This window comes from Glycine max, chromosome 5 (assembly GCF_000004515.6).
Source record: "Glycine max cultivar Williams 82 chromosome 5, Glycine_max_v4.0, whole genome shotgun sequence".
Classification (NCBI taxonomy): domain Eukaryota; kingdom Viridiplantae; phylum Streptophyta; class Magnoliopsida; order Fabales; family Fabaceae; genus Glycine; species Glycine max.
In genome coordinates this window covers 4,040,277-4,101,224 of record NC_038241.2, presented here as the reverse complement: position 1 = coordinate 4,101,224, position 60,948 = coordinate 4,040,277, and the positions used below count along the sequence as shown (strand labels likewise).

The 60,948-nt window shown below is 32.7% G+C and overlaps 5 protein-coding genes and 1 pseudogene across 7 annotated transcripts; 2 read left to right on the top strand and 4 right to left on the bottom strand.

The window, feature by feature from the left end:
• Positions 1 to 645: 645 nt before the first annotated feature.
• On the bottom strand, positions 646 to 4,359 carry LOC100789022 (26S proteasome non-ATPase regulatory subunit 6 homolog). Its single transcript, XM_003525576.5, has 8 exons — positions 4,151 to 4,359; positions 3,956 to 4,070; positions 2,205 to 2,295; positions 1,980 to 2,125; positions 1,666 to 1,885; positions 1,439 to 1,547; positions 1,043 to 1,211; positions 646 to 960 (listed from the first exon to the last, which is right to left on the bottom strand). Exons 1-8 carry the CDS (start codon positions 4,284 to 4,286, stop codon positions 786 to 788), a joined length of 1,161 nt encoding a protein of 386 aa, XP_003525624.1. The 5' UTR covers positions 4,287 to 4,359; the 3' UTR covers positions 646 to 785.
• A 2,546-nt stretch (positions 4,360 to 6,905) lies between these two features.
• LOC100526954 (RPM1-interacting protein 4-like) lies at positions 6,906 to 8,540 on the top strand. The gene is given in 3 exon segments (NM_001364678.1): positions 6,906 to 6,952; positions 7,809 to 7,994; positions 8,095 to 8,540. Coding segments are annotated over 3 exon segments (219 nt in total). The 5' UTR covers positions 6,906 to 6,943; the 3' UTR covers positions 8,119 to 8,540.
• An 882-nt stretch (positions 8,541 to 9,422) lies between these two features.
• Positions 9,423 to 13,997, bottom strand: LOC100786894 (zinc finger CCCH domain-containing protein 43). Of its 2 annotated transcripts, XM_003525574.5 has the most exons (6): positions 13,244 to 13,997; positions 12,556 to 12,621; positions 11,633 to 11,758; positions 11,195 to 11,476; positions 10,083 to 10,352; positions 9,423 to 9,891 (listed from the first exon to the last, which is right to left on the bottom strand). In XM_003525574.5, the coding sequence occupies exons 1-6, from the start codon at positions 13,766 to 13,768 to the stop codon at positions 9,688 to 9,690; spliced, it is 1,473 nt and encodes a 490-aa protein (XP_003525622.1). In that variant the 5' UTR covers positions 13,769 to 13,997; the 3' UTR covers positions 9,423 to 9,687. The 2 variants fall into 2 exon arrangements, with proteins under 2 accessions (XP_003525622.1, XP_014630952.1); XM_014775466.3 differs by lacking the exon at positions 12,556 to 12,621 and having other exon boundaries at positions 13,244 to 13,975.
• Positions 13,998 to 17,327: 3,330 nt separating this feature from the next.
• LOC100784244 (MA3 DOMAIN-CONTAINING TRANSLATION REGULATORY FACTOR 1) lies at positions 17,328 to 22,970 on the bottom strand. Of its 2 annotated transcripts, none has more exons than XM_014775465.3 (4): positions 22,671 to 22,970; positions 21,985 to 22,233; positions 19,666 to 19,760; positions 17,328 to 19,418 (listed from the first exon to the last, which is right to left on the bottom strand). In XM_014775465.3, the coding sequence occupies exons 2-4, from the start codon at positions 22,202 to 22,204 to the stop codon at positions 17,628 to 17,630; spliced, it is 2,106 nt and encodes a 701-aa protein (XP_014630951.1). In that variant the 5' UTR covers positions 22,205 to 22,233; positions 22,671 to 22,970; the 3' UTR covers positions 17,328 to 17,627. The 2 variants fall into 2 exon arrangements, with proteins under 2 accessions (XP_014630951.1, XP_040871844.1); XM_041015910.1 differs by having other exon boundaries at positions 21,031 to 22,233; positions 22,671 to 22,937.
• A 3,198-nt stretch (positions 22,971 to 26,168) lies between these two features.
• Positions 26,169 to 32,011, bottom strand: LOC100786687 (protein STICHEL-like 2; annotated as a pseudogene).
• Positions 32,012 to 53,746: 21,735 nt separating this feature from the next.
• On the top strand, positions 53,747 to 55,879 carry LOC100779940 (probable pectate lyase 22-like). The gene is made up of 4 exons (NM_001255614.2): positions 53,747 to 53,899; positions 54,132 to 54,878; positions 55,047 to 55,185; positions 55,279 to 55,879. Exons 1-4 carry the CDS (start codon positions 53,787 to 53,789, stop codon positions 55,498 to 55,500), a joined length of 1,221 nt encoding a protein of 406 aa, NP_001242543.2. The 5' UTR covers positions 53,747 to 53,786; the 3' UTR covers positions 55,501 to 55,879.
• Positions 55,880 to 60,948: the final 5,069 nt, after the last annotated feature.

Genomic DNA, 60,948 nt, shown 5'->3' with positions numbered 1-60,948 from the left:
AATTCAGATCAAAATAATAATATGGAATTTAAATGATAGCTTTCTATTTTATGAACCTTAATAATATTATTTTTTGAGAGTAGTGATATATCTTCCTACAAATATCCTAATACTTTATGTAAAAGTATAATATAAAAAACTAAATACATTATTATTATTAATGTTTTGAAATAGAAAACGGGTTTAGGTCACATAACAAGGATGGTATGCGACATTCAGTGTCATTCTGTCCTTGTGTGCGTTGTGACTGGTGAGAGATAGAGATCATAGTCTAAGCCCCATGGTCGCACGAATTAAAGCACAGCCATGGTATGGTAATCTTTATCTCTTTGAGCCTCATTCTATCAGAAGGGAAACATGTAGAAGAATTAAGAACAGAAAGCAACTACATCTAAAGGTGGCACACTCACCGATTATATAGGGTATCAAGTACTCTCCATTTCCATCTAGCAGGACTCGGAGGAAATCGGGTGTAGGAACAGCAGGGAAACGTAAAAGTCGCCAAACACAAAGTACAATGATCAAACATGTGTGTGTTCGTGCACGTGTGAACATATGTGCCATGTGGGCTAGTCATATCCTACGCAAGCAGATGAACAATACATTCATCACATAAACAATTGAAAACTGATTGACATATTTGGATTTGACAAATTTAATTAATCATATTTGCACATCAAATGGACTACAGAAATGCCGTGCCTCACCCTCGTAGTAAAATACCGTGAAATTGTCGTTATCTCTGCCTTTCCAATAAACTTTTAGTCTAAAATGCAAAAAATGACCTAAAGATCTATCACACGTGACAATTTCTGGATCCGATTCAATAGGAAGTCCCCTTGCTTAATAGTTGCTTGGTAAAGAGCATTCTTAGCATCAGGGCGATTAGTTTCAAGAACACCTTCAACTTTATCAATCTTACAATGAAGCTTCCCTGCTGCAATAAAGCGTGATAGCTCCCTGGAAGCAAAAAATGTAATGAGTTGCCTTCTATGACATCTAAAAACTAAACAAATAGGGTCTGTGAAATGTATTTACTTACACATCAATGAAATCCTCTGTCACTCCAAAGGCTTTTGCCATGGCTTCAATTGTCACACTCTTGTAAGATTCCAAAAATTGGGAATAAACAACGGTTCTGACCTCCCTCATGTAATATCGGAAGTGTGGATGCAGATAGCGGTCCAACTTAATTTGCTCCGTCAGGCCAGCTGAAACAAATGTCAAAACAAAACAAAACTATTAGCATCGAACTAAACATATAAGAATGAATTAAGTGTCATGACATTGAAGTTCCTATTGTACATTGGATGATTTCCAGACTCTCAAACTATAACACCGCAAAAAATTAGCTTTATAGCATAAAATGACTCCAGTGAAGAGTGAAAACTAAAAAAAAAAACACTAAATTACTGCAATTTGGCAGATTTCAGCTCACCAAATGCTGAGAAAAAAGACTTGTATTGACAATCATATAAGGAGTTCAAAAACTCTGAAAGATAAGGGATTTTGCCAATCACTGTCAAGATCTCTGGAGCATCCACTACCTGTGCATATTAACCTAAGTTAATAATTTATAATATTCAGAGCACTTGCCAAGAAACATAACAACAGAAAAAAGAAAAGGATAAATAGTGTAATGATCACAAGAAAGAATCATCATACCTTTTGCTTTAGGGAAACTCTATCCAATGATATAATGCTGGTCAAAACTGTATAAAATATAAAGGTGTCATAGGGAAAAAGTTCATAGGTGGTAAAGGTTGAAATGGAATCCAAAAACAACTTGGCAGCCTTCTCGAAATTTCGAGTGGACATGCAGTACAGTCCTTCGTACACTTTCAGCCTATTCTTCCTTTCCCAATCACCACCTTCTTCAAACAAGCTGTCGCCATGATGTGAACAGTTAGAAAACCGACTCTAAACAGAAAAATATGGCAGAAGGCATAACTAAAGATGTTTGTAATTCAAAGCATTACTTTTTGGCTTTGTCAATGCTCTTGGAAATGAGATCAAAATCCATGTCAAAGAAACCAAGCTGCAATGTATAAAACACCAAGTCCATTTTCTGGCCAACAGCAACTGTCTTGGTTTCTGTTACCTTGAGATGTTCCAAGGCTTTCTCCTTGTACATAAGAAAGAGCACTATCAAAATTTGATTCCAGTATCATACAGGAAATAAGCAAGTTATAATTGTTATATACCTTGTCCATAATCCGGATGAAAAACAAGGATTTTGCCAAGTGAGCCTCACGAACTTCACTCTCTCCTAAGTTTTCCTCAGCATCAGCAATCCTAAAAAGAGGCATTCACATGTATTATCATGACTGCAAGTATTATTAGACTCGACACTATTGAAATCATAGTTTGCATCCCAAGGAATCACAAAATGGAAAATAAAAGTGCAATACATCTGTCCCAGTCTCAGCATTTTTCATTCTCCTGTTATCATATTTTTTAGTTTTCTGAGAATATATTGATATTTCCTTCTTTTCACTCTAACATGTTGGATTACAAGTGTGAGGTGAAGTCCCACATCGAGTAGAAGTGGAAAGGTTGAGCACCATATAAGTGAGGAGAAGACCCATAAACCTGAGCCTTAAGGTTTTGGGTTAGAGTGTGGTGTCAGGTCTCCTTATGTGATGACTCCTGGTCCACAGGTGTACCCCTCGAATCTCCCCAACATAACAATATTGTTTCCAACCTAGAATAAAAAGAGGAATCTATCCTAAAGCATGTGAATCAGTCAGCCCATGTTTTTGTGATTTTATGGGATACAATGGTCATTCAGCTTTTTCCGTCAAAATAACACAGAAAACACAACAGAATGAACTCTCAAACTAACATGCAAAGCACTAAATCTTTGGAGCCAAACAAATGTGTCTTTATTGATCCCCCTCTTTCTTGAAAGCAATACATAATTCCATATCATCCTAAAATTGTCTCTGAAGTACTTTTCATCAACAATTTATTCTGATTCGACCTTTGTTTTCTTCATTTTCTACTGTTCTTGATTTGGTTGAAATATAAATCTGTTTTATGATGGTTTTTCATTAAATAAGATATTGTTTACTTATCCTTTAGGTCTATGTAACAATGTTTACATTTATTATAAAAAAATGTCTTGCTTAAATACAGTGTCTACTATACCATCTGCAATGCATCATATATATTTTAGGATTTGCTGCCATTGATAGCCATAAGCCACTCACAACATTGGGTATAACATGTATAATATGAAATAACCCAAATATTTAATCATATACTTTCATGCATACAACAAGAACAACAACAACCAAGCCTTTTCCCATTAGGAAGGATCAGCTACATGGATCATATGATGCCATAGATTTATCTCTAATAGTAGTAAATGAGATGATAAACTCATAGACCAGTTACCTCTGAGTCCCTCTCAATGGTTTGACCTATCGTTTCCTTTAGTCTCCCCTCTACTACGATTATTGGACTATCTTCCATTTTCTTCATTCTTTTTTTTCCTAAAATAGGAGCTACTCCCATTGTCTATCTAATGATTGTATTCTTAATCCTATCTTACCTTGAGTACCTAGTACCTTCTCATCCATCATTATACTCCCATTTTCACGACATTAAGCTTACTTTTGAGTTGACTCCTAATTGAACAACACTCAATCCCATATAGCATTGCATGTATTATAGTACAGTGAAATTTTTCTTTAAGCTTGTGAGGTACTTTTCAATGACATACCACATCCAATTGAATTCAACACAAGAATTGCTTTTAGCACCTAATTTCTTAAATTCAATAACCTAGGCGCAAGTGACGGCAAGATGCATAAGAATAAAATAAATTGAACTAAAATACATTTGTATAATTCAAAAAAAAAAAAAAAAATCTCGTGAAAGTCTGTGGGTTAGTCCAAAATCCCGAATCAGGGTTCACAAGCATGGTAGGTAAAGGGGGAGAGAAAGTCACTTTTCGTCGAGGTTGGCGAGCTCATCGTGAATTTTAGCGCGCATAGAGTCCAAGAGGGCACGATCCAAGTCCAACACGGAATCGGCCACTAGGGTTTCATACAAGGGGACCATATCTGAAAAGAAAGGAGAGTGAGAACATGTTTCAGATGAGAAAAACTGACAGGAGACGAGAGAGATAGCGAAAGAGAGTTACCGTTTTGGTTGATGTGAGTGAAAACATCCTCCTTGTAGCGAACCTTGTCAATGTCTTGAACATCGGGTTGTCGAAGAAGGAATAGCTTGTCCCCGAGCACCAACTGTGGCTGCTGGGAACCCTCTTCTCCTTCCATTGCCGCTTTTGTCACGAACTTCCTTTACCTCCTTCCAACAAAATAGCTATTCCTAGTTTATATTTATTATTTGTTTGCAACTACTCGACCATGTATATATACACTCTCTCTTACATGCTTTTTGTCCTCCATGTTAGGCTATTCGCTTTATATTTTAGTTTTTTTTAGTTTAACTGATTAATGTTTTATTTTGTTTTCTTCATGATCTCTTACATTGTTGTTTAATTCTTTTTTATTTCAAAATTTCATGTTTTCTATGATAAGTTTTTAGTTTTTTTGTTACATTTTTATTTACTCTTAAATAATTTTAAATTTATTTTAATATTTTTCATGTGTTATTATATAATTTTTGCATTTTCTATCGCTGAAATAACATAAAAGATTCCAAGGATAAATTTTACAAAAGAATATTTTTATGATTATTTTATAGTTTTTTCATAAAGAAAATTCTCATATATATATATATCAAGAATCATATCTTACATTGTTGGTACTTTTTATTTCAAAATTTCATATTTTCTAGGCTAAGCTTTTAGCCTTTCTTGGTCCTTTTTGTTACATTTTTTATTTACCCTGAACTAATTTTGAATTTATTTTAATATTTTCATGTGTTATTATATAGTTTTTACATTTTCTATTACTGAAATAACATAAAAGACTCAGATGATGATAAAGTTTACAAAAGAATTTTTTTATAATTATTTTATAGTTTTTTCATAAAGAAAGTTCTATCTTTTTTTATTAAGTTTGTATAAAAAGTTCTAACTAGTAGGATATGAAAAATTCATTTGTTGATTATATATCTTAATCTATATTTTTTTATACCTTAATCTTTTCTTAAGTAGTTGACCATATACATATTTACTATACCATGATGTAAAAAGCATTAAAGACTACCCAAGGGGTTAAGAACAATAGAAAAGAAACTTAGTGTTTGGGTCACGGTTAAGAAGCGTCCAAAGGATCATTAAACAACAAAAGTTATAAATTCTTACCCAAGGTGCGTCCCTTATTATTATACACCCAACACTCAAGTAACATATCTGTTTGAAGTGACATTGAGTTAGTACATTTGAAATGAAAATCTTAAATGAGTCTAATAGATAACAAAAATCATGTTAAAACAAAAAAAATTGTTGTTAGTTACCAACTAATATTAATCATTAAAAATACATATTATATGGGTAACACATGAAAAAAGTCTTAATGTTATCAAAACAATAATCTTATTTATTTTTTTATATGTATCCCTTGATTGTTACACAAATAAAATTATGACTAATTTCTAACAATATGCATCTCATCTCATGTATCTATCACTAAGTATATAATAAACCTTATCTTCAAACCTTATTTTTGTATCATTTGAATTTTTTTAATCCCAAAATATATAAAATAAGTTTACTTCATTTAGATTTCATATTGCATGTCATCACTAAAATGTTTTTTTCAACATAAAATATATTGTTAATTATCTTTCATTAATTTATTCATGAAAAATAAATTAATAAATAAATAATATTTTAATGTAGTCAAATTACAATCATATTATTTTATACTTAATTGATAAGTTTAAACTAATAAATAAATTTAAAGTAAATTATTCATGTTTTTAGAATTGTCATTACTTGATTTTAAATCAAATTAACTTATAAAATATAAAAAAGCAAAACTAACACTAAATTGTAACTAGTACATGGAGTAACGTACAACAATCTCGTGCAATACATATTTAATTTATTAATAAAATTATATATGTCAAATTTATTCACTTTAATTTAACCCACGTGTTCTAAACTTTCCCCTAATATTAAGTTTTCTGGGAGTTGAACTTGAATCTCATATGAAACCTTTTGAAACAATTATATGCTGACTGTTGTGTAAATATTCTCATATAATTGATTAATGGTTAAAAAATGAAATATGAAAATAAATATTTTATTAGAGTTTATATGTAATTAATTTTACTTTTATAAAATTATAAAAATATATTTTATAATTACTAATAAAAATATATCAACTATAAAAAATGTCATACCCCTTTTATTATCTACACTTGCATCCTTTCTGTAATACAAATTCTTACTACCAAAGAAAGGAAGTGTGAATTGAGTGAGTAATTTGGTCATGAACAAATTAAAGCAGGCACGATATATCGATATTGATAATTGATATTAATTACTAGTAGTATTAATTAATTATTTTCGACAATTTCGTTGTATCAGGCTACGAGCTAAACACGGATGCCATTTATGAAAATTTTGAAAACGTTATTGCAAACAAACTAGACGTTTGTTAAGAATAGGTCAAATTAGTTTATTGTTTTTATTTAAAACGTCATTTAATTTATTTCCTTTCCTGTTTGGGTTTTTATTATTTTTTAAAATCGGATATTGTATTCTGAAGGTGGAGCTAAAATTGAAAACGAGGCTGTTTCTGGCGGTTGGGAAAACAAGAGGACGTGCTGATTGGTCCAACAAAGCAAACGACAGCGTGTTCTGTTGTTGATGCCGTTTCCCACGTATTCCTGTCTGCCCTAATGTATCGCTCTTCAAATACTTCAATTTTTCTTTCACCCTACGTGTTTCTGTTCCTCGTTAATTCATCGTTGGTCTTTTTCTCTCTCAATCCAAACCTGCGATTCTCACCCCTCCCCAATGGCTTCGGTATTATTCTCCTCTTCTCTCCCACCGTTTTCAATTCTTTGTTTTTTCTATTCATCCACAAATGACAAATAATTCAGGTTTAGAAACTTGTTTGATATATAACACGTTTGTCAAATTGATCATTCATTAGTTGAGTCGAATTTCCTCCTTGGAATGACTAAGGATCCTGATTGCTTGCATCAAAAGTTTTAAATTTATTGTAGGAAATTGCTGACAAATGCGGCTGCTTTGCGGTCATAGAAACCCAAAATTTTGATTTTTGTCGTTAAAACCTTTTTGAAACCTTTGCATCATTTGAAAATTGATAATGTAATGTATTTTTTTATAATTGTGTCCCTATCTTTCAGTTTATGGATTGTGTATTGATTTATTAAATGAGTTAGCACTTGTGGTCAATGAGAGGGATACAGGGAATGAATAGATTGAATTTGGAATCAGAATTAATAACACTTTTCTTTTCTCCTTTGGAAACGGTGCAATTGAAAGTTCTCGTGTATCAACTTGCTCAAGCTTGCTAGTTTAACCCTGTTGTTTCAATTGTTGAAACCAGTACTCAATTATTCTGTTCTGTTATGTATGTGCCCGGCTGTAATTTTTTTTCTTTTGGGCAAAAGGGTGAAGAAATGTTCTTATTTTTTTTAATCCAATTCAATGCAAGAGATCTTATTGCAATTTATACAAATGAGACGATGCATAAACAGATCAGTCGTCAGGTTTAGAGAATATACATTATGATTTAGAATCATAATATGAATTTGCAGCAATGGAAGCATGAATGCCATGGAACATAACATGCTATTAATAAGGACATTAAACTCATCATGTACTAAGTGTTCAACTTTTTCTTCATATGCAGCAGGAGAATGGTCGTCCATTACCTAAATTCGGTGAGTGGGATGTGAACAATCCTGCCTCAGCTGAAGGTTTTACTGTCATATTCAACAAGGCTAGAGATGAGAAGAAGACTAACACGGCAACCCCACGTAGATCTGATCCTGTGTTCAAGAATGAGAATTATAACACTCCTCAATATTCTGGAAAGGTGAACTTAAATAGTCAAAACTAGTGGTTCTTTTCAGTATCTGGGTTTAGACTGTGTTTAATGAGCCTTATTTAATTTCTGAAATGAAATTTAAATGCAGAGAAAGTGGTTTTGCTGCGGCTGAATCTAGAAGAGGGCATGATGGTTTATGACCCTATTTGCTGTGGACCATGATCCCGCTAATCAGGTGGAGCAAGGAATGGTTTATGATCCTATTTGCTGTCTTTCACTTCTTCTTTTTTCCCTTTTTTCTTTCTTTGTTTCGCCTTTGTGTGATTTGCAGGATCGCAACATAATACGTTGTTGTTAGTTGTAAGCAAATTGAAATTTCACACATTGTCTTTTTGCTTAGGTGATCTAAATTAATAACGTTGTTACTGGGTATGAATTGATCACTTGGGCAAAAAGGTAGTGTGGCATGTTGTGTAATAGAAAAATATGTACAAATATATTAAAAAAGAGAGAGAGAGAGAGAAAAAATGTACAAAACGTCCCCTATTATTATTGATGATCTGTCTACTTCTATTCCTTTCTTCTTTCTTTTCTACCTTGGTTCTTACCAATTCAGGGTTTATGGCAATAGTTTTCTCTGTAATACTAATCAATTAAGGATTTTCTTTAATTGATTAGAATTAAGCAAGAAAAATATTTTAAAGGTTAGGTCATAAACATAACACGAATTAGGCTAGTAGGATGTGGATACTAACAGGAATTGAATCTAGCAAAAGAAACCACTACGTTGCTTATAATATGATAAGTCAATGTTCGAATTCTCATTGTAAGGGGATTTTGAATTTAATGTCAGACATTTTCCTCAAACAAAGTTGAGTATGAATATGATAAAGGATACTTGTAGGATGTGGATGTGGGCACTTTCATGGCTTCGATTTTTCTTTTTTTAATCAAACAATACTATAGAAAGTGTTTATCCATTTTAAGGAGTTAGGATTTATTAGTGTATTATCTATTAGCACCGATTTATCAATGTAGGACTTTTTTTATAAGCCAACTATGATCGCTTAGCTTTTACACACTAGAGTTTGAGAACCTTATTTTATGTTTGAAAATGAGTATTTGGAAAAAAAAATAAAATCTTTGCTGGTATCACCAGTTTCTTCATGCACTCCAAATCAAACATGATAAAAATATAAAATTCAAGGCCATAAGTCAAACATGATAACTCACTCATGAATACGTCCCCGAGACTGTCTTCATAAGACACGTGGGAAAAAAGAATAATGGCTTTATAAATTTTGTTAGCAAATGTAAGGTAATTCTTTTTGCAAAAAAAAAAAACTTATCTCCATTTTATTGATTTATCAATTTATTTTTACCCATCAGATGTATTGACCAGTTGCCAATTCTGACATACCAAGGCTCATAACCCCGTTGGCAACTGTAAAACAAAAATATCCACATTGACAACCATTTCAAAACAGTCTAATTATTATCCAACACTGATCCAACTGACAGAAAACAAACCATAAACAAGAGATAATCTACAGATGCAGATGTTACTTGTAATAAATACATAAAAACTGTTTGATATATATTATATGTCAGCTATTCCTTGCAAAGCTTGTGCTGCATTGGACAGGGCTAGGAAAAGTAAAATAAATTTATCATGTTTAAGAAGAAAACAATTTGGGGTGATATGCATCCTCAAAGCAAGAAGATCCTCAGACAAACATGTTTACACAGATTGCTGAATTGTCGCATCAGTTACGCCTGTACTTCCACCTATCCCAGCCACCCCAGCACTAGCTGAGTTTGAGTAGGATTGTTGCTCAAGTCCAGGAATCATCACGGGCTGCAAGTTTATCGGGTGGTCAAACTTACAAGCTGGTCCAAATTTGCAAATTCCATAGCGACTGTAATGTGAGCAGACACTTTGGTCCTGGATTTCATGACAAATAAAATATTAAATAAGAGAAACTAGCTAATCAAGCTTGTAGTCCCATATGGCTAAGCAAACTAAAGGAAATATCTTTCCAAAATCAGAAACTCAATCATCTCTAGGTTTCAATGCCATGTTAAGTTAAACAAAAGAAAATAAATTTCAAGCTGTTAAGAATAATAAAGTCTTACAGGTCTCAAAGGTAGACCCTTGTCACTGAGGTTGCATGGAGGTAATCTTGTAACCCGATTCTTGGGATGGTGAAATTTACAATTAGATTTGAACTTGCAATCCCCAGTTTTTAAGAAGAAGCTGCATTCAGGTTCACCAGGCCTTTCTGGAAACTCATCAACAGGCATCTGCTTTTGATGGTGCATGTAAACATTTGTATCAATTGCTGGGTTGTTCATGACAAATGTAGAAGGTGGATGAATGCTCCTCTCAGGTAAGTAGACAGATGCCTTTAAAAACCACAGATGGGTCACAATTTGATGGGAAAATAATCATTTACAAGAGTTCAACTGGAAGAATAGTTAACTCAAGTAAAGGAACAAGAAAAAACCACTTGGTGTCTTGCATCACATACCAATGAGTCAAATACTGCCCCATAAAAATCAAGGCAGAGAAAAAAAAATAACAAATACTAGGGAGGAAGGTAAGGGAGCTTCAGAATGATCACAAATTCACAACATTATATACCACACATCATATATTTACTTTTAGGGATCCGTAAAAGGTGCAATTTTAAATTCACTCCCCGGCATAAAGCCAAATGTGCATTGCTTAATCTGCATGATTCTTTAAAATGCCTGCTAGTTCAACAAAATGGATCACACACCAGATAAACAAAATTGAGACTCATAATTCCTAAGAACTTTTTTCTTTTTACTTTTAAGTAATTGATTTGGGCATATAACACTCAAACCTCAAATATTCTAATACTCATTTTGCTACAGTTCCAATGTACCTGTAGCAAAACACATAGGACTAATGACAAGTCTGGAATAGTCAACAGGTGACATAATGAAATTATCTCACAATCTAGAAAGTCATTTAAAAAAATGGAAAGCAATGGCAGGACAATATGCAGTTGCAAAAAGAAAAAATGAGGACATGGCATTGCCAATGTATGTGCAGCAACAGAGAGCATTAACATTACAACAACAACAAAGCCTTATCCCACTAGGTGAAGAGAGCATTAACGTTGCATGATAGAAAACTGGAAGACTAAATGTTATCTTGTACTAATTATATAATAAATTGTTCCTTGCCATATATGGTTATTGGCATTGACTCTGTTTACCTGATATCCATTCCAATCAGAACTTTGGGTAGAAACTCCTTGAGTAGGTGAAAGCATCATTGGCACAAAAGGAGATGCTTCATTTAATGTTCTTGGAGAAGACCAGGAGGGTACAGATGTTTGTGATACACCTTGTAATGAAATAGACCCTCCATTACCATACCCTGAAGGAGGATTACCTCCTCCTCCTCCAACAGCTGTAGGATCAGGATGGTTGAACTTGCAGTTTGCTCCAAACTTGCAAGAGCCAGTGCGCATGTAATAGGGGCACTCTCTTTCCCCCTATCATGAAAAATGACCTTATTAAATAACTTGGAAACAACTATTTTAGAAGACTGCAGAAAGAGGAAGAAATTATATATATATATATATATACATATATATATATATATAGAGAGAGAGAGAGAGAGAAAGAGAGGTAAGTAACTAAGGTCTTACCGGACGAATAGGCAGGCCAAGAAAGTTAAGTTCCAAAAGTGGTGCTGGTGCTGTTGAAATTTTTCCTCTTGTGTGGTTATATTTACAAGATTTACCAAATTTACAACCCCCAGACCTTTGATAATACTGCCATAACATCAGGAAAAAGTGTTATGAATAGTGACATATGCTGATTACATGGTTTGGGCAAGAGAAAAAATCATACAAACTTGCTTTCCCCATAAGTTGTTTTGGAGGTCCAATAATTTTTCAACCTAACAATTTATAGTGTAGTTCAAAAGCATTTACTTATAATTTTTTTCATCCATTCATTTTATAATAATTCATATCATTGTCATCATTATCCTTGCTAGGGAAGCATGATATAGCAAAACAGAAAGAACTCAGCCAACAAATTTGCCATGATAAAACCAAACCACCATGACAGAAATTTCACTGCTTTTCCGCTGTCCATATCTAATGTACACTATGTAGATAGCATAGATCAACACATAATGCAAACAAGAGTAATCAAAAGAGACATATATTAATTCTCAGCCACAGGCAACTATTATGGATCAAGAAGTTCCAATATAGAATACATTGAATTTATATTACTTTGCCAAACCCACACTCCATGAGTCTAGAAAAGACAGAATATGACATCACCCAAAATTGAACATAAAGCATATAAATGATCTATGATCTCACTGTTACGGAAGGAAATGAAAAATATAAAATTATATGTTATGTTGAACCACCTTGAATTAACCTTACAGAGGTTTACACACAATCTTCCATGGCAAATCACATAGCTTGAGGAACTTAGTTATATTTTAATGATTATAACATGAACACTAATGCCAACGTGATAATATGCTGAAATAACATGGAACTTAAAATTTACAAAATAATTTGTTTAGAAGAATAATTCTGACAATAACCTTGCATTCTGTCATGCCTGATCTTTCTGTGGTTTCTTCTCTTTCTCCTGCCTTCTCTTTAACAGCCTTAGTTCATCGTAAAAACACAAAGACCAAGAAAAACGTTTTAAGAAGTGAACATTGTATAATATAATTCCAGTCATAAAATGGTCAAGAGAACCTCATTGATATACTCAATCACCACACACCTTATTAAGTCTGAAGAAGTAATACAAGAGACCTCACAAAAATAGGCAAATTTTGAAGTCTTAATAAGTCATTTGGCAATGCTGTAGAGCCAAAAGACCGACCAAAACAGACACAATATAAAAGCAGATAAGCACATTACCAAAGATAGCAATTCCTCCAAAAAATTACAATTCAATATCAAGTACCAGCCATGATGTAACAGTTATTACCAATTACCAGTCCCTCCAATCAAAAGTATAACTTCAGCAAAGGCAAAAATACCCTTCTTCTCAATCCAGCAATTCCACTAATAATACAATGTCACCATACACAAAGGAAATATCAGACCAAAAGACAACCTTTTACACAAGTCAATCATTCTAAAGCTTAACTCTCAACAATGCAATATCAAAACCAAAGCCCGTACGTGGATCACTAAGATAAATCAATCCAACCGACCATATATCTAAACCTATGCATCACTAACAAACATAGCATCTAAAAAAGGCAAAAGAAATACCTGACTTTTCCTCTTAATGGGGTGATTGAACTTGCAATTAAACCCAAACTTGCAATTCCCAGTTTTCATATAAAATGCACAATCCTCAGCTTCAGGCCTCAAAGGGTAGTGGTGAGTTCCACCACTGTTTCTCCCTTCCTTCTTCTCCACTTCATCATCACCATCAACATCACCATCAACATCATCATCACCATCACCATCACCATCACCATCAACATCAACATCAACACCCACTTCCTCATTCCAACTATTGGTCTCCCAACCCTTACTATCTCCATCACCCTTACCAGTTTCTTCATCACAAACTCCTCCACCATCGTTAAAGTCCGAAACTTTCTCCTCACTTTCATCCACATCCTTCAAATCCAACTTGCTCTGAAGCTCCCCGGAGAGTGTCTCTTCCTCCGCCGCATGATTGAGATCTGACGGCTCAGGAGGAGCGGCGGGGGAAGAAGGTCGCCCCAATTGGGGCTCTTCGCCATTGGAAATGGAAAGTGACACAGAATCGGATTCAGAGCCTTCCATTCTCCCTCCACATTTCAAAACCCTAATAAGGGAAAGGTGATTTTTTTGTTCAAGATAAAAGACACGCACGGAGAGAGCAGAGAGAATAGAAAGGGGGAGAAAAAAAGGTTGCGTTTTTATACGAGGGGAATCAGAAACCAGAACCAGTGTGTGTGAGTGTGAACATAAAAAGGGAAAATAAAGTGTGCTACTTTGTGTTGTTGTTGATGTGCTGTGTAGTGTTCTAGAAAGTATATTATTTTGCCTTCTATTTTAGTATTTTATTGCTGTACTTTTCATTCACTAAAAGAAGATTTAATATATCTGCCGCTCCTTGAATTTTTTGGGGAAATTTTTAATTAGATCTTAAATTAAAAATATATATATTTGAGTCTTTGATTTTCTATGATTTTTATAATTAAGTCTTTGGACTAAGTTTTTAGAGGCTTGAAAGAAAAAATAAATCGTGACGGTTTTACTAATTCCAGGAACCCAATTACAAAAGTTATAAAAGATCAAGGCTTAATTATAACTTTTTTAGTTTACGAACATAATTAAAAAAATTCAAATAGTTCAAGAATCTAATGATGCATTAAATCTAATTACAATAGTTCACAAAAAAAACTAATTACATTAAAAATCATATATATCATATATTGTAATTAGTTGACATTGTAAAAAAATTTATACTAATAATTTTTAGATAATTTATTATTAAACACGTGGATTAAGTAAGATGAAATTATAGAATAATTAAACTCTTACAATAATATAAGGATACTTGTGATATATAAAAAAAAAGCTCTTATATGGTTTTTAGAATAATTAAACTATTGTAAAGGTATAAAAATTAAATTTTTATACTCAATTACTGAAAAATTATTTTTATATGACTTTTAAGATAATTATTATAATTTTTTTTTAAAAAAAGATAATCATTATAAAACTTAATAAATTACTTTATATGATAGTTTTTCAAAAAAAAATATTGGTATTCAATCATAAAATGTTATATAATAAATTTGTTGACATTTATAATACTTATTTTAAAAATTGTATAAAAATAATTTTGATTAATTATCAATATAAAACTTCTACATTGATAACATGTCTATTAAACTCTTGTAATAATAAGTCCAAAAGAGTGTAATTTATATGCATTTATATTTTCTAGTGTAAATTTTTTGCATAGGCAATAGCTAGAATTTTATCCTACAGCATATGTAAATTAAATTCTTATACTAATTTTAATTAATTTATTTTTATTATATTTATTATTTCCTCTCTCTCCTAAGTGTTAAATGAACGTTTTTTTCTTATGACCGTGCATCTTGCATACATTCGTTGGTGTAACCATATCATAAGTGGTTGTTAATGCCCATTGTACATCTTTGGACCAAAACGAGCGTTTGTTATAGCTTAAGCCCCAATTTGGAGAAATGCGTTAAGAGGATAACGATGAGTGATATAGTAAAAGAAAAATGAAAATGTTTTTGCTCTCATCCAAAGGGTTTTTGTTCATAAATAATTGGGTGTATGCGCATTGGACTAGACTCTACCAACGTGGAATTTGTATCTTTCTGAATGAAAAATGTGGCAATGTATCATCCTGTGCTACAACATTACTATATGTTCTTTGTTGTTTTTTTTTTTTTTTGTGTGTGTTGAGTCAAATTAAAGTAAATGGTGTATGTAATTTACCATCCAAAGCTAATAAGTCAGGGAAGAATCTTTCAACTTTCATTGCAATTTGTGAATAACAGAAAGGATGTAAGAATCCGTGGGTCGATCGATTTATGCTCTAAATTCAAAAATGGCTTAAACAAGTTGGCCGCTGTTATAAATGTAAACATCCAGCTCATGGTTTTTGCATACTCAGTTTCTTTCTGTTATGCAGTCAAGCATCATTAAATTCTATGATTTTTTTTTTCTTTCAAAACAGTAATATTAATAACTGTAACGATTGTACGTGAGAGCATTCGAATGGTTAAGTGGGGTATTTGTGCATGTCAATATATTTTTTTTCCAAAAATAAAATACTTATGATTGTCAGTTCTGGAAACAGTTCATGTCTTCATGATAAAGTCATGTTCATCTAGAATTGCCTTTTTGGCCTTAGTTTTCTTAATCAGGTTCAAAAAGAAGAAAAGCATATCAAAGTATAAACACAATTAAAGATATAAGATTAACTTGATGATTGATGGAAGAATGAAGGAGAGAGAGATCACCATAAATTGAGCTTTTAATAAAACTTATTGGAACAGTTTAGTTTGATTCATATGCCACACTTAAAAGGATAATTTGTTTAGGTTCAATAATTCATGACTCAATTCAATTTGTTTATATCATAATTTTAACCTTATATTTGATTAAATTAAAAAAATTAAAATTAACATATATTTTATAATATATATTTAAAAATAATTAATGCTAACATAAGCATAATGTCCTATTAAACAAAATATTATTAAGAAAATAGCTTTATTAATGATATACAATTAATAAAAAATATAAATTTTAAAAGAGTATGAACTAAATAGAGTTGAGAAAACATAAACTATAACTTACTGACTATACTTTTTAAAATTTTGAACTTATCAAGCATGAGCTCGATGGAGCGTGATGAACCCTAAACATTAACATTTTTATTGATTACAAGTATTTCTCACAAAAAACAATTATATAATTTATATTTAAGTCGGATAAAATTATTATAAATAATAAAACTCTCCTTCTAAATGCTTAAAGAAACTGTATATTCAATATTTGAACTCAAAATTATTGATTAAACTAAAATAATTTTATATCACTCCGTGTTTTTGGTATAGAACACTAATTTGATTTAAGGAAATTAAACAGATTTCTAAGAAATTTGATGTCCCTTGACTCATAATTCTTTGATATGATTTGAAATGTTTAATCATGCACATTGGTTTGGTCTATTTTAAAGAAAAAGTTCAACTTCTAAGAATGTTTTAAGGTGTCTTCCATAGTTTTTTTGAGAGTTGAATACTTTAGAATTCATTCCATGTTTAAGGTCTAAGTAAAGAAATCTACTGTTTCAGAAAGTGTTGTGATATTGCAAAATCCAAAGAAATTCTCCTTTCACTTAGTGGGCCGACAATGATATTGTAAAACTGACAGTGATTACTATTATTTTTTAGTTGGTCATACGTCAGAGATTCCGATCCTTTTGATGTTTTCAATAGTGAGTTAATAACAACATTACTACATTGATAGAGTTGCTTACAAATACGAGTGCATCATTACAAATCTCTTTTGATAATTACATATTCAAAAATAACTTTTGATTGAAATGTGAAAATGACATTTTTAATATCTTTTATCTAAAAATCACATTATTTTAAACTCTTATTTACTCAAACAATTCCACAATCATGTCGGTCAAAATCCATTCTATAAATGCTCAATCAAACACATTTTCTACCTAGTTGCGTTAACCAGACGCGTAATTTTTCTAGTCAAACGCAAAACCACACAAGCTATAAATGTAGAAAAAGAACAAAGAAACAGCCACGATGCCATAGCCGAAGATTTGACAAAATGAAAAACGAGTCGATACTGAAAAATACAATATATGCCCTTCTGAAATACCTCTTGGTGCAATACAACATCCTAAAAAGCTGTTAATGGAATGCGACCAACTTAACTTTATACAATGGCTGAGATAACAGGAAACTCTGTCGGTGAGATGATTCAGGGAAAAAAGAGTAAGTAAAAGGAACAAAAAAATAAAAGGATCATTAGAAGCCAGATTTATCCATTATCCATATTCACCATTCGGTGGGAGCTAAAGGACAACACACATGAGAGAAACAATAAGACACAAACGTCCTCAAAAAGCTGCTGCCGGGGGTAATTAGGCATCTGTGGCAGGTGAATCAAATGAGGGTAGAAGCCAGCCATTCGACTGAGCATGCTCCACATAGAAGCCAAATTTCTCCTTTGCGTTTGGAATGTCCAGAGCCAGATCATCAAGTCCATCCTTTATTCGGGTGAAGCCTTTAGTCATCTGATTAATGGTGATCAGGCCTTCACTGAAGCACTCCTGCAGTAGATCTAGCATACGATCATTCTTTTTCTCCATGGCCATAATCAAAGCTTTCTTCACTACTTCATGGTTAAAGAAAGGCATTCCCAGGTCACGGATGCATTGGCAAGCTTCACTCACAACCCCGCCACTTTCATACTCTTCCAAGAGCTTCATGATCTTGTCCTTGGCATCCTCCACAGCCCATCCAGTGCCTCCACCCCAGCATCTCAATAGCCTCTCACCAGCATGACGAGCAGCAATGAGTGACCGAGCCATACGCACAGTTTCACTACCACTGCATTTTGGTGGTAACCTGCAGCCAATTTCTTCCAAATTCAGTGGGGCCAATACATCGTCAATAACAGCCCGAGCTAAGAACAGAGCCAGCTCATTTGAAGCATCCAATATATCCAGTGCTGTATCTTCAGCACTTTCCAGAAGCATGACAAAACCATTAACTATATCCTCTGTTGAGAAGATCTCTATATGAAGAGCAGATAGCAGTACAGATGCCATTTCCTTTTCTCTGTTCTTTCGGTCCATAGCAAGAGTGATAAGCTTCTTCAAAAATATTGGGTTATACTCAGGTGCTCCAAGATCTTCAAGACTTTGAATCAGTTCAGGAATGTCATCAGAAAGAAAATACTCATGAATTATAGTTACAGATTCCTTTTTGTACTTCCTCACCTTCTCATCTTCTTGGATTTCCCCATCTTCAGTTGCAGGTTTGGTAAGTGAAGCATCAAGCCATCCTTCAGATATTGCCTTGGGGACAAATGACTGAAACAATGCCTTAGCTGATGGAATATCAAGAGCAAGATCATCTAGGGATTCTGCCAAACGAGAAAACCCTTTCACCATTTGGCTGGAACTAACCAGTCCTTCTTCTGCTGCTTCTTTTAATAGCTTCAACATTGGAGGTTCTGCGGAACGTATCTCCATGGCAAGTATCAGAGCCCTCTTAACAACCTCATGATGGAAGAATGAAACCCCCAACTCACGTATACACCTACAGGCTTCCAATGTGTCACCACTATCCACATATTCTCTAAGTAAATCAGCTATCTTCTTCTTCACTTCTTCAACGGTTATGTGAGTGCTACCACCCCATCGCCTTTCCACAAGTTCTGCATGGTGTGGAGCTGAGAGATAACTCTTTTCAGCAGTCTGGATTACCTGAACTCCCTTGGAAGATTCTGGAAGAGCCTTCTTAGCCCTGGCAAGAAAGGCTGGAGGAAGAATGTCATCAACAACAGCTCGAGCTAAGAATAATGCAAGGATGTCAACTGCATCCAGTATATCCACAGCAAGATCATCAGCAGATTCAAGAAGTATAAAAAACCCATCCCTAATCTGTGCAGGGCTGATGACATCAGCATAAAGTGCTGAAAGCAGAACAGAAGCCATTTCTTTCTCCTTATCGTGTCTGTCCATTGCCACGGACACAAGGCGCTTAATGAAGTAAGGATAGTATTCACATGAGCCAAGTTCTTTGAGGTCAGATGAAGCCAATTCCACATCTCCATTACTGAAATATTCCTCTATGATGGATACCACTGCTTTCTTGAATTCATCCAAGGGGTCAGTGACAGTAGTTCCAACCAGCTGATAGGGTTCCTGTAAATAGCAAGAGTATGTAAACAAGTATGTGTTATGTGCTTTTATGTAGTCCAATTGCAATAGATGCAGGGAAAAAAAATTAAAAAATAAAGCAGGCAACAAATACAGTTTACAAGAAATTAAATGAAAAGAAAGTACTACAGTCTACACTGATACTACATGCATTTAATTATTTTTCAAGCAGCTAGTGTTACATAATCAATGTTGCCAAAAACTACCAACAAAAACAGGGAATAGAATTTACCTCGCCACTGTCATAATTTGGATCATGCCGGTCTATGTGAGAAACAATATCTGTATCAAGCAATTTTCCCCAAGTACCCTTACCACCAGCACCATCTGCATCCCCAAGATAAAGAACATCAAATTACCATATGAAGATCATTATAAACCCAAAAGCATATTCTATCATCAGATATTGATATTGCAAAAGAAAGCTGCAAGCAAGCAACAGCATCAGCAACTTCTATCATGATCTTCCACCCAAAATAGAAAAAACTAAAACCAACAGTCAGAAACACTGAAAATTTTACTTGGTTATTTGATCCAGCCAGTTTCCTTTTGATTAGTTTATGAAAGTCAAGATAGGTATCTTGCATGATATGCATACAAAACAGATTACTGAACATGTCTTGGGAAAATAATCTTTTTCCCCAAAAAAAACTTCCTTAAGAAAGCTGGGAAAAATAATTAATTTCTCAAAATAAGCAAGATAGTTGAGTCCACAAGCCAGTGCTGTATGAAATTAAAATTAATGAAATGGAGAACAATCAGATTAGCCCAAAATTTAGGAGAAAGAAATACTACCTCCGTCCTTATATATAAGACTCTTTCAACTAATTCACGCCCTTTAAGAAAAGTAGTTAATCACATTAAATTTGTCAATAATTTAGACTACTACTCTTCCAAGATTACCCTTCATTTCTCTCTCCACTTAATTGCTTATCATCTAATTAATTAATGTTGCTTCTTCTATTTTCCAACCCTAATAAGAGAGAGGGTAATTAATTAAGGGTATTCTAGGAAACAAATATTTAATGCACCAAACAATTAGAAGAGGGTCTTATAAAAAGGGACAAACAATAAAGTAAAAGGGGTCTTATATATAGGAACGAAGGTAGTATTTGATAAAGAGAAATGCTAGGAGCACACCCTCTAACACTCTATTTTAAACACACTATTCATTATTGGCAGCAATTTATACGAAATTACATAATTGAGCAAGTTTCACACCATATTTAATGAGCTCTCAATCATGATTTTGTAGTTTCCAATAAATTTCATCCAATAGTAGAGTGCATTAGGAGAATGTTGCTAGCACTCCTCTTAGATCAAAAAGCTTAATACCTGCCTCATGTTAACAAAAATTTAAAAAGATATATATAAATAAAAGAACAAGAGTTATAAAAGATTATCAAAGTAACATGTCATAACCAAATTTAGTATGAAATTAGTAACTTCTGAATGTAAATGCAATATATTTTTTCTGTTAAAAGTAATGAATTTCATTCTAGTGTTGCATTTATGTATGCCTCATAATCAATAAGATTGGAATCAATAACATAATAGTTAATCACGTCACTTTTAAAATTAGTGCACAAACTTCCACCTTTGAGAATGAGGGGAAACCAACTCTCATACATCAGGATTCAGGAGTCCAATTCCCAATCGAGCCCTACTATTTGCAGCCATCCCGCATATCACATACGTTTCAATTATTAACCTCCAAAGTGCTATCTTGTCTAGACAAAACTTCTATCTATCAATCGGTCCCCCTAGGGAAGGCTAAACCACTGCAGTTAGACCATAATTGATAATACTAACAATATCAATATCTTACCAGCCTACATCCATAATTCCAAAATTGTCAGAGTGGACTAGCAAGCGAACATGTAACATTTGCTGAGAAAAATAATAAAACCATGAGCAGCATGTGCCAAGTAACTGTTAAAAATTAATCATGTCCCAGTAGGAGTACGCTAAATCCAACCAAAATTCAAAGATCCAAATCAGTTGACCAATTGTCTGAGTACATATTAAACTCTCTTCTAAAACCATCTCCTATGCCCATGAGTGTGTTTGACAAGACATTTCAGCTAGGTTCTAGCTTTTTTTAGTAGCTGAAAACTGAAAAACTTATTTGATTGTTTGATAAACGAGCTTTTTTTTTATAACTTTTTAACATTTTTTGAAATGCTACTTTAAGTAGCGTTTTACAAAACACTAGCTTCCAGCTTTCTCATATTTATTCCCCTTTGTGCTTGAACATTTATTGGATTTCTTTTTTAATCTTTTCTATTTAAGGTCAAATTTTATGTCTATTTATGTAATTTTATATTTTTCAGATACTTCAATAGATAATTTTACCAAACTCTTGTGATTCAATAATATAGCCTTTCAGCTTCTAGTCAGATTTCATCTACCAACTAGTCAGCTTCTAGCTAACTTTTCAGCTAATTTTGTCAAACATGATCCATCATGTAATTTGCTCATCAGAAACACAAGTGATACACATAGCATAGTAATCCATTCAAACCAAAACATAAGAAGGACATCAACTCACCCTTCTTCACCTTCCCATACTTTCCCGAGTGTGACCGACGCACATGCCTCACAGCTATTCCAGCGGTTTGTGCCTTACCACCAGCAGGGGCTTTCACATGATGGTCAGACAGCAAGGACGACTGAGACTTCGGCGACGAAGACAGATTCTCCGCATTTTGACTTGCAATTTTTAGCAGTTCCCTCTGGCCATCGGTCAGAAACCCCTCGCTCGAAGCCATTTATACAAAGAGAAAAAAACAAGCCAAACCTATACACACGTTCACCAGTTAATCCCATTTACTTCATCAATAACAGCGCAACTCAAAACACAATGCTACATTAAGCGTGCTCAAGTTAAAAAGCTACTTGAATCTGGCAACGAATTAAAAACAATAACACTCTCAAATACAAACGAAATCAATGCATATAACCAAATACGAAATATCCATTAACTCCACGTTGATTATTACAAACTGCAGGAAATAATAACACAGAAAACATTTAAACACACACACACACACACACATCTAAAACCTCAAGCATTTCCGCCTTCGACACGCGTCACTTAACTCTATGAGCACCAAACACAACTCCCCGTTTTACTTTCAACACAAAATATAACAGCATGCTAATAAATCACATCGCCAAATCAAATGAAAAAATGAAAATAGAAAACGCAAAAGAGAAAAAGTGAAGAATACGAACCAGTGAGTACAAAATGCAAATCAGAAACGGATTCTTCTGTGCTTGGCCCGGATCTCGAGCCAAGACAGGAGAAGCAAGAAAAATTTTACGAATCGAAGAGAACGATGCAAAGTGAGGAAGATCCAACAAAGAGGAGCGAAGAAACCCTAAATGGCGACGCAGAATGGTGCGGTAATCGGAGCGAGTGGGAGTGAGTGTCCGAAACTGAATCGGTGGGAGAGTGAGACGCGAGAAGAGAAATGGATGAGAACGAAATAGAAAGGCTCCGAAAAGAGAACGTTTATATAGGGAGGCTATGGTTACCTGTACACGTCACCATTGGGCGAGGTTTTTGGGTTTGGGCCTATTCTATTCAACTAGTGTTGTTCCATTCTGTTTACACGTGGCGTTGGCGCTATAGGCTAATGCCAATCTTTAATGATGTGCCCTCACTCTTACTACATAATTAACCCTAATCAATCTAGTGCCCTCCTTTGGACCACCACATCCATCTTATGTTATGCATTCTTTGTTCTCAGAAAGAGTCGTGCTGTACAAGTATAAGCATAAATTTATTCATGCCGTTTTTGCAAGGAATCTTGTCGTGACATGCTTATAGGAGGTGTTTGTAGATCCATTTTGATTCATTGTGATGAAATTCAAAATTAAATAGAAAAGCAGTAACATTCATTTATTTAATACCATCAACATAATATTCTAAAACAGATTAATACAAGTTAAAATAAAATATATTCTTTAATGAAATTTACTATATTTATTTTATCTGAATTACAACTATTTCTTATAAATCAATTTCTTGTAATAAATTTTGTTACAACCAGACTTACTAAAATCAAATTTGCTGAAACAAATAAATAAAATGTAATTCATTAAAATTATAAATATGATAGAAAAAATAAATATGAAAAAAGGTAGAACAGATAACAATGTACCACCTAAAGGTAATATCTTAAGAAGTTATAATACTAGTAGTCCCAACACTTGCCTTCCGTTTCAACATTTGGAGTATTTGAAGTCAAATCAAACAACTCTAAAAAAAAGTAATTAGTTTGGTTCAATTTTAACCCTAATAAATGAATGATCCAACCTAAATTATAACTGAAGTCAAATCAAACAACTCTAAAAAAAATTAATCAGTTTTGATCAGTTTGATTCAATTTTAACGCAAATACATGAATGATCCAACCTAAATTATTCGAATTGGTTTAAGTCAACGGATGACCTCACATGCTTAGGTGTTTGAGTGCTCTCACGTATGAAGTAATATAATTTTTTTTGTTTGTTTCGGTAACCTTCTTTGCAGGGGAGACCAATTAATGTCTTTTAAACAATTAAGAGAAATTAGTATGATATTTTTAAATAATTATAGAAGATTATTGTAATGATTAAAAAAACAAGAAAAATTTGTATAAATATTTCATAAAACTTAAGGATGATTTGTATATTTGACTATTTTTTAAGAATGTATTATTCAAATTTTACCTATATAAAAAGGTGCAGTACCTATTAAAATATATAAATTCCTTGAATATATCTTCATCTCTCAATAGATTCGTCTATAGTTCTTGGTCAGAGAAATCCTTTATTATAAAAAGAGATATAAACATAAATGTTTTCCATCCTTACCAAAAATGAAATGTGGATAAGATCCTCTGTAGTACTTTTTTTTTTTTGTCTAGTAAAAGAAAAACTTGGAGAATAAAAGGCTTAACAATCTTTTTATATACAAAAGGCATCTTACTTTGTTTCTATTAAGAATACATTACAGCTAGCTAAGGGCTTTCATCATCTCACTGATCCGATAATTTTAATAATACAGTTGAACAAAGTAAATTCGAAATATTTCATTTGGTTCAAGTCACAAATTTGGAATTTTCAAATTAAGTTACGTAACCTGTTTGTCTAACCTAGCCTTTTATTCCCCTAATGTTGTAAAGCCGTGCATTAACCTTGAGGCATTGTTGATGTTTTAAGTCTTGAAGTTCTGGCTAGTTCATTTCATTTCATGACTTAAAGAGCATACTATGCTAGGGGGAGGAAGGGAGAAAACTGCAATGGTTGGTAATTTCATGACACCTTAAGGTTGAAGGAAGGGAGGAAAAAACAACCTTATTAATTTTCAGCAAAAAGGACTTCTAGGTTTAAACACACATTTACATGTATTTGGTTGTGTGAAAAGAAAACGAATGAAAGTAAGATTATTTGATTGAAGCAAAAAAGAGTAGAAAGAAGAAGAAATATTTGAATTAAAATGATTGTGTAAGGAAAAAAAACGTTGACTATTACTATAATTTCCATTTTATCCCTGATTAAAACAAATTTGTCCGATTTTTTTTCTGCAGAAACATCTTTTTTTAAAGGCATATAACCGGTTGTAAGAAGGAAATAATGAAATATCAACAAGGAGACAACTTTGCAAATGCAAATGGACAAAAAAAACTCAGGCCTGATGAGGCTATTTTTGTAAAACGGAATCCAAGGCAACGTTATCTCCCTGTGTAGCTTTCTACTTAGTTATGCATGGAAAGCTATAAAGTTGTGGGGCACATAATTTTTTTTGGAAATTTGCCTGATAAATTAGCTTAACCAAACACACATATTTTTCATCTTTCCACTTTTGTCCTTGCCTTTCTCTTTCAAATTCAAAACTAATTTATAAGCATCTAAATTTTTATGTTCAATCTTACAAAAATGCTTAATGGCATGAATATCAATTTTAAATCACAGTTCTTGTCACTCTCCGAACAAAATAACAAAGCTTTGCTTACAGAAATACTTAATGGCATGAATATGAATTACGTGGGAAGAATTATAACTTCTGTTCGCATTAAAGAAAAATGTTCACACCCTTAAATATCTACAGACTTAGAAAGAACCAAAACCTATAAGATTATAATGGCTAAAAAAAAGTAAGCTCTTAAACTAAATAAAATATGGACTAAGTGTGTGTAACTATTTGTTGCTCCTCACAAAATAGTGCATTGGAACGCGACGGATTGAAACAGTAAAACAAACACACCCTAAGGAGTAGGGATAAGGTAGTTAAGTCTGTCAAACCGAGATAATCAATGAAATTGCACTGACATTGTTTGTCATTAGCATACTAGGTGTTGCATAAAAAGCCTTTTGTAAGACATAAAAAAGAGGAGAAACCTTATGATCAAAGTTCAAACATTATACCACCTCCACTCCACCATCATAGGTTGGTTGGTTGTTGTTGTTGTATCAGGACCAGCACGGTAACCAAATCTCAGATGCCTAAAAGCTACTAAATTTCTAAAGGATTGGGCTTCTGTTAGGTTGGGATAGGTAGTTTTCTTAGCCCTCAACTGAGCCTAGATATGGTCTAGAACAAAAAAATTTGTCAGCATACATAAGTAATTTCAAGTAACCTTTAAGTCCACATTAATAAACAAATCTCTCGTATTCAGGACAGGAGTAGTTATTTGGAAATTCTCATCCCATATCATTTTGGAACCATGAAGATTATAAAGAATATTGAGGAAAATTTGTCTTGTTCTTCTAAATAATTGGTCCAAATCCGAGCTAGAGTACAACTAAAATGTCTACACTACGAGGATGATTGACCACAATATACAGCAGGCCACACCATCCTCCCTAGCAGCAAATTACTCCAACTCCCTGCAAAAGATGTGCTGGAAGTTCAGGAATAACTGCATTGTAGATTTCAGCTGATTTCATCCAATTATCCTAGGTATATAATATAACTGCAGTGTCAAAAAAATTTAACAAAGCAAACAGTGTCTCTGGACTCTAGCTCTATGAAGTTAACATACACTATGCGCTGAAAAAAAGATGCATGATATAAAGTCATAAACAAAGATAATTCAAGATGCAAAACCACCTACTTTTCCTCAATGGCTTTGGTGCAGTTGTTAGAGCTGTGGGAAAAGATACAGGGTTCCAGATCATATCTATAAGTCTCAGAACATTTGAACTTGGGGATAGATAAAACAAAATTCTTCTGTTGTGATGCATATGAAGAAGAGAACTTTTTATGAAGCCAGCGGGTTCGGGGAAAACAGTCAGTCTGATTATCTAAATCAAGGGTTGATGGAGCTAGATGCTCATAATTGCATCCCTCTTCCTTGAGAGAATCAACTCTAGAACAAGAAATTCTTGGAGTCTCTTGATCTTGCCTATTCAATAACATTTTCCCTGAGCTTAGCAAATTTCCTTCACTACTTCTCAAAGTTGTCATGACCTGCATTCCATTATAGGACTCAAATGGTGGCACCGGAGGTTCACAATCAGAGGAACAAGTTTGAGTTTGATCCTTCATCATGGGCTTTTGAGAAGTGTAATCAGCATAGTCTGATTCACTTCCTTGTTCATTAGATGGCAAAGATTTCCAACGAATTCTACGAGAACAACCGAAGAAATTGAAAGATGTCCTCTTCAATTTAGCATATATAGAATCTGAAGTACAGGAAGGTACATAGTTGATTCTGAGCTCAAGGTTACAACCCAATATGAACTGCAGAGAACTTGCAATCAGCTTCCATGACTTCTCAGCCCTACTTACATAGTCACGGTGGTGGAACTCTAACTCAGCAACTGCACGGCCTGAAAATTGGAGTATTTTTCATTCAATTACTTAGTACATAGTATTCACTGTACTTAGGAATATACGTTTCATAAATATAAAGCATATTTTTTTTCCTCTAGAAACACAAGGGTAGAAGTAGAATTAATGACGACATAATACTATGTAAAACCATAAAATACATACTGCAATATGTAAAATCATTTCATACATACTACTACGTCAAAAAAAATACTTGGTATATAGTGCAATATGTAATTCACATAAAATACCAGGTCAAAGAATATAAAAATGACTGATCATGACTATCAAAAGGAAGCCGACTTTAATAGCACATTATACTCATGCCATCATAAATATTATTGCTGCAAAACCATGCTTTTATGTTGTAAACAACTTCCATACCCCCAATTAGAGTACCTGCAGCTCCTTCAAAAGAAATCAATTTAAATAATAATAATAATATGAAAAATTATAAGCGAAAACCTTTTAAAAAAGGTTAGTAATACATGTTTTTGATACTCTCTTTTCAACATTATTATGGCAAGAAATTCCATCTAGGTCCGACTAGGCCCTGTTTGGAAGAGATTATGTATGTACAACTTACTTTGACTTGTGAAATAAGCACTTTTGTATGCATTTAGAAGAGCTTCTGAAAATAGCTTATTATGATATGTCCATAAGTTGTTTTCAGCTTATTTCAAATCTCTCTAGGATAGCTTGCTTATAAAAACAACTTATACCTTATATAAAAACAATTTAACTCCATTTCCCCTGTGGTTACAAAAACAACTTATACAGAAGTACTTGTATAATAAATACTTAATAAGACCTTAATTAAGTTGTTTATCCAAATAAAACCTAAACAACTTATTCCCACTCTCTAGTGGTGGGACCTACATGGGATTTAACCCAATAATAAAGAGTATTAGAAAGAAAGTGTCAAAGAATATGTTGCAAGCATTTCTGTCCACAAAAACAAGCACAAAAAGAACTGACCATAACTGTGGGACAAGATTATATTACATAATGATGCCAGTAATTTTGAAGAAAGCAAATTTAATCTCTGGACAAAAAAATAGTGTAAATAAAGTACAATATGTATACCTTGACTAATACAAACTGAAGACAACTTCCCCTGTTTCCTGAGAAAAGTTTTGAGCCTGCTAGATTGACACATCTCAGTGGCTTTATACCATATAGAATCCAATGTTCCTTTGTGATCCTCCTGTACTCCTAATCCTAATGTATATGGCTTGTCATCACATTGACCTGTTGTAGCAAGATGCTCCAAGCTGTCCCCTTTAGGAGGTGTGCTGCAGATATCACCATCTGTATCCATTAATAGACAAGCTTAGAGTGGTTCAACCTGATCAAAAGCACTCCAACTGTGCCAGCTCCATCCCACAGACACGCTCAGGAAAAAAATAAAAACATAACAAGTGGAGGAAAAAAAATTCAATCCCACCTCCATTGGACACAGCTCGTGCACACAACTTTGCATCATTTGTATCCACAGATGAATATTCTACGGAGCTCAACTGTAGAAGAGCAGCAGTGAACCATGTTGTTTGATTCTTGGAAATTCTCAACTGCTTCTCTGTTTCAGACAGTATTCTTAATGCATGACTTAGTTTCTGCATGTCTGCTTCCGCTATGATTAGAGAGAACAACCAAGTTCAGACAACAGAAATAAGATAAAAGCAGACACAAGTATGGGCTGCAAACACAAAGAAGGGCTAATGTGATCAAAGCTAAAAAAGATATAATACATTTAAAAACACTTACAGGTATATCTATTACAAAATCTTGTTCTGGTTTCAGAAGCACCAAGTTCACATTTCCCTGCAAGAATGTCCATAATAAGATTTGCCAACTGTGATATAAGTTGCAAAGGATCTATCCTTGTTCTGACAAGTTTGCGGGCTCTTATAACTGTATTTGAAGTGTCAGATGATAAAGCCAAATCCAGCAAATCCAGCAATTCGTCATCAGAAATGACCCCAGTCTGCAGAATAACAAAGGGCAAAACATAATGCTCAGAAGAAAAAAATGAAGACAATTTCAAGGACATACACGCACAGAACAAAGCACAACACTTACAAGCTCGTGGACTAAGCTAATAGTAATTTTTTTACCAAGCAGACTCAGTTGATCCAGCATAGTTTCAGCATCCCTAAGAGAACCACAGGATCTAGCAGCAATGAAGTCCAAAGCAACTTGTTCAGATTCAAGACCTTCTTCAACACAAATCTTTTTCAATCTTCTTGCTATGTCAGCATCTTTAATCTTTGCAAAGTGATACCTCTGAGCCCGGGAAACTGCACTCCGAGGAAGCTTATCCAAATCAGGAGTGATCATCACAAAAACCACACGTGGAGAAACATTCTCTAGGCAATTCAAAAGACACGCCCATGTTTCTCCATGCAACACCTGGCACTCATCAACAATGAACACCTTAAAACTTGAGGAAGCTGGAGGAATGCATGCACTCTTAACAAGGGACTTAACCTTGTCTGCACGGTTGATTCTCAAAGAATCAACTTCCTTGACATTTTTACTTCTTCCCAAAAAGAACAAAACACATTCTCTACACAGACCACACGGCTTTTGCTCCAGAGGGGAGAGGCAATTCATTGCAGCGGCAAATATCCTAGACGCAGAGGTCTTGCCTGTGCCGCGTGGTCCATGGAAGATATAAAATGATGATATCCTTCCTGTAGAGATAGCACCCAAAAGAGACTTTCCTATCACATTTTGCCCAACCAAATCACTGAAAGATTTTGGCCTGAATTTCATAGATAAACTTCTAGGAGTTTCTGAAGTTGGACTAATTTCAACACCAATGTGTCTCATGCTTCTATGTCCATTGAGATCCGTCTCATTTACATGCTGCAATATCAACGGAAGGCTTTCTATTTCAGAATATCGATTTGATTCTCTAAACCTTGGTGACTTTGACAAACAACTCCTTAATCCACATCCATGGTGACTATCTAAAACATCAACCTCTTGAGCAATATGTTCCGAGGCACTACGAGCTGAGCAAGCATCAAAAACAGAAAGGCATTGTTGACTTCCTACATGGCTTGCAATATCACCAATCACTTCCGATGGTTTCACTTGATTCTTGCATAGGGATTTTCTTGCTGACTTTGAGTGTTCTACTCTTGTTGCAATTGACAAATAGCATGACTCTCCATCCTTCAAATGATTAGATGAAGGCATGATGGAAACCAAATCCAATCCTCTACCTTCATGGTTGCTACAACAGCTTTCATTCGGTGATTTATCTCCAGAAATACCTTGTTGCTTAGGATTAGAGTAAACTAGTCCATCATCTTGTAGCCCTTCCTGACATGAGATCCCACAATAGTTCATCTTAGAGTTCCACATTTCTAATTCAAACTCAGCAGTGTCCTGCTCTTTTTGTCCCTTAAAATCTAAACTACTTGATCTTAAAAGACCATTACCATTAGAATCACATACATGAGAACCATTCAGGAACCTCAAACTCAGAGAAACCCCATTACTAGAACCATCTTCCCAATCTCCATCATCAACCAAAGGAGAGAGTCTGCTAACACCATTAGTAGATGGATCCCTCAATGATCTTACTCTCTTCAGTGCCACAAGAGTTTTGGAAATAGGAATATCAACAGAATGCCTCCTACCATCCATCACTGCCTCCCTCTTGCATAACCAGAACCCACATGAAACAGTGCAAAACAACCTAGAAGAAAAATAAAAGCCATAAAAAAATTCATCAAAAGAGCACAGTTGGCACAAAAAAAGAGGAAACAAAGAATGAAATGAAAAAAAAAACAAATAAAGTAATAAACCACATGATTCCAGAAGAAAAGCACAAAATCTCTGAAGGGTTCAAAACCAGAAGCAAATTTAGTAAATTAAATAGCACTAACGGTGATTAAATGGCGAAAAAAGCTAACTAGTTTCTCACTGAGAGCTTTGCAGCACTGTTGTAGCGGGGAAATGAACTTCATCATAAATTGAACAAAGAGAAGAATAGGAAAAGAAGCGCAGTACCTTTCATCAGACAAGAACCATAAGCAACCCCATTAAGGCATTAAGGTCGGTTCTTATATCAACAGCAAAATGTACTGTTTCCATTCCGTCAGTATTAGAAAGAAAAAAGGACACGGAAAGGAGAGAATCTTCAGTTCAAATTTTAATATTTAACATTTAACATATGAAAAAGAAATGTATATTGACGATGGACACACACAATGCAATGCGTGCGAAACGACAAAGCTGGGAACACCAAAAAAGAAAAAGAAAAGGAACCAGAGCAAATGAAAACAAGCAGAATCTTGGAAAGTGACAAAGAGAAATCCCTTGAAAATGGGTTGTTGAAACAATAATGAATGGTGGTGTGATGAGCATAGAAGAAGATAAAGAGAAAAAAAAGGGAGACAGAGAAGTAGAAGGCAAAAGTGGCAAAGTAGTAAAAAGCAATAAATGCGAGGGGGTGTTAGGAAGAGCATGGTGAGACTGAGGTGTGAACAAGTGTCAAGTGTGAGGTTCTGACGAGTGAACAGAGAGAGGGGATTAAAGAGAGAACTTTTGGGGATTCAGAAGGTTGTTTTGTACCCTTTATGACAGAGGCAGGTGCTGTGGCAGTGCAATGTGATGAAGGATCAGAGTGCGGATAGCATAGCATAGGGTGTTTTGTAATTTGAGTTGAGTTTGGAACAATTCGGTTAATTTCAGTTGAAGAAAGAGAAAAGTTGTAACTGTGGTTCTTTCCATTTCACTTTGAGGAGGAATATTCTTATTATTATTTGTACAAAAAAAGGTGCCTATATACAGAAGAATTCACCGAAAACTATGGAGGTTGGGGATTATCGACGAAATATACGGACACACGAAGAAAAGAGGAATAAAATGCAATGCCTTGTCTATGAAACGAATTTTGTGATGGTACGGGAAAATCATTATTGAATGATTTTTAAATGAATTTTTTTCATTTATAGTATGATGGAATAATATAAAATGAATTTTATCATTTAATATTTTACGACTTAAATTGAAATATATATTAATCGAATTGAATGTATCCGATCATTTTTTGTTTCTTTTTTTTTAAAGAAATTATGTGTTCAAAATATTAATCATTGAATGCATAGTAGTTTTTGTGGTGAATCAATTGGATAATATTAATTAATCATTACATGTATTTCAAAAGCAGAGTATTCTATGAATAAAAAAAAGAGTATTCTAATTATTTTAAAATAATAAACTACTTATTTCAGTTAATTTTTACACAAAATCACTTTTTTTAAAATAATAATATTTTTTTTATGATTTTTAGTGTGTTTGCCTCAATAATTTTTTAGAGAAAAAAAACTACCTAAAAATTCAAAATTTTAATTATTATAAGAAATTACCGTGAGTAATTTCTAAAATATTAAAAATTTTAATTATTTTTTAAATAAAATAATTTTTTATAATTATAACTATGCCAAAAAAATTTCAAAGGATTTTTTTTTTTTGAAAGCAAGATATTTTATAGCCCAAAGATACGAAATTATTTGTATGAGAGATTCTCTTAACTAAACAATTGAATTTTTTTTTTTTTTAGGAACGAGACATGTTAGTCACCTCTTATGTGAATGACATAATTATTATTATGTATATTTATATAAGCAAATTTATCATTAATTTTCAATTTGAATGTATTTGAAGAAAATATTACATTGTTTTTATTTAAATTTTAAGTATTTTGCTGTGTGTGAATTATGTCAATTATATTATATAAATTATTTTAAATGTTGCTATATTTTTTACATTTTAAATTCTTTTAATCTAATAGATATTTATAAACACATAAACATTATATTCAATTCAGCAAAACAAAACAAAAAAACACTTATAAACATTCAAAAAAATTGCTTATATATATATATATATATCAAATCCATTTAAAATCTGAACCATTAATATGCATGCAGGTACGTACGACACAGAACGAGATAGATTGTTTACCTGCAAGAAGTGGTGCCGAAGATTACTATCCGTGACTAAATTCAGCACGCCCCGTTGCTATCCGTCGTATATTACTGTTCACTCTGCAACTTAGAATGGATTTCTTAATAATTTGTTCAGAGTCATAATTGTTAAGCAATCAAGAGGAATTCAAACACATTCTTGAGTTTCAAAATTAAAAACATTATATAGTTACCTGTAATCAGTACTATTTGTTATTGTTATTGACAGTGAAATTCTTATTTAACAAGCATTATTTATTTAAAATTTAATTATAAAGCATTGATGAGAATTTAAATACAATTATTTAGAATGTATCTGTTTATAGATTATTATATAATTGAAAATATTGATTTTGATATTATTTAATTAAATGTTATAAAGTAATTTTTATAATCAATGTAATTAGAATTTTTTACTTCTCTCGTCATTCTGAAATATTTTAAAAGTTTCAATTTTTTAAACGATTAATCACAATCTAGATGGTCACACCTAAAGTTTTTATCTCATTCAAGGGATGTATTTCGGGGAAATTGAACTCAAGTTCTTTATGGTAGACTTTGTTGACTAAGCTACATAGACTCAATATAATTTATAATTTAATGTAAAAATCTTTATGTTAATAATATATAAAAATTAAACTCTTGTATTTATTCAACACATATGCTTAAGAATTAAGATGTTTCTGTATGTTATTTTCGTTTAATTGACATGTATTGTTAATGTAAAAAATAATTTTTAATATAATTTTTAAAGTAGTTATGATAAATGTTAAGAGCACAAAAAAAATGTTAACGAAATTATGTATGTTTTGTGATTAGAAAATAGTATAAATTTATTTTATATTACACTCTGTGATAAAATGTTATAGAATTTTGTGATTGTATATTATTTATTCATATTTTTCACGTAAATTAATTTTGTTGGACAAAAGTTATGTATGGATTAAAATTTGTAAACTTAAGTTTTGGTTAAACTTAAATTTACAAACTAAATTTATAATAGTGTTTCATATTTTACTTTCACAAAATTTTATTTTTAAACATGTATTTTTTAAGGCAACAAAATATGATCTCAAACATATTTTAAAAATTATTCCATTAAAAATTCAAGCATACCCTAAATAAGCTTGCCGTCTCATATGCTACGTTTTGCGAACAAAGGAAATCTCTAAGAGGCATCCCTATGCCCTCAGCAAGCTTAGGGCTTCCTGTGGATCCTCTAGCGTGAACAATTGCTAATATAATCTTTGGGCTAGGCCCAGTTGAATATAAAAAAAATGTTAATATAATTTTGTTTTACATATATATTTAATAAAAAAAAAATTTATTATGGGATCTTCTTATCCTTTAATTAGTACAATGTAATGGTAAGATAAACTTTTAGATGCCGTATAAAAATTATACTGAAAATATATAAATAATAAATTGAATCCATTTTTATCGATCAATAACTTATTGGTCCAAATAAAATTAGATTAAATCATTTTAAATAAAATCTCGAGTTTCAAGAGGAATAAATTTAAAAAATATACCAAAAGGGCATTGAATTTTTTTACCTTTTAAATTATTTAAATATTTAATTTCTAATAAACAATTATTTAATAAATATTATCTACTAAGTTTGTTGTTGCTGCCTGTTACCATTTTGAGTGTCTTAATTTATTTAATGGACGAACTTTGTTCTCTTACCTGAATGTAGTTCATTAATTAAAATCCATAAGTAAAAAAAAATTATTAATCGTACCAACAATATAGTTAACAAAAGAAAGAAAAAAAAAACTCAGATTCTCTATATAAATAAATTAGTAAATTAACATTGGATAATTAGTTTGATCTTGAAAAAAAAAAATGAGGGTTTGTGGATAAGATCTTGAATTACAGATTCGAGTTTCAGGCTTAAAGAGTTGTCGTAGTCGTAGTCAGAGAGGGTGCAAAGGCACAAACCTATATCAAGAAATATACACTGGCACCCATTTCCATTTACTGCATGGTTATATTATTATGATGGGAGCGGCGTTGAACATGTTACACTGTAGACACTGTAAAAGAATTGGGTGAATAAGAAAGAAATGTTCAATTGGATAGGCACTCTGCAAATTACAACTTGGAAAAGACTCTGTGCAGGTTATTTGTGACCACAGACAGAACCAGCCACAGCCCCACATAACGCAGACTGCACTTTTGCCATTATTTCCATGACATGAGTGCTCAGAACAGAAGCAATCTTCGCTGGCCCTGATATTTTCAATTTCATGCATCGATGGTCGATCTGCAATGTATATATGTACGTCTAACACCAATGACAAATGAATCATTGTGTACCAGTATGTATACACATACACAGATGACTAAGAATAAATGTTAACGTTATTTAATTCTGATTTCCATTAATAAAATATGCATTAAATTAAATATGTTAAGGAAATTTAACTCGGTTTTTGTTTTTGAATATGAATATGTAAATATAAGTTATTGTAAATCTCGTAATATAGTCTTCCATTCCCACAAATCTATCTATATATATATATATATATATATATATATATATATGGGAATCAGTTTAAATTAAATTTTGTGGACAGATTCATTTGATGAGGCCTCTAATGGACCTGGAATGCAAAATGCGTATAATAAATAATGTGATAAAAAAAATAAAAAGATATCAAACAAATCTAAGGAAAGAAGGGCGTTGAAAATATTTAAATTGAGGTTTTTATTATGAAACAAAAAAGAAGAGAGTAGACACCAGTCATCCTGTGAACAGTTCGGTTTCACACCTTTTGGTCATGCATGTATTATTTCATAACAAGAATAGGGTGTTTTGTCATTTACTAATCTAGTTGTAACAGCTATATAATTGGTTATTTTAGACTTTGAGGGAACAAAACAATTATCAATTTGATTAATGGATTAAAAATTATTTTATTTCTTAAATCAAATATATATATATATATATATATATATTTACTTATTTTCAATCATTTTATTTTCTCTATTCCGTATTTCCATCCACTATTTTTCTTATCATTTTTTTCCTTTCTAGCTACCAAACACATCGTTAATCAATTTTACTACACTATACCATCACTCATCATCACATATAAAACAACGTTACATAATAAATTTGTACACCCTGGTGTTTGAGCCCTTGCAACAAACGGGAAGTTATTTATTTACTTCTCATTTATTATAATTTATATATATATATATATATATATATATATATATATATATATATATATATATATATATATATATATATATATATATATATATATATATAAGATGAACTTTTTTAATGCTCGACCAATCACAAACTTTTTATTTATTTTTATTGAATATCTATCATATACGAATCTGCCTTTACAACTATTGCTATCCTCCCTTCTTTATTTCAAAAATGTCTCTCGCGGCACTGCTTCTGCAGGGAAAAATAATAACCCAAAGAAAGAGAGAGAGAGAGAGAGAATGAAGAAGTGGAGAGAGAAGATGAAAAGAAAAAAAGTTGAGAGATAGAAGGGTTGGACAAGAACGGAAGAAAAGTAAATGGAGAGGATCAAGTCTTCTTTTGTTCAATTTTGTCATTGAACGTGGTTTTGAAGTGTTTTCAAACATACTCGAAGTCCAAAACAATATTTTCAAAGGAAAAAAAAAATCCTTTAAAACAACTCGATAATAACACGTTTCTTGGTGTCTAGAAGTCCCCAATGACGACCACAATTAATTAGAACCAATTGCAACAATTTTTACTGTATGACTGTGGTTGTTCATAGTTGATGGATACGAAATTCAACATTCCAATTTTTGGGTTAATGTCTATTGAGATATTGCCAACTTTTTTTTTTGTAATCCTTGTTATTGAATCCTTATTCGTGGAGGAACATATCTTGGGTTTATATATCTTAAAAAGATTGCTAATACGGAAGGCAAAACATCTATATGGATACTAACCATCGCTACAAAACTTTACCTTTAATTTCTTCTTCTGCCGTCCCATTACCATTAACATATATCTGATAGGGTTTACGTTGGGATATATTCTTGCATAACACTATAAATATGTTATATATATACACGATGGATTCATTTTGGACTGAAGCAGTAGTCATGAAAAATTTCATCTTTTTTTTTGCTTCTTCTAATTCTTACAAATCTTTAATGGAGCCTATTTCGGCAAGAAGAACAAATTTTAAAAATGGACTTTCAAAAAGAAGCCCAATTGGTTTTTGATCCAAAAGACACCCTATTGGTTTATCGAGATAGTTTGTGGGATCGGTTTATTGAGATAGTTTATGGGCTGACCTCACCATTGTATAACGTCCATAAAGAAAACCCAAAATATTCACACGTGTTAAAATGATTGTGAAGTGTTCATCAAAACGGTTGTTGTCACTATCAAAGTTATAATGCTGGGTATGAACTATAACTATCCTAGTTGAAGATTGTTTGTTGCAGACGGAATTTCCTTCAAGAATTTCTTGGCTTTCACTCAGATTTTAATTAGAAAATTATTGTTAGTTTTTCTAGTTTTTAATTATTACCAAGTTTTTTTTTCTTTGTACAATAATTAAAGTTTAAAACAAAATGATTGAAACAAATAGTTAATATATTGAAATTAAGATTATTTAAGTAACACTCGTTTAATCCTTGAGAAAATTATTTTTGATCAAACTTTAGTTATCTTCCCATCCAACTCCCAATTAATTAAGTCATGCCTGATGAATATATATATATATATATATATATATATATATATTATTCCCACAGACTTTAGTGAGTTAATTTGATGGTAAATGTTATAAGAGTTATATCTCTTTAGTTAAGGAATATTTAAAATCTTCATTGTTACTAATCATTTAAAAATAAATATTAAATATTTTATAATAATTTTAATATATTGAATACTACGTTTTTTATCTTTAGTTTTTAAGATTTTTTTTCTACTTTTTTTATCATTTTAAAGTTTCAATATTATAATAATTACTATTTTATCAATTTAATAATTTGAGAAAATATATGCAAAATACAAAAACAAGAGAAGATTGACACTATTTTGACTATTTTTCTCAATTATACCTTATAAAAAAAAGAGAAATAAATAATATTATATTTGTCAGAGTTATAAATAAAAGAGATAAATGACATATATATGAAAAAATTACAAATAATTTAATAAAAATAAAATTAATTATTTTTTAATGTACTATAATATGGAATGGCAGATAAAAAAATGGAGCAAATATTTCATATTTTTCTCAATTTTATTAACGTTGACTCTTAAGTTTTGGGATTGATTCTAATTTCTAAGAATATAAAGCTATAATTTTTAATTGAGAAAGAAAGCATTTATCACACTGAAAAGTGTAATAAATATTCTTTTTTTCAATAAATAAATGAGACATGTTAAAACTTTTCAATTTTTTTTCCAATAAAGTCTTTATTTAAGAAGAAAATTTTTGATGTGGTAATTTGTCAAACAAATTGTTAAAATTGAAATAAGGTTGGTCAAAGGATAAAACAGTTAAAATTTAAGTTTTAAGTTCGAAAAAAACAATTTTGATTAGCTTTTATAAAACAAAAATATTCCTATGATGATAAAAAAATCGCGAATCTTGGAAAAAAAATATCCAATATATAATTCTCACATTTAATATATTTTTTTAAAAAAAATATTTTAAATCTTATTTAGTGTTGGATCAACTCTGAATTGAAATAAATGTTTGGCTTACTTCAATAAAAGAGAAACAAATTGTAATAACATAAGTTTTTTTTTTTTGTTGGTAATGCATAATAACAAAAGGTTCGTTACCGTGTCTATTCAGCATTGAGTTGTTTAAGGGTTGCAACTTTGTTTATAAAATATTGCATTGAAAAAGAATCAGCAACTCTATCCATAAAAGAGTGTTCGCATACCCATTTTTAAAAGTTATATCAATATACTCCCCCATTTCTATTTTTTTGGTAAATTTCTATGAGTGATCCTTTTTTTATGGTAGGCATTTTTATGAGTGATCCTTTTTTTATGCAGCTCTTGAATGAGATAATTTTCCTTTTCAGTACAACTTCACAGAGAAATATTAATGTATTAATGTTTAACACTAGGTACCTTTTAAATATTAAAATTTTTAACACTTCACTAAGAAATAGCCTTAATTACTCCACTATATTTAAGAGTATAATTGAAATAATCTACAATTATATATTATAATTTTTTAGGGAATATATTAGAATTCTCAGACAACAAAATTTTGAAATCAAAATAAAATGCTAAAACAATAAAAAAAAATAGATACTAGAACTAAATATCAAAGTAATAAATTAGAGAAATAAATGGCATACCGAAAAATCACAGACAATTTAATAAAATGGAAATTATTATTTTTCTTAATGCACAATAATATTAAATGACAAATAAAAATTTATCCAAAAACAACAAACACAAAGAAAAGGAGTAATTATTTCATAATTTTGTCAGTTTTATCAACATGACTATTAATTTTTAGGATTTTTTAAGTATATAAAAGTCATAAAAGAAAGTATTTATTACACTTTAAAAGTGCAAAAATAAACTTTTCCCAATAAAAAAATTAACACATTATGAACCCGACCAAAATCTAACACAACTTATATACATATACTAAAAAAAAACACAACAAAATACTAATTATATATTAAAACTAGAGTTTAATACTTATCCAATGACAATGTAAAATAGTTTTACACTATCATCCAGTCACAAATTATCGTTTAAATTATTTTAAGATAATTATTTTAAGAGTTAACAAACTTACCATACATGGTGTGTTATGGTTGTATGATTGTGCAAAACTCTTTACACTGTGAGTATATAATCTTTTTTCTCATAAAACTAAATAGTAAATTACTAATATAGAAATTAAAAAAACCCTAAATGCTAAAGTCACTTTGTCACTCACTATTGTCGCAATAGAGTTTCTCCCTAAAATCCTAACATTGTCTTAGTTACTTGTCGATGTCGTCATAGTTGTAAAATCATAATTGAAGGAGGCATGGAGCAAATGAATAAAGTTGATTGGCTTATCTTTTGTATAAATAATGGTATATTTTTAGTTGTAAAACAATATATTAATGATTTATCTTTTTCTATCTACCTTATTAATGTTGGGGAAGAAATCACTCACACACACATAGTAAGCAAGAAAATATAGTAATTTTGTATTGATTACTCTAGTGCACATACATTCACCCTCAATCTCACATAATACTTGGTACTTAAGCTTGATTTTATACATCGCACATATAAAACACGTTTATCTAACTAATTAACTGATTATACAACAAACAGTAATTAATTAGACGACACATAGTGGATGAGACACATTGAATAGGTCTAGGCCTTAAACTAGATGACCCAAGTCTTAGATGGGTGACACTCCTCTTACCTCCACCAAATTAACAAACAATAATGAATAATATAATGTTTTTATGAAATATTGATTTTTAAAATCATCCCTTACTTTTTTTTGAGTTTGAATACTTTAAAAAAAATAATTTGAGACTTAAAAATGTAATAATTTTTTAATGGCTCAACCCAATAATCAATCTAATATAATTAAAGTTGAATTGAGTTAAAAAAAGAAGATAAATCCAACCAATTAAATTTAATTAGATTATATGAAAAAAATAATAAAATTCAATCCAACTCGAGTCACTTACACCCTAATGGCCTGTTTATGTTGAGAAAATATTATTGTATTTTTTAACTTTTAATTACAAAAGTATCATTTTATTCTCAATTTGTTTGATGTTTTGAAATATTTATACAGAAAACAATGGAAACAACTTTGTTAATTTTCTCTGTTTGGATTATACATCTTCAAAAATTGGAAATAAAGCGAGTTTTGTAATTAAAGTGAAAGCAGAGAAAATTAAACCAAAAATAAACATGCTATTTACATTTTGCTATTTTTATTTCTTCAATCACTATCATAAGCACTTCCATATTAGTAAATTTCTAACAAACCGTGTGAGTAATTTATTTTTAAATAACCAAGTCTCCGTTTAAGAACAAGAATGTTGGTGTGATTGCTTGTCAAACAAATTATTATCAGTTATAAAAACTTATATTAAAATGATTGTTTGGCGTACGACAATAAAAGAGAAACAAATTGTAATAACAGAAGGTTTGTCAGTTGTGACTGTGTCTATACAACTTTGAATTGTTTACCGGTTGCAAGTTGGTTTCTAAAATGTTACATTAAAAAAGGATTTGAAACTCCATCCATAAAATGATAAAAATAATGATAGTGGTAAAAGAATGTTTGCTTACGTATTTTTTTAAGTTGTATGCAATTATCTTTTCTGATTTTATTTATTTTCATCTGTAACTGTAAATATTAAATATATTAAACCGAATAATGTTAAATCTCATGGGATTCGTTTATGATAATATTTTTTGCTACAATAATTCATCAAAGTTTGCAAAGGGAGGGATATGGTAATCCTTGTTGCGTATCATGACTGTGTCTGGAATAAAAAAAACAATATGAAAAGAAAAGAAAGGTAAAGAAATGGCAAATAAAAAAAATTCTAATTAAAAGTGAGAAAGGTATAATGAAAGCAGAGAAGAGAACAGAAAGAAACAGGGTACGTGTCTATCCACTATCCAAAAAAAAAAAGACTGCATGCAATTATGAAACGTTTTTGACTTCTAAACCACAAGTCATGCCAGCACATGATTGATGAAGCAGAAACACCTTGATCACAGCATATAATTAGGATTACTTAAATCAGCCAAATGGAGTTAAACGTGTTTGATATAATAACCATAGCACATGACTTCAAATGATTGTGTAACTATGTGATCCTCCTAATCAGTCTCTTCTAGATAACACACTTCTAATTAAGTACTATCAATTAGCACCTTAATTCCGTTTTCTTTTTGTCCACATCAATGAACAGTTAGCCATATCTGCACAAGGCAGGCTAAGCGAACCAATATTGATATATTGAATATGTCCTGAAAATAACAAGGACCAAGAAGGGTGAAACATCACACATGAATTTAGTGGAAATTACATGTTGCATTATATTCTATGAAATGTTGCTCACCAGTGCGTTACATTGGTTCTACTAAAAAAGGCACACGTTGTTACGCCCACAAATGAACCCTCTCTAATTTAATTATTCAACCTTGATGTTGCTAGGATATATGCATTGGAAAGCTGGGAAACACACACACGGCCTTATCTTTGACTTATCTGAGAATATATAGGTTAATTGAGAACAGCCAGGCCAAGCAAATAAATAATTGATGCATGGTAATGCTGAAGTGATATCGTGATAATACTTTACAGATAACCGTTACGTTTCAACAGAAAAATAATTGAAGTCGGGTTGATGGGGATGGATTTTAATAAACAAGACAAAAATAAACATGAAAGAAAAGGTATCATTAGAGAAAGATGAAAAGGGAACTCAATCAATCTTTGGGAAAAGAATTTAGTCTTATCTTCAAATTTATATACAACAATATTGCCTAGCTACATAGTATTTTAGCTTTTGATTAAAAAGTTTGTCTTAGCGAATTCTGTTGGAGATTCCATATTGATCCGTGATCATAATAGTGTACATAATAAGTGAAAGATAATTCTTATTCTCTGAATTATTTGGGATTAAGTCGAAACATAAATTCCAAGAAATTCTCTGATTTCATGTATTATATTAGCTAGCATGATTCATGCGGGTTCTGGCTAATACTAGCTAGTGCATGTGTGAACATGAGCCATGTGATACTAGGTATTAAGTGGAAGAAGAGGGGGGAGAATACGAGTAGTGTCCAATAATAAAGCTTTGGAGTTTCAAGCTATGATTCATTGGTCTTTTGACAACTTGGTTGGCATATATCTCTCTTATCCAATTTGGTGCAGGACAGAATGGTACCCATACGATGCATTTATACATTTCTTTGGAAGCTATTTGGTAATTGCCACTGAACCAGTTAACACAAGGGCCTCATTTGGCCCCTCCCCTTACAAAAAAATATGGTTGAGAATCGTCGGTTGAGGCACTTTTTGTTCACTATTAGCTCCACCCAAATGCCTTCCTATTCTAATTATTCGGACAATAAATGATGTTTGTTAAACCTAAATACTAATTGGGTCTTTTCTTATAAATGATGATGGTATATGTACTCCACGTTTAAATACTAATTGTGCATTTAAGGGTCTAGTGTCCTTCCATTGACATGTAATGACATAATAGATTAATAGTGTCTTTGGGGCAGAGTTAAAAACGCAATTTAATTCTCTTCTAAACAAAATAAATCGTCGGTAGAAATTGTACCCGAAATTATATGCAATATTTGACCACATTTATTGTGCACACAAGAAATTATTGACTACTTTAGAAGTGGTAAGTTAAGTTCATGTGTATTGGCGGGAGTGGGAGGGGATTGAGTCGTAATCCATTAATCAAGGAATAATTTTATGAATTTCTGACCAAAATAACAAAGAATTGGAAAACGAAGGGGGGCTTTGATGTGAAGCCGCATGTGCTCTTGCATGTGCACAAGGGAGAAATTATTGTTGATATGAGAGAGACTGCCACATGGCAAGGAGCAATAAGCACCAGGTGATTGAGTGTGTATAAGTAGAGGTTGCTATGTAATTGTCACAGGTACCCTTTCTAAACCACCACTTCTTCACTCTTCACTAGTCTTCATCCCATGCCAACTAACATGGCTGTGCTTTTAATCAAACCCTGCCTTAACAACTGCTTAACAAAGACCCTCACGTTGGTTTGAATCAAGTTTCATTAATCGGATTCTCATTCTTTTTTACATATAATCCGCACGTATCTTGAGTTTTTATTTCACACCAAATCGACTATCTTAAAGTAAAATAATATTTCTAATTATGATTTCATTTTAAGCTAATAATTGAATTTCATAGTTTGATTAAAAGACTTATGGATCGTATTTGTGGCAAGAACTTTTGAAGCTGAATTCTCATTCTTATTCCCCTATCAAGTTTCAATCCCCACATCCTATGCGCAACGGCTGGGATGGCTCAAAACGACAAGCGTATCACTCGAGAAGAACAAAATCCACAAACGTCACAACGCAAACAGCTAGAAACAGTGACGCAAGTCATCAGCATGTGTCCACTGCGTTTTCGTTTTTCAAAACGACAAAGCATCGGTCCCGTGTGTCGTCGTAAGAGGTTCCCGTGGTGCCACGTCAGCCTCGTATACGGTATTGGTGTGAAATTTCGGCGAAGTTTGCGGTTGAGAAAATTTAATATAACGGGGGAGAGAATCAAAGCATAGAAGAAGGGGATACGTTTGACCCTACAAAAAGCCTCACGAGTTTGATTTTTGAGTGCAAAGCATGTGCTTGTGTCACCAAGGGTGTAATTTTAGATCCTGTTTAATTACACGCACATATTGAAAGAAAAAACAAAAAAAACAAGACAACAATTGAGCTTAACAAATATTAGGATTCTCTGTTTTTTAGGAAGCCGAACAACTTAAATTCACGTTGCCAAATAAAGTTCTTGCATTAATATTTAATAGCTTCTTTTGATTACTTGAATGTGTTGTCTTCAATGTTACGGAAGAAGAAACTATTATCCTAAGTGTTAGAGTAATAAGTACGGCTTAATTTCCAATTAAAATGAAACTAGGGCAGATTTTTCGCTCCAATCCTCTTAAATAAATGACAAAAATATATTTCCTACACCTTCGTCAATGCTCCACATTTTAGTCATGCAAAGAATTTATATACTATAGAGAGATGAACCTTCAAGGATGGGACAAACTTTCAAGTTGTGCTTGATGAGAGGAGCGACTCATGACGTCTGGATGGTAAAATGGGTTTGCTTCATTAAATTAACTTATTTAATTCAGCAAGCATTCAATTTAATCCTTAAATTTATATTTCGTTGTCATTTTTTTAGTCACTAAAATTAAACAAAGAAAACTCAAATATATTCCATAAATTTTTTAGGATGAATTTAAGTCTTACCTTTTTCCCCCTCTCATTTTGGTCTATAAACTTATGTTATAATAATCAGTTAAGTTTCTGGACTAGGCACCAAAATGAAAGGAAAAAAAAAAGAAGTTTATTTGCAGGGAATTAAATAAAAACTTAAAAAAATTAAAAATTATTTGAGTTTTCTTTAATTTTAAGAAGTAAAATGATAGTACGGTAAAAATTCAATAACTAAACTAACCATCTACTCTATTTAATTTGCTAAACAATATGTATTATATTGATATTTTCAACTCATTTTCAAAACGGATTCAATTCATTTTAACTTTTTTTTTAATTTGTTGAGTTAACTTTAAGAAAATATATATTTGATATTGTTATTGAACTATATTCATATTTCTATTTTTTACTTTTTATGATTATTGGTGGATGTATTTGATATTTTTATTTTTTAAATGTTTTGATGGACTAATTAATGATTATTAACTTATTTATATTTTGAATTTTTTTATCGTATTTAGATTAAAGTATATTTTTGGTTCTATAAGATTAAAAAAGTTAAATTTTTGTTCCTATGAAATTTATCCTACGTTTTTAATTCTCTTAAAATTTAAATATGTCATATTTGACTCAAAGTTAAGATTGAGTTAAGTGAACTTATCTCCGAGCTAAACAATAACATTTTAATTTTATAAACTAACATACTATTTTTTGCAAGAGTTATAAACTAACATTTTAATTTTATAAGGAAAAAATTGTTATTTATTTATAATCTTTAAGCTAAAATATGTTTTTAGTCTGTGTAAAATAGAAAAAAAAGTTTGAATTTTATATGTCTATAATTTCATTCATTTTTCATCCTCTTAAAATTATAAGTGTTAAATTTTGGATGGAATTAAAATTCGATTATATCCGAAACTTACTCATATGATAACAATTTTATAAGTTATACGCATTAGGTTTTGGTGCCCGTTGATGGAATATGACAAGTTTATAAAGTTTGTTATGAATACAAACATTTCTATATATATATATATATATATATATATATATGCATTTTTGTGTTGTTGCTCTCTACATACTTCAGCCGCTTTGCCACCATTTGTTACTGTCATTTCTTATATGTTATAATCTTATATTACTTCACTCCTGTCACAAACATTATTTAATCATAATACATATTATTCGTAATCATCTTATTTACTATAAATTTACCATAATTAAATATAATAATGTGTTTTATGAAGTAAAAAATAAAAAAGATTAATGAAACTTATGTTGAAAGTGAATGAATATAATGACGAGACATAACATTTGCGATTTGCCCACATAGAAAAATATTCTTTTATGATAATAATAATAATAATAATTGATTATGTATTTTTATAAATTAAAAATTGGAAAAATATTTCATGTAGAAACATTGATTGTTTATTTCATAATTAAGTATTTTATAATTAAGTAATTACTTTAATTACTATAAGCATTTTTTTATTAATTAAAAATAAAATGAAGAAATGCAATGGTATTTTAATGGAGAAAAAATGAAAATGATGTTATTACATGCTATTCAGCTATGCAACAAACTTTTTTTTATATAACATATTATTGATTATTGAGTTGGACCAAGATTTTCAACCCATTTCTATAAGAGGTTCAATCCAACCAAATTTTTTAGCCTAGTGGAAGACAAGTTGAGTTGGATTAGATTGACTCGATTTTGTTAGGGATAATTCAAAACAGTTACTAGTTTATTAGTAATTGATGGTTAGTTAGTTGAGTTAGTCTATATATATAGTCATATCATTACGTGTAACAAAATATATACAATAGAATATCAGAAATTTTTCTCCAATCCTTCTTTCTCACGAGTTCATGTGTTTAGATTGATTTCTGTGTTTCTTGTTTCTCCTATTTGCTCCAACAAATTGGTATCAAGAGCATTGGTTCATGATCTAGGGATCATTCATTCCTTTCATCTGTTTCGTTTTGATTGTCGCTGCGATCATAGGGCCAAACGGAGGAGCCAACTTTCCGGCGAACTTTCCAATGTTAAACGGCAAGAACTGGGATCGATGGCGAGTTCAAATGAAGGCATTGTTGGGATCACAAGATGTAAATGACATTGTGGAACAAGGATTCCCTGATCTTGCTGAAGGGGCAACTGAAGAACAACGCGCCATGTTCAAGGACAACAAGAAGAAAGACTGTAGAGCTTTGGTTCTCTTACACCAGTGCATAGATGATGCACATTTTGAAAAGATCTCCAATGCAAAGAATGCGAAACAAGCATGGAAAATTCTTGAAACTTGTAACAAAGGAGCGGAGCAACTGAAAAAGGTCTGGCTACAAACTCTTCGCCGCCGATATGAATTAATGAAAATGGAGTCAAATGAAAAGATAGCTCAATTCTTTAATCGAATTATCACTCATACCAATGCCATGAAGGCATGTGGTGAGATAGTTTTTGACCAATCTATTGTTGAAAAGATATTGAGAACGCTAACCCCAATTTTTGACCATATTGTTGTGGCGATTGAAGAATCCAAGAAGCTAGATGAGTTGAAGGTAGAAGACCTTCAAGGCTCACTTGAAGCTCATGAGCAGCGGCTCATGGAGAGATCCACAGAAAGGTCTGGTGATCAGGCTTTGTTTGCTCAAACTTCTAAGAAAGGGAGCAATGGTGGAAGAAATGGATCTCGAGGAAGAGGAAGGGGCAGAGGTTCCAGAGGTGGAAATTACAAGAACTCTCAATATCAGGATCAAGAAAGATCTGATCAAGACAAGTCAGAAAACTCAGAAAGAAGAGGTGGCAACAATCAATGGAAAGGTGGAAGAAAGATAGTGGATAGAAAGAAATTGAAGTGCTTCAACTGTGGAAAGCTTGGGCATTTCTCTACTGAATGCAGAGCCCCTCCCACTCAAAATGAAAATAGAGGCAAGCAACATGATGAAGCAAATTTGGCTAAAGAGGATACCGAGGTAAAGTCTGATGACCAACCTCTCTTGCTTATGATGACTATAAATTATGGTATGAGTAGCTGTGAGAATAATTGGTATATAGATTCAGGTTGCTCTAATCATATGACTGGAAATAGAAACTGGTTAATTAACTTTGATGAGAATAGAAAGAGCACAGTCAGATTTGCTGATAATAGATCAATTCAAGCTGAAGGAGTAGGTGATGTGTTGTTAAAAAGAAAAGATGGTAAGGATGCTATGATAACTGATGTGTTGTTTGTACCAAAGATGGATACTAACTTGATCAGTCTAGGGCAACTCCTAGAGAAAGGCTTCACCATAGGATTTCCAAAAGGCTTTCTGGAAATCTATGATCGGAATGAAAGGCTAGTCATGAGGGCAACTATGGCTTCAAACAGAACCTTTCAAGTTAGTCTAACAGCAATGGAAACTCAGTGTCTGAATGCTACTTCTTTAAATGAGGAATCTTGGTTGTGGCATCAAAGACTAGGGCATCTTAATTTCAGAGATTTAGGAACCCTGAAATCAAAGAATATGGTTCTGGGATTACCATCAATTTAGACTCCAAAAAAGATCTGTGACAATTGTTTGATCATCAAGCAATCAAGAAATTCTTTCAGCTCATATACTGCTTCCAAGGCCAGTGATTTGTTGCATGTTGTATATTCCGACGTGTGTGGTCCTTTTGATGTTGTTTCACTTGGAGGCAATAAATACTTTGTCTCTTTTATTGATGACCTGAGCAGGAAAGTTTGGATTTATCTCATCAAACTCAAAAGTGAAGTCTTTACTGTGTTCAAACAATTTAAAGCATTGGTAGAAAAGCAATCAGGAAGGAAACTGAAGATCCTCAGAATAGATGGAGGTGGAGAATTCAACTCAAGTGAGTTTGACATGTACTGTAACGATCAAGGTATCGTGCATAAAGTCACTGCACCTTATACACCCCAACATAATGGGGTTGCTGAGAGAAGAAACAAAACTATACTCAATATGGTGAGAAGTATGTGGAAAACAAAGAATCTACCATACAGTTTTTGGGGTGAAGCTGCTATTACTGTTGTCTATGTGCTAAATAGGTGTCATACTAAGAAGCTAGATTCGATGGTACCTGAAGAAGCCTGGTCTGGATTGAAACCTTTAGTCAAACACTTTAAGGTATTTGGCTCTTTATGCTATAAACATATTCCTGATCAGAAAAGGAAGAAGCTAGACAGCAATAGTGAAGCAATGATCTTTATTGGCTACAACCCCAGTGGTTCATACAAACTGTATAATCCACTGACTAAACAAGTGGTGTATAGTAGAAATGTTCATCATGTGGAAACAGAAGCTTGGAACTGGTCTAAGGACAGTATTACTCCTATGACTAGTTTGAACCTGGATTGGGAAAATGACATTTTTGATGATTCAGCGAGGGAAAAGGTTGCTATTGAGGTAAATCCCAATGCCTTAATTCCTAATGATGATCATTCACCTCCACGTCACTTACATGTAGAAAGACCACAAAGACAAAGGAATCTGCCATCCAAACTTAAAATTTTCAATTATATCAGGCAAGTCCTAGTACTGTGACTGCAGAAAATGACTTAGCACAACACTTGGTGTTGTTAGCTGATGCTAAACCCTTGAGTTTTGAGGAAGCAATATCAGATGGTAAATGGAGAGAAGCAATGACTGAAGAGATTAAGTCCATAGAGAGGAATGGTACTTGGGAATTGGTTAATTTACCAATGAACAAGACACCAATAGTTGTTAAATGGGTTTTTAAAGTCAAGCTGAAACCTGGTGGCACAGTGGCAAAATACAAAGCCAGGTTAGTGGCAAAAGGCTTCATGCAAAAGGAAGGACTTGATTACTCAGAGGTCTTTGCACCAGTGGCTAGGTTCGAAACAGTAAAACTATTGGTAGCTATAGCTAGTTGGAAAAATTGGAAATTATGGCAATTGGATGTAAAATCAGCTTTTCTAAATGGTCCTTTAGAAGAGGAAGTATATGTACACCAACCCCCTGGTTTCATCAGTAAAGGAAATGAGGAAAAGGTGTTGAGATTTAGAAAGGCACTCTATGGGTTGAAACAGACACCTAGGGCCTGGAACAAGAGAATTGATAAATTTCTCTCTGATTATGGTTTTGAGAAATGTTCAGTTGAGCATGGTGTGTATGTCAAGCTTACTGACCAGGATCAGGAGGCATTGTTCATTTGCCTATATGTAGACGATCTACTCATAACTGGCAGCAGCTCCAAGAGAATTGAAGAGCTGAAACAGAATTTGAAAAATGAATTTCAAATGACTGATTTAGGAACCACATCCTATTTTTTGGGCTTAGAATTTCAGCATTCTGAGAAAGGACTATTCATGCATCAGAGAAAGTACTTACTTGAAGTACTGCAGAAGTTTAATATGATGGACTGTAATGTTTCACTTACACCAGCTGAGGTGAATTTGAAGTTGGATAAGTGTGAGAATGAGGCTACGGTGGATGGAACTATATTCAGACAAATTGTGGGAAGTCTGAGGTATATTTGTCATACAAGACCTGAGTTAGCATTCAGTGTTGGGATGATTAGCAAATTCATGAGTGATCCTAGGCACTCTCACATGGTTGCAGCCAAAAGAATTTTGAGATATCTTAGAGGTACACTGAATATGGGCATTTTATTCCCACATCAAGATGAGAAGGTTAGACCACATCTTGTGGCTTATTCAAACTCTGATTGGTGTGGAGATGTTTTGGACAGAAGAAGTACCATGGGATATATATTCATGATTGTTGGTGCACCTATATCCTAGAGCTCAAAGAAGCAAAATGTTGTAGCTCTTTCAACTTGTGAAGCTGAGTATATTGCAGCATGTTTAGTTGCTTGTCAAGCTTCATGGCTGTTTTCTTTGCTTCAAGAACTTGGAGTCATTATTGGAATGGCTATTGAATTGTTAGTAGACAGTAAATCTGCTATTGATCTAGCAAGGAATCCAGTCTCTCATGACCGAAGCAAGCACATTGAGACTAAATTTCATTTTTTGAGAGATCAAGTGGCTAAAGGAAAAGTTAAGCTAGTGCATTGCAGAACTGAGGTTCAACTAGCTGACATAATGACTAAGGCTTTGAAGGCTAACAGATTCAAGGAGCTGAGAAGGAAAATAGGAATTCAGAGTTTGGAGGATTAAGAAGTTTTGTTCAATAAATGTTGTTGTAATGTTCTTGTTGTTGATTCACTGTTTTTGAATCAAAGTGGGGTGTTAGGGATAATTCAAAACAGTTACTAATTTGTTAGTAATTGATGGTGATTAGTTAGTTGAGTTAGTCTATATATATAGACATATCATTACATGTAACAAAATATATACAATAGAATAACAGAAATTTCCCTCCAATCTTTCTCTCTCACGAGTTCATGTGTTTAGATTGATTTCTGTGTTTCTTGTTTCTCCTATTTGTTCCAACAGATTTGTCAACTCCAATAGTGATTTTCTTTATGTATACATGAAGAACGGTGTTCATCGGGAGAATCTATGAAACTACTGGTGCGATGGAACCAACAGTCATGAGGAACCAGTCAATATTCTTAACCAAAAAAAAGAAAAAGAAAGAGGAATCATAGTTCGCGCGGCTGTGAAAATAAAACCTCTAGCTCCGAGATGGAGAAGACTTTATGATAAGATTGCGTATTAAAATTAATCTAAATGTCATTAGTAGTGATGTATCATAGACCACATGAGACAATGGTGCATCCAAGCCATCGTCCTAAAATTAATCCAATTCAAACAGGCACCCGGTTTTAACTTTTCTGGCCTGTACCAAAATCAAAGTTAATTTTTTTTTCCTTTTTACTAACACTCTTAAACGCAATTGTTCTCCCTTGTCACGCAAGCAAAGCAGGAGTACTTCGGGACCCCATATAATCCAAGGATATCATTGAGCAAGCAATTATAAGTTAGCTAGAGTAAAAAATTTCTCTCATGTCGTTTTAGGCGTCTCCATCTTATTATCAATTTAGATTCTTACAATTTCTCAAATCGAAAGCACCTTAAATAGTATTGTTTTTCTTTCTCTGGGAACCTATCTAATATCTATATACCTATATGCTTAACAGCAAGCATGTGTGGGCAATATGATTAGATAAAGTTCAATATCAAACAAAAAAAAAGCTATGGGTTGTTATCCACGCCTTGATTAAAGCTCTTTCGGTGTCGGTGTATGTTTTCATCGTCGTATCATTTTACCTGCGTACACTTGCTCTGCAAGTGTATATTAATTCAATAATGTTCTTGCATATGGATATTAACTAATAACCAGTTGTGTGATATATTAGTATTGGCATACAAGAAAACTAAACAAAGAAAGATAAATTTGATACCCTTTATGATAAAAATAAACAATTTAATAATTAATTGCAAATAAAAAATTACTTATCATTTTATCAACCGTCCTTTTGTATTTCTTTCTCTTCTCCTATCGTCATACAATGTATTGTTAATAAATGAGCTTCTCTAATATCCCAATTGCAATTAAGAACGCAGGATATATGGATATCGAGCTCAAGGTTTTCCAAGATGCCTCTTTGATTAAAGTAACATATGGACCCACCATAGGAGCAAGTAAGTCAATCTCTTAAACCCGGTAACGTTCCCATTTTTCACGACCTCACTCGTTTATAGGAAACAAAAGTCAAGATGTAAAGAATTTGCTGCCTAGATGTACCAAAAATGGGATGTAGAGTTTATTTTTCACAGCCAATATGAACATAGTTAACTGAAGTAGTGCTGAGTACTTCATTACATCACATGATCCCTGCTTTTTAGGTGGCTTTTTACTTTTACATGCCCATTGAATAACTCAATTAATCAAAGTGCCCATTACTCGTTACGCCATGCCTCCTTAATTTAATTATGCAAATTAATGTGGCAAGGAGAAGTAAGAAACTTTTTCTAAGAATGTCTCTATAGTTGGGACCATAATGGTACCCTTCTATTAAAGAAACGGAGGCAGTAACCAGTAATAGTAACACTGTAATAATCCAGATATAGTTTGTACTAAACTCTCATGTCACCATGTGGTAAGTGGTAACCCAATGTTAAAAGTTAAAACCAACAGTATAATGAAAAGAAAAAGGAAAACGCTAACATTTTCTTAAAGACACTTATTAATGAATCAAAACCAAAAAGTTTTCTTTTATAAGAAAGAGTAACATTAAATCACTGAGAGTAACATTTAATCAGTGAGAGTAAGTGAGAGTTACATTATTTAATAAACAGTGGAGATGTAGTAAAAGAAGGTAACATAATGCAAGAGTACAATATTTGATTGTCGTGCAGTGAGCACATTCCTCTTTTTTATGTTTTTCTGAGAGCCTTATTTACAATGCAAGAGTGTTAGGAGCTTCCCCCATCATTTGGGGCTTGCTTAACGGACAAAACTGCCCAACTGGTATCCCGTAAAACCAGAAATCACGAAGCATTTGGGTCCTACATGTTCAGTTTAATCACGCCATTTAGCCCGGCTTTAATTCCTTTATATACTACCCCCAACTACGTACTTTCTTCTCATCCCTAGCCTCCTCACACAACACAAACACCAAATCAAACATGGCCACCACTTTTCTTTCTCTCCTCTTCCTCATCTTCTCTCTCCTCACCCCAGCCCTCATTTCCTCTTCCCCTGTCCAAGACCCTGAATTTGTGGCCCAAGAAGTTAACAGGTAAACCCACATTGATCTCTTTTACTCATGCCCCCCACTACCTAATTGTACGACACACATCTTAATGCAATGTCCTTCTAGTTATTAAATGTCACACTATTTGTTTGATGTATGAGAATCACGCATATTGTTAAACCAACCGAGTTAAACTTCTTTGGTGCACGTTAGGTGCATAAGCATGAGACACAATAATGAAATTAATGTTTTTTTTTAATGTATTTATTTGGTGCAGGAAAATCAATGCTTCCGTAGCTAGAAGGAATTTGGGGTACTTGTCCTGTGCGACAGGGAACCCCATTGACGATTGTTGGAGGTGTGACCCGAACTGGGAGAAGAACCGCCAGAGGCTAGCGGATTGTGCGATTGGTTTCGGGAAAAACGCCATCGGAGGAAAGAACGGAAAAATCTACGTGGTGACCGATTCCGGCGACGACGATCCGGTGACACCGAAGCCGGGAACCCTCCGGTACGCAGTTATTCAAGACGAGCCTCTCTGGATCATCTTCGCAAGAGACATGGTGATCAAGCTGAAGGAGGAGCTCATCATGAACTCCTTCAAGACCATCGACGGAAGAGGCGCCAGCGTGCACATTGCGGGTGGTCCATGCATAACGATACAGTATGTGACCAACGTTATAATCCATGGGATAAACATTCATGACTGTAAGCAAGGTGGGAATGCTATGGTGCGGGACTCCCCACGGCACTACGGCTGGAGGACCGTGTCGGACGGTGATGGCGTGTCGATCTTTGGAGGGAGCCACGTGTGGGTTGACCATTGCTCTTTGTCTAACTGCAATGATGGGTTGATCGATGCCATTCATGGCTCTACCGCGATTACCATCTCCAACAATTACATGACTCACCATGACAAGGTCATGCTTTTGGGCCACAGTGATTCCTACACTCAGGACAAGAACATGCAGGTTACTATTGCTTTCAACCACTTTGGTGAAGGCCTTGTTCAAAGAATGCCAAGGTAAAGTAATAAAGTACTAAAATCTTGTTTCCGTTTTCCAAAATTGCTTTACTTGTGAAATTTGAGAAAGAGTCAAAAGTGAAAAAAAGCTTACTGTGTTAATAGCTATTACTATGTGGGGCCACTAGTGATGAAAATTGAAAAAAAAAATGTTGGTGATGAGTGCAGGTGTAGGCATGGATATTTTCATGTGGTGAACAATGACTATACTCACTGGGAAATGTATGCCATTGGGGGAAGTGCTAATCCTACCATCAATAGCCAAGGCAACAGGTTTGTTGCACCTGATGACAGATTCAGCAAAGAGGTAAATAATTAAATAATTAAATAAAATTATTAAATTAAAGTATTGTTTTTTTATAATGAGATCATATGATACTATTTATGTGAAATTGTGCAGGTGACAAAGCATGAGGATGCAGCAGAGAGTGAATGGAAGGGGTGGAATTGGAGGTCAGAAGGGGACTTGTTAGTAAACGGTGCGTTTTTCACGGCATCGGGGGCTGGAGCCTCCTCTAGTTATGCAAGAGCTTCTAGCTTGAGTGCAAGGCCATCTTCACTGGTGGGGTCCATAACCACTGGTGCGGGTGCACTCACCTGTAGGAAGGGTTCCCGCTGCTGATTATGACCCCTCCAGCAAGCAACTGTATCTGCAGGCCGCTCCATTAATTCCAAAAAAATGGAATGGAATCAAGAATCAAGGGGGGAGGGAAGGGGAAAGAGAATGACCTTATTAAATTAACTACGGTCATTTCTTTAATAGTTAGGATGTATATTTTCCTATGATTTCCTTCCTGCATTCTTTTCTTTTGTTTTCTCTAGTTTTTTTTTTTTTTTTTTTTTACTTTTGGGTTTCTGATTTGGTCTACTTTTGTATGATTACAATTTACAACCTCCGCCTGTAAACCTCATAGAACCAAATTTGTGAATCTGGTATGTGAGAAAGCAAGTGCAGAAGAGTTGATATATATGATGATGATTACATGTTTTTTTATTTTGAATATTGAACTCTTTCTCTTTCTCTATCTCTCTCTCTCTCTGTATCACCGACACATGTGCAGAGTGTTGACTAAGACCAGAAAAATAAAGTGAAGGCAAGTGAATTTAAAAGAAAATATTCTAATCCCACCAATCAAGCTAAAATGATAGGTGTATTAGCGGAGCAATCCAAAAAGTTCAACGACCGAAATAACTGTTAACTAATCGACAAAAGAAGGTACAACTACAACTACAGACTGAGTATAATACCATTTGCTGTGTAGGTAGTAGTATTGGTTAACTTCAATAATGATACTAACTACTAGTACTAAGCAGTGGTGTGTTTTTATTTTGGACCTACGTATGTTGGGGAGAATAATTTTTTTATTATTATAAGAAAACAGGGCTTGATTGTGAATAAAATTTTCAATAATTTTGAACTAATTGAAAATGAAAAAAAAAGGTTTGGAAAAAGAATTAAGAATTTCATGGGGGGAAAAATTTCTAAGATGAAAATGAGAAGTAAAAATAGATTCTGGACGTGTTTGAATTCGTTTCAAATCGCGTCACTTTCACTATCAATGTGGAAATTTATATGATAGTTTGCGGTTTTCACATTCTTAGGCACGTTCAGGGTGTTGGACGTGGAACTAACTATGAACTCTAAGGTGAAAATGGGGGAAAAGTGTTATTTATGTATCTTAAACATGTTTCTCATTACAATTTCGTTTCTCCACATTATGTAGTGTTGAAACAGAAATTTGAAAATCATATTCTGTGTATTTAACTTTCCTTTTGTTATTATCACTCCCTCAAACTATAAATATATTTTTTTTCATAAAAGATCCGTAGAAATAATTAAAAGGAGTGAGCGGGATGTAAAAAGCTACCTAACATATATATAACCATAGTGGTAGGTAGAATTGTATGAGGACACTGGACACTTTATATACTTTAATCATTTTTTGACCAAGATAAATATTTCTCTTTCAACCAGCATGCAGGTGAAGCGTGAATGTAGAATTAATAATTAATAATTTGAAGAGAGAAAAAAAAAGTGTCCCGACAGAATTCTCGACAGTTACAACTCCCTTCCATGAGTTTGGGGGAATAGCGTAGATGGATGAACCAGCCATGCACGCCGGATTCAACTTTGAGCTAAGAGCAGGTGGATATGGAGGAAAAAAGATACAAATGCACATGGGTTGAGCCTCTTATGTGGAACTTCTTTTCATGGACGTATTTGATTTTGATGTATATGATTGCCGGTGGAAATTTAAATTAGGGGTTTGGCTTTAGAATTACTGTTTTAAGAAAACAAAACATTCATTTGAATATATTACTGCGAGATTTATTGGACACATTTCATGATTTATTTAGTTTCACTTAAAATTTATCTTATTTAAATGTTGTATAAGTTAATAAGAGTAGCCTAATAATCCCCTGGAGTTGGCCTAGTGATGGGATTGAGGTAGAATACATAAGGTCATGAATTTAAATTTTACTATGACTATTGTATATAAAATAAAAAAAGTGACCTAATAATAATAAACATCTTTCTAATTTCGCATGGGATTGATTTAAAGTTCGACATTTACTAACCCAAAAAATGTGTTTTGAGTCTGTGTATTTATGTTTGGAGATCTTGATTTATGAGATATTATCGAGTGAGCCAGAATTATTATATATTTTTCCAACTACTAATATGTATATGACACATGATTGAGTATGATTAAAAAAATTTATCTAAAAGACATGAATACACTTAAAAATTGATTCATGGTGTATGTTAGAAGTTGAAACTTCCATGATGTGGGCAAGAATATATAGGGTGTATTTGGTCATTTGGCAACTTATACTGTGAGTTAGTACAGATGGGATAGGACGTATCACTCTTTCTTTTTCTAAGGGGTTAAAAGACATGGATGCATCGAAAGCTTGGTTCGCACGCAAGGTAGGATCATAACGACTGGGACATCGTTTTTGGGGTCACTCTCTACTACCTGTGCATAAACCGAAATGATGTTGTGTTATCTTTATATTCTGCCATAGTTGAGGGGATGGTGGTGAACATTATGCAGAATAAACGAGCTTCCCAACTAGATGGGAGCCTCCCAACGATGGAGCTTTAAAATTGAATTGTGATGGGGCGGTTTCTGAAGATGGGCAAGCTGCATGTAGAAGAGTTTTACGTGACCACAATGGGACAGTGATATTCTCTTACGCATGCAAGATTAATGTGTGTTCTATTCCTCAGAATGAATTATGGGTCAGGCTCACTAGATTAGAATTGGATGGTCAAGAGGGTTTAAAGTGTTGTCAGTTGAATCGGATTCCCATTATACCATATCTTTGCTAGAAGGAACTTGTGATAATTCTAATAATTGTTACCAGTTAGTGTCTATGATTAAAGAATTTATTCAGAAAGGGGTAGTTATTCCCTTGGAAACATATTTATTGGGAGGCAAATAATGTAGTTGATTCTTTGGCTAAGTTTTCTCTATAGATGGGGATGGTAGAATTTTTTATGTCATGCTTGATTTCATTTCTACCTTTGTACAAACTGATGTTTCTGCTGTTCATTCCCGTAGTGGTACTTAATAACTTTTCTTCTTTGGCCCTTGACCCCTTTTGGCAAAAAAAAAAAAAAAAACTTATCTCGTGAGTTCAAGTATTCAACACCACATGAATAAGGCTTAATTGTATTTTTTATTTTTTAATATTTTATCTTCTGTCATTTATTTATTAATAAACGAAAAAGTTAACAATAAAATTTACCAAAAAAAAAATAAATAAGTTATGAATAAAATTAGTAAAAAATATTAGGTGCAAAATTTATCAAAAAAAAATCAAGAATAAAAAGTATAATTATGTCAAGAGAAAATAAAGAGAGGATAAAATTCATAAATTTCTTAAAAGTTCAAAATAAAATGCTTGAACATATAAATAAATACTCAAATTGGAGTCAAGCCATCATGCCAACCTCATATAAGAGGCAACGAAACTAACAACGATAATTCAATCCATTTTTTAGTTTGGATTAATGACTAACTTGACTCACTTTTCCGAGTTTACTCGGTTTTTTTATCAACAAAGACTACATATATATTAATAAGAGTACAAGGGACACCCCAACCCTTATACAAAAATTATTCTCGCTATAGAACTATCATGTAATACATATTCATAGAAAGAAAACTAGAATCCCTTCACTTGTGCATTTTTACCACAATGAGATCAGAATTTTATAAGATCCAACACATACCCAATATTGGCACCCTCAACTTTATAACTGTTTATATGCAGCCATGTATTGGAATATAATTTTCATATTTTCATATTATTACTACGTCTAATTCCCAATCTCTTTTCACGCATCTACTCGCCAACTCTGCATCCTCACTCACCATCTCCCCTGCAACGCAAACCACACGCAGCCCCAACAACGCCACCGGCAGCTCCATGAGGGCAGAGGATGGCGTGTGGGAGCTGGGAGTTGATCACTGTTGTTGGTCTTGGTGTTGTTGTGTTAGTGGTGGTAGAAGTGGAAATTGTTGTGGGTGGGGGCGCTGGTTGGACTGGGAGAATTTGATGGCTGAGAGGGGTAGTTGTGTCCATTCCGTCTTTTCTGTAGGTGCAGGAAGTAATTGCCCAATTGCATCCGAGACCAATAAACGAACGCCTAACTTGATCCACATTATTAATGTAACCCATAATAATTCGTCCTTCAATTTTTGTCTCTAGTGATTTTTGTCTCTCAAACTTGTTAATCATATTTAGTTCCTCAATCTTTTCATTTGCTAGTTATTATTACAATCAATTTTTGTTAATTAATATATTCTATGTCAAATTAAAAAAATTGAAACTTTTCCACCTTGAAAACCTTCTTAACCTTATTCTACATTTTTTTAACGTGGTCTAAATTTGTAACTTCTAAACCTTTTAAACTTGTGTATCCCAAAGCTTTCCCAAAATCCTAATCATTTGAATAAAAAAAATATTTATTTGAACAATTAAACTTAAGTGATTTAAACAATTTTTGAAAAAATAAAATCATGCATAAATCACATTAGAAGTGCCTGTGAACTCTTGTTCTTTTTATCTTTAGAATAGTGTCATGAACATTAAGATAGGATAACAAAAAATGTCTATTTTAATTTTGGAATGTATTTTAAAAAAAAAATTAAATATAAAAATAAAGAAAAAGATAATGATATACACACTATTAATTTTTTATGCTCAAGTAATAAAATTGGTATGTTCGAAATATGAAACAAGCCCAAATGTCAACTGAGGAAAAAGAGACTTCCAATGGCAATTGGATCCCTCTACTTGTGCAAAAGAAAATATGGGCCTGGGCCCATGACCATCCATCAATGACATTCTGAAATACTTTCCTTTCGCCTTTTCATAACTCACAGACATGAGATATATGTCAATAAGTGTATGCCTTTAGTATGTCAAATCTGCTCCTATAATGTGACTCTCATATGCATTATAGACTAGTTTTAGTATCCGTGCAAGGAACGAGGACATATAAAATTTATTAATAAGTATTATAAATACTATCATATTAATGATTAATAATACATAGGTATTAACATGACCATTATCAAAATGTTCATATTGTTCTTAATTGTTTAAGCACATTCTCTTATTTTATTCATGATTATATCAATTAAACGATATAGAAGATTTTTTCTCCTCAATGTGTGATCCAAAATTATTCAACATTTATAACAATTAAATGTGTAAAAGTTATTATTTTATTTTATTTTACGAAGCTCAAATTTCTATGAGTAAATTGAAGATAATTTTATAATAGAAAAATGAACATAATTATATTTAAAATAAAACAAATAAGATCATAAGAAATCACAAAAATAAAAATAGGCACGATTACTTGATGAAACAAATGTGTAGTTATCAACAAAACAAATTATTTGTACCAGCAATATTAGATTCGATCTTTTTAAATAAAATTTTGAATTTAAATTTTATGGATGAAAAAATTATGATTGAGATGAAGACCCATTAAAGATGATAAGATAGTTTATTCAACAAAATTTAATCATCAATAAAACTCATGTAA

What these genes read in the sequence shown, in the direction of transcription:
- LOC100789022 (XM_003525576.5), bottom strand. Translation starts at nt 4,286, where the DNA reads ATGGAAGGAGAAGAGGGTTCCCAGCAGCCACAGTTGGTGCTCGGGGAC. An exon ending in TCATCCGGATTATGGACAAG is followed by an intron (nt 2,126 to 2,204) that starts GTATATAACAAT and finishes CTTATGTACAAG; the next exon opens with GAGAAAGCCTTGGAACATCT. An exon ending in AGCATTGACAAAGCCAAAAA is followed by an intron (nt 1,886 to 1,979) that starts GTAATGCTTTGA and finishes TCATGGCGACAG; the next exon opens with CTTGTTTGAAGAAGGTGGTG.
- LOC100786894 (XM_003525574.5), bottom strand. Translation starts at nt 13,768, where the DNA reads ATGGAAGGCTCTGAATCCGATTCTGTGTCACTTTCCATTTCCAATGGC. An exon ending in CCATTAAGAGGAAAAGTCAG is followed by an intron (nt 12,622 to 13,243) that starts GTATTTCTTTTG and finishes CGATGAACTAAG; the next exon opens with GCTGTTAAAGAGAAGGCAGG. An exon ending in TTGGCCTGCCTATTCGTCCG is followed by an intron (nt 11,477 to 11,632) that starts GTAAGACCTTAG and finishes TTTTCATGATAG; the next exon opens with GGGGAAAGAGAGTGCCCCTA.
- LOC100784244 (XM_014775465.3), bottom strand. Translation starts at nt 22,204, where the DNA reads ATGGCTTCGAGCGAGGGGTTTCTGACCGATGGCCAGAGGGAACTGCTA. An exon ending in GTATGGGAAGGTGAAGAAGG is followed by an intron (nt 19,761 to 21,984) that starts GTGAGTTGATGT and finishes TTGGGGATGCAG; the next exon opens with ATGGTGCTGGTGGTAAGGGT. An exon ending in CAAATTATGACAGTGGCGAG is followed by an intron (nt 19,419 to 19,665) that starts GTAAATTCTATT and finishes TGCTATTTACAG; the next exon opens with GAACCCTATCAGCTGGTTGG.
- LOC100779940 (NM_001255614.2), top strand. Translation starts at nt 53,787, where the DNA reads ATGGCCACCACTTTTCTTTCTCTCCTCTTCCTCATCTTCTCTCTCCTC. An exon ending in GTGGCCCAAGAAGTTAACAG is followed by an intron (nt 53,900 to 54,131) that starts GTAAACCCACAT and finishes TATTTGGTGCAG; the next exon opens with GAAAATCAATGCTTCCGTAG. An exon ending in ATGACAGATTCAGCAAAGAG is followed by an intron (nt 55,186 to 55,278) that starts GTAAATAATTAA and finishes GAAATTGTGCAG; the next exon opens with GTGACAAAGCATGAGGATGC.